The following is a 69,773-nucleotide window of genomic DNA, read 5'->3' as shown; positions in this document are numbered from 1 at the left end:
AGGTTCTTTAGAAAGGCCTCCCTGTAGAGGATCATGGTTCGAGGACAGCCTCAGCTGCTTAGTGAGGCCTTTTGCAACTCAGTGAGACCTTGTTTCAAAATAAACAAAACAACAAAAAAAATTAGGGCTGTGGGTGTAGCTCAGAGGTAGAATGGCCCTGTGTTCCATCCCCAGTACCTTAAAAAAGAAAGAAAGAAAGAAAGGCCTCACTGTAGGAAGAGAGGGGGATCGAAGGTTCCAGGCCAGCCTCAGCATCTTAGCAAGAACTTGTTTGAAAAAAAAAAACGGGGGTGGCTGGGGGTAGTTGGGTTTGGTGGCACACACCTATAAGTCCAGTACTTTGGGAGGCAGAGACAGGAGGATCACAGGTTTGGAGACTGCCTCAGCAACCCAGTGAGACTCTGTTTCAAAACAAAATAAAATAAGAAAGGCTGGGGGTATAATGCAGAAGGAAAATGCTCCTGGGTACTAGGAGAAAGAAAGGCCTCCCTGTGACAGGCCTCAGGTCCCGCGATCTGCCCTGCAAAGCTCAGCCCTCTTCCTTCCTGCCAGAAGGACCATCTGACCCCTACTCTGGAAAGCAGTGAAATGGCCAGCAATATTTTTGTGTGTGTGGCACTGGGGGTGGAACCCAGGGGCTTTCTACCTCCAGGCTATATATACTCCCAGACCCGTTTTATAATTTATTTGGAAACAGGTTCTCACTAAGTAGCTGAGGCTGGCTTCAAACCTGTGCGATCCTCCTGTCAGCCTCCCAAGTGCTGGGATTACAAGGGTGCGCCACCTCGCCCGGCTTGCCCAGCATATTTTTGAGTATTTACATCTACATGTCACTTGTGCACATCCCCATCCAGTCTCCGCAGCAGTGTGATGAGAGCTCGCTGAGGGGTAGGAAGCGGGGCCTCGCTCCACGGGGCCCGGGTCTGCCGGGTGCCGGTCACCCTGACGCCTTAAGCCGGGTGCTCTGCCAGGGTTTCCTCCTCTCCTGGTTTATGTTGCGTCTGGGGCTCGTGCCTGGCCCTGCCTGGGACCACAGCCAACATGACTGACCCCTCCTGCTGCCCTATGCCAAGTTGCTGAGCCCAGACAGCTTCACCTACCCCTCCCAACCCCCTTTGTCTCTCAGACATACAGAGGAGGCTGTGGGGTCCTCACTGGGTTAAGCTTGCTGCCAAAATAGGCTGCTTAGATGAGGGCCATGAAAGCCGGCGGGGTATACATCAAATATACAACTCCAGCTCAGCTGGGCGTGGTGGTGCCCGCTTGTAATCCCAGCATTTGGGAGGCTGAGACTGGAGGATTGTGGTTGTAGGGGCTTCAACTACTTAGTGAGGCCCTCTGCAACTCAGTGAGACCCTGTTTCCAAATAAACAATAAAAAAAAAATAGGGCTGGAAGTGTAGCTTGGAGGTAGAATGCCTCTGGGTTCCGTCCCCAGTAATGAAAAAAAAAAAAAAATGAGGGCCATGAGCCAGGTGTGGTGGCTCACGTCTGTAATCCCTGTACTTGGGAGGCTGAGACCGGAGGATCGTAGGTTCAAGGACAGCCTCAGCCACTTAGTGACACTCTCAGCAACCTAGTGAGACCGTGTTTCCAAATAAGAAATAAAAAGGGCTGTGGGCATAGCTCAGAGGTAGAATGCTCCTGGGTTCAACTCCCATTGCCAATAAACAAACAAACAAACTAGGCATGGTGGCGCACACTTGTAATCCCAACATTTGGGAGACAGACAGGAGGATCACGGTTTGCCGCCAGCCTCAGCTACTTAGTGAGGCCCTTTGCAACTCAGTGAGACCCTGCTTCAAAATAAAGAATAAGTCGGGCGTGGTGGCGCACGCTTGTAATCCCAGTACTTGGGAGGCTGAGACCGGAGGATCACACGGGTTCAAAGCCAGCCTCAGCTACTTAGTGAGGCTCTCGGCAACTTAGTGAGACTCTGTTTCCAAATAAATTATAAAATAGGGCTGGGGGTATAGCTCAGAGGTGGAAAGCCCCAGGGTTCCAGCCCCAGTTCCACAAAATAAAGAATAAAAAATAGGGCTGGGGGTGTAGCTTGGAGGTAGAATGCTACTGGGTTCCATCCCCAGTACTACAAAAAAATTAAATTAAAAATGGCTGGGGTGTAGCTCTAGCTCAGGGGGTAGAATGGTGCTCAGTTCATTCCTTAGTCACACACACACACACACACACACACATACACACACAAACATACACACACACATATACACACACATACACATACACACACACAAACATACACACACACATATGCACACACAAACATATACACACACATACGCACACACAAACATACACACACACACACACACACACGAGCGCCATGTGCATAGTAGGTGCAGCAGCAGGCCCATAGTAGGTGCTCCCTAAGTCCCTCCCCTTGCCTTGGTGCTACTGTGGTGCCGCCTTCAAATCCAGAGCACTGATCTGAAGGTGGGGGAGAGGCCGTGTCCTGGCTCAGTTGATTGGGAACACAGCGCATGACCGGACACCCAGCGTCTCCTGGCCTCTCTCCCCGCACAGTGGCACCACCGACGGGCACCACTGTGGTACGAGCACGCTCCTGCTCGCCCACCGTACCTTCCTCTCTCCTCGGGCACAGGGAGGCATGCCTCCTTCACGGACGGTGCGCTTCCGTGTGCTCTGCCACGCGTGTGCCTCGGAGGGACAGGAGCCAGCTGCCACGCTCCCCATTTCCTGACGAGGCAGCTGAGGCTCAGAGGCCACACATGCAGACACTGTGAGAAAGGAGATGGCAGCCCCATCCCAAAGCCCGTGCCCTCGCCGCCACACTGGGAAGCCCCTGAGCCCGGCGGGCGGGAAGCCCCGCGCTGGCGTTTCCAGAGGCTTTTCTCATTTGGCCCTCTGCCACCAGGCATGCTGGGGAGGGCGTGGCACCGCATCCCAGGGCACTAGGGTGCTGCAGGGTGGCCCACGGGGGGGGGGGTGAGAGAGACTCACCTGAGGCTCGGGGTGGGGGCCCAGGGTGGTGACTTGGGCTGGGGGAAGCACCTGGTACTGAAGGCGTTCCATGGAAAGCCGAGGTCCTGCTGGAGATCCGGCTGCCCCTCTGGATGTAAATCCTTGGCATCACAAACATTTATGTGGCATTTACATTGTATTGAGTCTTATAAATAATCGAGAGATGATTTAAAGTATGGAGGAGAGCCGGGCGTGGTGGCACACGCTTGTAATTCCAGCATTTGGGAGGCTGAGACAGGAGGATGGCAGTTCAAGGCCAGCCTCAGCTACTACTTAGTGGGGCCCTTTGCAACTCAGTGAGACCCTGTTTCAAAATAAATTTTAAAAATGGGACTGAGGGTGTAGCTCAGAGGTAGAAAGCCCCTGGATTCTATTCTCAGTACGAAAGAAAGAAAGAAAGAAAGAAAGAGAAAGAAAGAGGAAGGAAGGAAGGAAAAGAAGAAAGAATAAGAAATAGGGCTGGGGTATAGCTTGGAGGTAGAATGCCCTGGGTTCCATCCCCAGTACTGAAGAAAAAAAAAAAAAAAGATAGATGAGTGACCAGCGTTGGCTGTGTGGGTGGGGTCAGTGGATGGATAAATGGCTGCTGTTTAGCGTATGGCGGTGAATGGCTCGTTGCATGGATGGATGTTGGGCAGGATGGATGGATGGGTGTGGCGTGGATAACTGAGCTGGATGCTGGATGGTACATGAATGTCTGAAGGATGGGGAGCTGGATGTTAACGGATGTTGGAGAGGTGGTGGGTGGGTAGTTGATGGGTGAGCAGGGGATGGCTATGAATGTCTGCCGAGTGGATGGGACGGTGGGTACCGCAGCCTGGGTGTCGGATGGACACGTGGATCTCTTTTGCCAATGTGAGATGGATGCTGGGTGGATGGTGATGATTGGACAGATGGACGGACCCTGGGGAGTAACCGGTTAAGCTGTGTTCTTTCTTATCTCCAGTTCCAACCAGAGGAGCATGAGGAGTCAGAACCACGCAGAGGCCAAGATTCACTGGCTGAGCAGGAGCAGGCGGACTCGGTAGTTGGGCCGTGGGCGTGGGCGCGGGGCGGGAAGGGCAGGGGCCAGGCCGGGCGCGGGCTGCATTCCTTGGGCGGGCTGTGGGGTGGACCAAGGCTGGCTCTGCCAGGGGGTCGTCTGCTCATGGCGGGACCTCAAGAGGGTGAGCTTTGGAGGAGTGCAGAGCAGGGCCCTCTAGTTGGGACCTAGGTGGGTAGACAATCCTGGGGTCGGAAGCCCAGGACTCTGCTTCTGACTTGCCCTGAAAAGTCCACGGCCTCTCCCCAGGCAAATAGAGTTTTGGCCCTTGTGGTCTCTGAGGGCAAGGTCCTTCCGGCTCTGGAGCGCTGGGCCCTTGAGAGGAAGGGTGGGGCTTCCAGAAGTCAGAGACATTTTGAGAGGTGAGGAGATGTTCATGGTCCACTGGACCTGGAGGGTCTCCAGAGATGCGTGAGGGGGAGGGGCAGAGAGGTGGCTCTGAGGCCTGGCTGCAGCTGGCTGCACAGCTCCGCCCCGAGCCGCCTCCCTGTGACCTGCCAAACAGATGCTTCTCCTCACTCTAGCCTCAAGAGGGGTGAGGTCAGAGCGGAGGGGCGGCAGGGAGAGCAAGGCAGACCTCTCCAGCTGTGTTTTCCTTCTCCTGGGTTTCCCTGTGCTGCCTCCTGGAGAGCCAGGTGACAAGAGCATCTTTGTGGCAGTCTGAGTCTGGCCCTGCCACTAGGCAGACTTGGGGGGGTCTCTGTCCAACCCCTCCCTGAGGCAAGGGCGCACCCCGCTCCCAGAGCCCTGGGTGGCTGGACTCGACTGGAGCCCAGAGTTCGGCCTCCTGCCCAGCGCTCCCTCCGCCCTCCCTGCTTCCCGGCTCCTCCCTGGCCTGCTTGGTGGCCAGCCTTCACATCTGTGACATGGACAGGGCGCGGGGGACTCTGACCACCCATGGGGGTGCTGACACCCTTGCTCTTCCTCTTTGGGGTTATGTCTTCACACTTCCTGGACCCAGGGCTTTGTAAACAAAGAGGAAATAGCAAAATGGGGGGCCTGTCTAGTCTGCCAGCCACAGGAAAACCTCTCGGCCAGCCCCTGGGCAGCCTTGACTGGACAGAAGCTCTTAGCAAGCACCTGCTGGGTGCTGGGGCGCGTCAGAGGCGAGCTGGACAGGTGCCGCGGTACCAGCTCAGAGCTCAGCTTCAGGGGCCATTCCATGCTGGTGGTCAGGGCTGTGATGGGCGTGCAGAGTGGGGGCATTCTTTTCCCCAAAGCCCTGAGGACTTGTGTTCTGAGGCTTCAAACTCTTCCTTTAGAGAATCTGTGGATTCCTCCAGGGCGTGGTGGGACACACCTGCGATATTCCTAGCCACTCTGGAGACTGAGGCAGGAGGATGGCAAGTTTGAGACCAGCCTGGGCGACTTAGGGGGACCCTGTCTCAAAATTAAAAGGGCTGAGGTATAGGGCGGTGGTCTGCACTTGCCTGGCACCCGAGAAGCCCTTGGGTAGATCTCTAGCACCACAAACATGCACAAAAAACAAAACAGAGAATTTGGATTTCATAGAGGGGCAGCTGGGCTCTGCCCAACCCCTACCCAGAACCCTTCCATGTGACTTCGGCTAGTCCCTCTGCTTCTCTGGGGCCTCAGTTGCCCCAACAGGAATGACTTCAAAGTGGGGGCACTTGAGGGTCTGCCGTGGGTGTCTGCAAGAATTTGTGACTCATCCCTTCCATGGAAACTGGGTCACAAACCTGACCATGAGCCAGAGTCCCTCATCTTTAGATATTTAGATATTTCTTTCTTTTCTTGTTTTTTTTCCTTTTTTTTTTTTTTTTTTTTTTTTTTTTTTGCGGTACTGGGGATGGATCCCAGGGGGGTTCTACCTCTGTGCTACACCTCCTGGCCTATTTTTTACTCTTTATTTTGAAACAGGGTTTCACTGAGTTGCAAAGGATTTTACTAAGTAGTAGCTGAGGCTGTCTGCGAACCATGATCCTTCTGTCTCAGCCTCCCAAATGCTGGGATTACAAGTGTACACCACCACACCCGGCTATCTTTAGATATTTCGAGAGAAATTGAAAATAAATGTATATACACACACACTATGTGCGTGCGTGCATGTGTGTGTACACGTGAAGGTACTAGGGATGGAACCCAGGGGCGTTCTACCTCCAAGCCACACCCCCAGCCCTATTTTTTTTTTGTGTGTGTGTGTGTGTGGGGGTCTAGGGATGGAACCCAGGGCCATTCAACCACCAAGCTATACCCCCTGCCCTATTTTTTCATTCTTTATTTTATTTTATTTTATTTTTTGGTGGTACTGGGGTTAGAACCCAGAGGCTTTCTACCTCTGGGCTATACTCCCAGACCTATTTTATATTTTATTTAGAAACAGGGTCTCACTAAGTAGCTGAGAGCCTCACTAGTAGCTGAGGCTGGCTTTGAACCTGTGCGATCCTCCTGTCTCAGCCTCCCAAGTGCGGGGATTACAAGCGTGCGCCACCACGCCCGGCTTATTCTTTATTTTGAAACAGGGCCTCACTAAGTTGCAGAGGGCCTCACTAAGTAGCTGAGGCTGTCCGCGAACCGCGATCTTCCAGTCTCAGCCTCCTGAATGCTGGGATTACAAGCGTGTGGCACCACGCCCAGCTCCTTTTTTTTTTTTTTTTTTGGTACTGAGGATTGAACCCATAGGCATTCTACCTACAAGCTACAAGTTTATTTCTTATTTGGAGACAGGGTTTCATTAGGTTGCCGAGAGCCTTGCTAAATTGACAAGGCTGGCTTTGAACCTGTGATCCTCCTGCCTCTGTCTCCCAAGTACTGGGATTATAAGCATACATCACCATGCCCAGCTTCCTATTTTTTATTCTTTATTTTGAAACAGGATCTCACTAATTGCAGAGGGCCTCACTAAGTAGCTGAGGCTGTCTGCGAACCTGTGATCCTCCTTTCTCAGCCTCCCAAATGCTGGGATTACAATCCTGCTTCACCATGCCTGGCTGAAATAATACTTTAATAATCTGGATTATTTAACTTTAGAATTTAATGCAAAATAATCTGCAAACAGCACAAGGCCTGAACATACATCTGTGATGCGTATTTACCTCCACTTCACAATCTGGGGTTTGACCTCAGGGCGTGGGGCGCACATCCCTGAGCCTGCTGAGGCCTGGGGCCCTGTCAGTCAAACACAGTGTAGTGTGAACCCGTTAGCAAGCTTTTTTCTGGGCAGTGCGTGGAGGGGAGAATACAGGACAGGAAGCCTGGGCCTCTGAGGTGGCAGGGCGGCAGGGGAGGCTGCGGCCGGGATGCCCGCATCCCGCTGCAGGGCCCTGCGGCCAACACTGGACCCTGTTTGACAGGCAGACAAGAGACCAGCAGAGGGCAAGGCGGGGAGCCCGCTCAAGGGCCGACTGGTGACCTCATGGCGGATGCCCGGGGACCGGCCCACGCTGTTCAATCCGTACCTGCTGTCTTTGGGGGTCCTCAGGTGGCAAAGGGTAGGCTGCTTCCAGCGGGGCTGGAGAGGGAGGGGAGGGAGGAGCTGGTGTTAGTCCCAGAAGTGAGCCGGGGCTGAGAAGGAGGGACTGGGAGCCAAGCAAGAGCCCCTGCACCCTAAGGGTCTCTGCAAGGTGGGTTTCCCACCTCTGGGGCACGGCTGGGGGGATCTTTCTGGCTTTCCGGATGGGGAATGATTGGCTAGTCTACAGGGCTAAAAGCTCCAGTCAGCAACATCTCACCAGCCCTGGGCCGGGGAGCTGGGGGTGGGGGGGAGGCGGGGAGGGCCTGCAAGGGGCTCTGGGATCACAAAGTGTGTCCTGACCTGAGTCTGAGCCAGTTTCACAAACATCTGGCATTACGTAACCCCATCCCCTGCCCAGAGAGGCCTGGAACGCTCGGGCCTCTGGTCGGGGCTTCCTCAAGGGCAGGGCAGGAGGAAGGCAGCTGCGGCTTGAACCTCCTGCCCCCTTCCTGGAGGAGACAAATGGCCTGGCATCTCCAGGGCTGTGGGTTGGCTCCGGGGTCTCCTCTGTTATGGCAGGCTGGCTCTTGTACTCAGCACCAGGCTGGACATCTTAGAGACAGTGCACTCATTTTGTAGATGAAGGGACAGAGGCTCGGGAAGGTGAGCTGTCTAGGAGCTGATTTTCCTAATTTCCAGAGGGGGTGCAGCCCTGGAGATCCCCTGATCCCCAGGGGAGGCAGAGGAGAGGGAGAGTGGTCTAAATGCTAACCTTCCTGCGGTCTCCATGACTTCCTCTCTGCTGTTTTTTGAGGGTTAGGCACCCAGGTGGTCAGGCAAACATGGTTATCTGGGTAGGGTGGTACCGTCAAGCCATGGCAGGAATTACCTTATCAGACTCATTAAAAGTTACCAGTGAGTAGCAGGTGTGGCAGGAGGAGGTAGCTAAGTCCTTGGTAGAGAGAGGTGGGGAAGCTGGGCATGATGGTGCATACCTGTAATCCTGGTATTTGGGAGGCTGAGACAGGGGGATGACGGGTTTGAAGCCAGCTTCAGTAACTTTGTGAGACCCTGTTTCCAAATGAAAAGTAAAATAGGGCTGGGGTTGTAGCTCAGAAATAGAATGCCTCTGGGTTTAACCCCCAGTACCCAGAGAGAGAGGAGAAGAGAAAAGAAGAGAGGAAAGATGAGGCCGGGCGTGGTGGCGCACCTTTGTAATCCCAGCGCTTGGGAGACTGAGACAGGAGGATCCCACAGGTTCGAAGCCAGTCTCAGCCACTGAGTGAGAAGAGAGAGATAGAGAGATAGAGATAGAGATAGAGATAGAGAGAGAGAGAGAGAGAGAGAGAGAGAGGAGAGAGGAGAGAAAGATATGTGGGGGAAGCAGAGAGAGAGAGAGAGAGAGAGAAGAGAGAGAGGAGAGAGATAATGTGGAGGAAGCAGAGAGAGAGAGAGATGGATGGATGGATGGATGGATGTGGGGGACGCACTCTGGGATAAAAATGGTGAGGGTAACTAGCAATTATTGTGCACCTCCCATATGCCCAGCTCCCTGCTCGGTACGTAGTGTGCCTGACTACATCACCCTCGCCCCGGCCACAGTTAGACTTTTGTTGTCCATTTTCCAGATGAAGAGCCAGAGCCAGAGCCAGAGGGAGAGTCACTTGTTCCGGGTCACAGGGGGATGAGGGGCTGAGCTGGGGTGCAGATGGCTGATCTCAGAGCTCAGTGTTTGCGGACCTCCCGGTCCCCCGAGAGTCCCTGCCGTTCTCCCTTAGACACACGTGGCACAGAGGCTTGGCGAGTTGGCTGCAGCTCTTTCCCACCCGAGGAAGAGGACACTCGGGCGCTAGGGATGCCGGGGCGTCCTGATGGTGACAGAAGCCTCAGCATCTCCCGCTGAACAAGCCCGGTCCAGGAGCAGAGCCGGCCGAGTCCTGTCCCACCCTTGCTGCTGCGTGCTCCGGGCCGTGGCCCGCCTTCCCCGAGCCTTAATGTAGACTCCTCGGTGGAGAAACGCCAGGAGGCTGTGCAGCACAGGAGCTCGTGGTTCTGGTCTGTGCTTAATCACGCATTCCTGGGCCCTGCAGCTGGCAGCTCTGGCTGCCCGGGTGAGCCGTGGTTCCTTCATCTCTGCCCTCATTTGACCAACCAAGGATGTCCCCTGGGCTGGCCCCTAAGATGCAGATGAGTGTCCTCCATCCCTGTCCACAAGGAGCAGTGAGGTGAGGACCCTGGCAAGAAACTGCTTAGAACACTATGTGATCATAACTTTAGTGGAGGAATGTGCAGGTGCTGGGAGCACTGGGCAAGGAGTCAGATACAGGGAGCATTGGGGGAGGAGTCAGATGCAGGGAGCACTGGGCAAGGAGCCAGATGCTGGGAACACCAGGCAAGGAGTCAGATGCAGGGAGCACTGGACAAGGAGTCAGATGCAAGGACTGGACAAGGGGTCAGATGCAAGGACTGGACAAGGAGTCAGATGCAAGGACTGGACAAGGGGTCAGATGCAAGGACTGGACAAGGAGTCAGATGCAAGGACTGGACAAGGGGTCAGATGCAAGGACTGGACAAGGAGTCAGATGCAAGGACTGGACAAGGGGTCAGATGCAAGGACTGGACAAGGAGTCAGATGCAAGGACTGGACAAGGGGTCAGATGCAAGGACTAGACAAGGGGTCAGATGCAAGGACTGGACAAGGGGTCAGATGCAAGGACTGGACAAGGGGTCAGATGCAGGGAGCACTGGGCGAGGAGTCAGATACAGGGAGCATTGGGCGAGGAGTCAGATGCTGGGGGCAGTGGGCTCAGGAGAGCATGGCAAGGCGTTTCTAAGCCTGGCTAGAACACTTTGACTCCTTTGGACTGAGACTTGAAGGAGGAAGAAGAATCTTTCAGACACATGTTTGAGGACAGGGCTGTGAGCGGAGAGAAAATGAACGTGTGTGTGTGCGTGCGTTGTTTGCATGCACACGCGTGCGCATGTTAGGGTGCAGAAGACAGGAAGGGAAGTGTTTCAGACATGGCAGTCTGAGGTGCAGCGGCCTGGCTTATCCTGGGAATTCCCTGTTGCCTGGCGCAGCGGGCACCTCAGTGTGACTGTGTACGGGTGGGTGGCAGGCCAGGCCCGGTGGCCATGGGTGCTCGCTGTCAGCACCTGTGAAGCTCGGGGGAACGCATTCTACCTGTGAGCTACATCCCCAGCCCTATTTTTTATCCTTTATTTTGAAACAGGGTCTAAGTTGCGGAGAGCCTCACTAAGTAGCTGAGGCTGGCCATGAACCTGTGATCCACCTGTCTCAGCCTCCCAAGTACTGGGATTACAAGCATGCGCCACCATGCCTGGATCAGGTCAATAATTTTTGAACCCCAAATCAAGATGTCAGAATTAACTAAAATATCAAATAATCAGCCAGTAACAGTGGTACGTGTCTGTAATCCCAGTACTTGGGAGACTGAGACAGGAGGATCACAGGTTCAAGGCCAGCCTCAGCAAATTTGCAAAACCCTCAGCAACTTATTGAGAATCAGTTTCAAAGTAAAAAAATAAATGAAAAGGGCCGAGGGTATAGCTCAGAGGTAGAAAGCCCCTGGGTTCAATCCCCCGTACTCCCCCCCCAAAAAAGGCAAGTAATCCAGGCTCTCCTGTTTCTCTTTGGATAGCTAACTAGGGACAAAAAGATTGTTTTACTTGCTTTGCATGGATCAAAGCTTAATCCTTATTGAAACCAGATAATGTAAGAGCATTAGCCCCTTTCATCGAGGGTGAAACAGAGTACAGAGAAAGTACTTAAGCAAGTACCTTGCTTAAGGTAACACAGTTTGGAGAGTTTGGATGGGTAAGCTAATGAAACATTTAGCAACCAGTTCCCCTAAGGTCCTCTCTCATCTGCAGAACTCAGATGAGCTCCTACAGACAAAAAGCCTTTAATGACCTGCCAGATGCTCTGGGAACAGGAATGACAGGTGTACGCCCACACCCCAGAGCCCCAAACAAAGTTCTCTTCAGTTAGAAGAGACCTGCCTGTGCGGCGGGAGCACGGGGAAGGCTTTCGCCATCCCACAGCCCACTCTGTACGCAACTTATTTGCATCGTCTCTTATCTGTGACCTGGGCCAAGTGGACCCACTTCTCTGAGCCTCCGCTTTCGTTAGTAAAATGGGGCGGAGCCCTCCCTTTCGGGTCAGGAGGTAGCGGCGGCCCCGCTGAGTCGTTCGAGCGATGCTCGGCCCCGTCCCGGTCCAACCCAGGCTGGGAGCCCGGACCCAGCGCCGGCCGTGGCGGGGGCGACCAGGGCGGTCGCCGGACGGGGCCACCTGCACGCCGGCCCTTCCTTCCGCCCCGCGCGCCGCCGCCGCCCCGCCCCGCCCGCGCGAGGCCCCGCCCCCTCCAGGCCCGCGCGCCCATTGGTCCGCACGCGCCCCCGCCGCTGTTTGTCCCGCGTCCCCGCCGCCCATTGGCCCGCCCGGGTCCTCCCAGGAAGTTTGAAAAAAAAAAAAAAAAAAGTTTTATGGGCGGATGGAAGGGGCCGGGGCAGCGCCCGGGAAGGGCAGGGCTGGAGCTGCGGCGGCCGGCGGCCGAGAGGGGCGGCGGCGGTGGGGTCCCCGCGCCGCGGAGCCGGGCCCGAGCGCCCCTTCCTCCTTCCTGCCCGCTGCTCCCGCCGCCCCCGGGCGCCGCCATGACGGTGAGTGCCGCGCCGGCCGGGACCCCCGCCGCTCCCCGCAGCCCCCTCCTCACCCCGGGCGGCGGCGGCCCGAGGGCGGGCGGCCCGAGGCAGAGCCGCCTCCCCGCCGCACCCCTGCAGCCTAGGCGACCCCGAGGACGTGGGGCGCCGGTCCCCGCCGGCGCGCCTTCCCCACCTCCTCTCCAGCCCCCGGGGTGAAGGCCCGATCCCCGGGCCCGGACGGGTCGCGCCGACCCCGCCGGGAAGGCTGGCCGCGAGTGTGGGCGCTCCCGAGGCTGGTGGGGGGCAGCGGGCGCCGGCCGCCCACCCCACGGGCCCAGAGCCTTCCCGGGGCGTCGGAAGCTGCGGCCCCCGCCTTCTCCCCAGCCCGGGCGCGGGCGCCTTGGGTGGGGCGAGCCTGCGCGTGGGGGTCGGGGCTCCACGGTGGGGGCTACTCAAGCGGTGTGCCGTGATGATCCTATGTCACTGTCTCCCCATTTCACAGCCAGGCAAGCCGAGTCTTGGGAGGGGCGTTGGGGAGCTGCCCGAGGGTCACTCCGAGTGTAAAGAAAGAAGTAGCCTCTTTCCAGGCCACTTCTGGCCACCTGAACACGTTGTTCTGGAAGGCAGGGGTGGGGCTGCTTCCACTTTTGGCTAGAGCGCTGGGGAGGCTCCAGAGAGCTTGGTGGCCCTCCTGGCCGGAGGACGGCTGACGGCTGCGCTGGGTGTGTGTGTGTTTGTGTTAGTGTGCACAGGCGCGAGTGCGCCTTCTAGTGAGGGGAAGCCCGGTGAGGAGTGGGCTGGGCTCCTGGGGGCGTGGCCCGCGTGGGGCCGCTTCTGAGCGTGTGATGATGACCTGGCTGCTTTCTGGACTTCCTCAGCCTCCGCACATCCTGCCACCTCCCTGCTGGCCCTTCCTGTCGTCAGCTGCCTCCCCTCCCCCGGCAGAGGGCAGAGGGGTTCGTGGGGGGAGGAGCCCTGGGCCCGGGAAGGCCTGCCAGCCCGAGCTGGGTGCTTTGACCATACCATATTGATCCTGTGAGGTTGCTGGTACCCTCCCCATCAAACAGCTGAGGAAGCAGGTGTAGAGAGGTGGAGGAATGGCCGGGGCATGGTGATGCACTTGGTCCCTGGCTGGGCCAGAATTGGTATGCAGGTCTGTCCCAGTTTTCTTTCTAGGGAGAGATAAGAAATATATGCTGAGCCCGAGTTGGTCGAGGAAGGGTGAGGCTGCTGGGCGGTGTGTCTCCGAGTGGGTGGAGGAGGGACAGCACCCCCCTGCTGGCGGGAGCAGGGTTTCCTGAGGGAGATGGCCTGTGATTCTAGAACTTTGCTAGATGCAGCTGGACTGTAGAGCAGAGCCTTCAGAGGAGGGAGCGTGCTGGGTGAAGGCTGGTGGCGGGGATACCAGTAACAGAGAAGGGAAGGAGGGGGCCTCCAGATTGAGAAAAGCAATCTGAGCCAGGCTTGGCGCACGCTTATCATGGCAGTACTTGGGAGGCTGAGACAAGAGGGTTGCAGGTCTGAGGCCAGCCTAGGAGCATAGCTTGGAGGTAGAATGCCTCAGGGTTCAGGCTCCTGTACCAAAAAAAAAAAAAAAAAAAAAAAAAGGAGGCTTGGTCAGGGCAGTGTGGAGCCATGAAAGGCTTGGAGCAGAGGGAGGCCACAGTCATGTCAGCAGTTCTCGCTGGTTCATCCTGTCTGCCATTCAGAGCTGAGCGCTGGAGCTCCTCCTGTGCCTTCCTCACCCCCTCTTTCTCTGTCCCCACCCCTGGATTAGGACTCTGTACAGAGCAAGTGGTACAAGCGTGGGGGTGGAAACTAGTTGCTTAGAGGCTTCAGACAGCTGATCCTTTGGGGCTGGGCCTGAGTCGGGATCTTGCCTGAGCCCCCAGAAGCTTTGCCGAGGAGCCTCGTTCCCCATATGATGCCATCACTGGGCATCAAATTATCTATTTGTCCTCTTGTTCACTGTCTTTTTTTTTTTTTTTTTTTTTTTTGCGGTACTAGGGATGGGACTCAGGGGTGTTCTACCTCCAGCCCTATTTTTTTATTCTTTATTTTGAAACCGGGTCTCACTGAGTTGCATCGGGCCTCATAAGTAGCTGAGGCTGCCTGTGAACCAGAATCCTTCTGTCTCAGCCTCCCAAATGCTGGGATGACAAGCGTGCGCCACCACGCCTGGCTCACCATCTTTTCTAAGACCTACCAGGGCAGGGGCTAAAGCTCTTATTCACAGCTTATTTTCTGTCCTAGAACAGTGCCTGGTGCTTTAAAAAGGACTCCCGAGCCCTGCCCTGTACTGGGTTCCAGGGGGTGAGCAGCCCCCAGCAGGGTAAAGTGAGATGGCCGTGTAGCCAGGTGTTGAGGCATGAGGAGGGGACTTGCTTGGCCAGCAGAGGAAGAAGCCTGGTGTCCCCGCCGCGGCCACGGGCAGGTGTGGAGGGCTTGGGGTCCTGGCAGGCTGGGGCTGCGGGGTGATGTAAACTGTATAAGTAGACTGGCAGGCGGGGGGGGGGGCGGGCTGGAGGGGGAGTCGAGGTGTGTGTTCACCCAAGGCAGCTCTGCTTTGTGTGGGAGACTTCCCTGTGGGTTTTAAGTGGCACTGGGCCCCAGGGTGAATGCCCTGGCAGAGAGTGGCATGGTCCAGGGGGCAGGCGGGAGGAGGGCAGCCAGAGCCCGTGGCTGTTCCGGGAGGAAATCAGGAGCGTCCCGCGGGTGGGGAAGAGGTGGCCGGGCATCTCAGGAGAAGGGGGTTCTCAGGCCCTGGCTCCACTTTGGTGACCGCGGCCTAAGGTCACTGTGCTGGGTGCTGACGCAGCACGCCGTGCGTCTGTCCTGGCTCAGTCTGCGGCATGTTCAGTCTTCCTAGGAAGTTGGCGGGCGTGGAGGGCAAGACCCCTGATCATTTGCCACCTCGGGCAGCCAGGACTCTTCTTCCCAGGTGGCCCTCCGGGTCTGCCTGTCATTGAGCTGCGGATCCCCGGCTCGGCTTCCTGGAGCCTTAGGCTGACCTCCCAGCCTGACTGGCCATGTCACCTGCCTCAGCCCACCCAGGGCCAGCTCTCACGCCAGCCCCCTGAGCCCATCCCCTGAAGCTTGGCTCCTCAGGGCCCACTTGGGGTGGGGGACCCGCCCCCCAAACACTGCAGTTAGACAGGCGAGTGGGAGAGGTTCCCTGGGCAGTTTTTCCTGAGGCCCACCGTGACTGAGTCCCGTGCGGGGGACACGAGTCTGAGGGGAAGGAGCCAGGTGGTCACAGGCCTTCAGTCTTGGCTTGGGACCACACTGGGCAGCCTCGTCACAGGCGGGTGACCGGGCAGGCAGCAGAGAGAGCAGAGAGAACGAAAACAGCCTCAGGGGCTCGGAGGTTGGAGCGGAGCCTGTCTCCTCCTCCAGCAAGTATGAAAGGTGAGGTTCCCCGACTGCGGCCACAGCCTGCTCTGAGGTCCAGGCCGCTGGCCCAGCCCTCTTTCTGAGGATGAGCTCTCTGAGGACGGGCTGGAAGAGATAGCCAGGCTAGGTGGCTCTGGTTTCCAGCTGTCGCCGCCCACCCCTGCCACCAGACACCTTGGCCTGGTAAGGCTGTGATGTAGGTGCTGATAGGTGGGCTCAGAGCCATGGCAACAGGTGGCCGCCTCCCCCTGCCTGCCCTGCGAGCCTCCCTGCCAGAGGGGCCAAGGCCTAGACGAGAGGGCCCGGTCGGCAGAGAGGGTCTTGTGCCCTCCAGATGGGCATGCTTGGGAAAAGGCCAGGATGAGCAGTGCCTTCATGCAGGGTCTGGCGGAGGTCTCTACCCTGCAGCCCCGCTTGGAACATGCTGCAGCTGGGAGCCCCGAGGCCCCGGCTCCGTGCCCCCCAGGGCAGCACCTGGCAGGTAGGGCTCACCAGGCTGAGGTGCTGTGGACTTAGCAAGAGACCTAGGGGACCTGAGGGTTTCCCACTTGGGGTTGGCTCCACCCGGCAGGGTCTCTGGGAGACAAGGAGAGGGCAGGGCGAGCATGGGAGATGAGGTGCGGGTGAACCTGGGCCTTGGCAGAGAGGAACCAACGGCTCTCCCAGCCGGCTGCCCTGCGCTGTTCTCTGAGCTCACCAGAGGTCATGTTATGGGCAAAGTCCCCTCTGGGGTGAGGAAGGCTGACAGGAGAGACCTGAACATCTGTGGAAAATGTGTCAGCCACCGGCCCACTCCCTGGCCCTCAGGGATGCCGGGTGTTGGGAAAGCCTGCTTGGATCTGGAGGTGGGGGTGCCCAGATCCCAAGGCCTCTCTGCTGGCTTCCCAGGGCCCAGCCTTGCAGGAGCTGGGGCAGGAGGGCTGCAGCACCTTGCACCCCCCAGCCCTGGGTGGGGTTCCTGCCAGGCCTGACCCGTTCCCTCCTCACCTCCCACAGCCCGATCTGCTCAACTTCAAGAAAGGATGGATGTCGATCTTGGACGAGCCTGGAGAGGTAGGCTGAAGCAGTGGGAAGAGGCTTGCTCCGGAGCGTCCCTGGCTCGTCCAGCCCCCTAGAGACCCTGGGGGTCAGAGGGAAAACCCTGTCCAGTGGAAAAGAGGGCCTGGGCCATGGGGATAGGAGGGACCAAGGCCACTAGTCATCTGCCTCCCAAGCGTCTACAGTGTGTGAGTCTCTGGGTGGAGCCTGCTGGCCCCTTCCACCCCGCACCCCACCCCTGCTGTCAACCTGAGGGCCTGTGGTGGGCTTCAGGAGATCATCTGGCCCGATGCATGTAGATTCCCGGAGCCTCGGCTATGAGCCTCAGAGGTCTCACCAACCAGGGCCCTCGCAGCCATGTGTTTGATGTGAGCACCATGGGTCATGAGCAGAGGATCAAGTCACAGAGATCAGACATGTAAAGGGCCCCCTGCAGCCCCTGGTACCTGCTAGGGGTTCAGCTACCGCCAGCTCTCTTCTCTGCTTGCAGCCAGAGGGGACAGTGGCCGTTTCCCCAGCTCTGCCCTGCCTCCGCTGGCTGGGGCCTGAGAGCTGGAACTGGCTCGCTGCCCACCCGGCCTGGGAGGGGACGGCTCCCACCCCTGGCCTGCATGCGCTTGTGGCTCGGGTCTGCATGCAGTCCGCACGCCGGGCAGGGCCAGGAGCCAAAGGGAATCTCATTGTGTTTCCTGCCCACAGCCTTCCGTCCCCACTGCCTGCCCGCCGTCCCCTGGTGGCTGCTGTCCAGACTCACACAAGGCCTGGCGCCCTGCCAGTGACCCCTTCCTGGCTTCCCCACCCAGGGTCCCCGAGGGCAGAGGGATTATGGGCTCCACCCAGAACTGGCTGTTACTCATCCTCTTTCACAGGGTTTTGGAATGTCCGCGCTGGAAGGGCCCTGGGACTGGAGCCAGCCCAGCCCCTCAATGCACAGACAGGAGACAGGCCCCCGAGGGTGCCAAGCCCTTCCAGGCCTGGCAGCGCCTTTGGCAGCCCAGGCCTAGAACTCAGGCGCCTGAGGTCCACGGGGCTCCATCCAGCTCTTGTCTCAGACATAGAGCAGGCCTGGAAGGGCCAAGGAGGCCATTTGCCAGAGAACCTGCCTCATTTTATTCTTAATTTTGAGACATAATCTCACTAAGATGCAGAGAGCCTCACTAATTAGCTGAGGCTGGCTGGGAACCTCTGATCCTCCTGTCTCAGCCTTCCAAGTACTGGGATTATTAGCGTGCGCCACCACGCCCAGCTAAACCTGCCTCGTTTTGCAGAGAGGAGGTCGAGGTTCTGAGTAATAACTCCGTCCACTCAGGGAGGGCAGGATGGTTCTGAGCAGCTGGCCTCTTGGAACCATCCCAACAACCTGGTGTCTGTCCCTGTGCCCAAGGCCGGGAGACACCTAAGGGGACTGCTCACCTCACTGGAAAGCTCAGAGCAGTGAGACAGTTACATCAAGGCACACAGCTGGCACCCACATGGTCACACCCCAGGCCCTTGGATACTAAAACCCTGTTTCTCAGGGAGGGAGGCAGCAAGTGGGGAAAGAAGTAGGAAGCACCATCCGTGCTTCAAAACGTACTGTGTCCCCGAGGAAAGGAGACGCCTTGAAACAGCAAACAAACAGGGCCTGGTGAGGCGGGCGCCTGGGGGGGCCAGGATTGGGTAACACACACTGGCTGCGGGAGCAGGCAGACCTCGCCTGGCGTTCCAGCAGAGTGACCAGCCCCGAGCTGTCAGTGTCCTGCCCCCTTTTCTGCGTGTCTTGCCAACCTAACTTCAGTTAGATCAGAGAAGCGCTAAGGAAGATGCCCAAATCATAAATACACAGGCGAGTGTGTTCTCACGTGCTAAGTGTGGGGTAACCAGGGCACGGGGCAAGAAACAGACCAAGCCCAGTGCTGTCGCCTGCCTGGACCTCCTTCCAGTTCTCTCTGGGGCATCCTTGCCCTGGACCACTGTCATGTAAGCCAGGGAGGGTATATGGGAGAAGTCTTGCAAAGTTTAGGCCCCACTCACGCCCTGACTTGCCAGGCAAGTGACCTTACACGGGTCAAGCCCCTCCCTGATCTGCACTGGGAGGAGGTGCTTCTGGAGCCCTGGAGATCTTCAGGAGGGTTCTGGGAGCACGAGCCAATCAGAGGAAGGCTCCAGGAAGGCCAGGGAGGAGTGGGGACGGAGGAGAAGCAGACCCACCTCACAGGTGCCACCCCTGAGGCCCCGGAGGACATGGAGAGCCCGGCTTCTGATCTGGCTTTTTGACCAGCTGCTTCTCTAGCCCAGCAGGGCAGAAGAGCTGGCTGACCGTCAGCAGAGTCGTGCTCGCGGGCCCCTTCATCCCACCTCCCCCTCACTCACCACCACCTCCCTTCACAGTGGAAGAAGCATTGGTTTGTGCTGACAGATTCCAGCCTCAAATACTACAGAGACTCCACCGCCGAGGAGGTGAGGCAGCGGGTGGACCCTTGGAGGGGCTGGGTCGTCAGCGGGGTGCCAGGGCCCACGTGAACCATGGTGGGCCCTCTGCTGCAGGCAGATGAGCTGGACGGCGAGATCGACCTGCACTCCTGCACGGACGTCACGGAATACGCGGTGCAGCGCAACTATGGCTTCCAGATCCACGTGAGGCTGCAGCGGCTGGGGCGTGGCAGAGGGGCTGGGCCCCGAGGATGTGTTGGCGGGGAATGTGGCTCGTCTTTTGCCCAGAGACCCTGTCCTCGGGCTCTGGTGCCCCGTGACCTATCTGGGGGAACTTGGAGCCAGGTAGTGAGGAGGTGGTTTGTGCCCTCCGTCAGCTCTGCGCTTAAGGTGTTAAGACACCTTCCTGGGGTCCACAGTGAGGAGGGAGCATGGGGCTGGCCACATGGCAACCTACTGTGGTGTGGACTTGCAGACCAAGGACGCTGTATATACCTTGTCGGCCATGACCTCGGGCATCCGGCGGAACTGGATCGAGGCTCTGAGGAAGACTGTGCGCCCAACTTCAGCCCCAGATGTCACCAAGTATGTTCTGGGCTGGGTGGATGCTTATCCCCAAGTGGGGTTCTGGGCGCTCACCTGACAGCTCTGAGCTATACCATCCAGGCCTCGGTTTCCCTAGCAATAAAATGGGGAGAGGGCAGTGAGCATTGTCGGCATTTAGCCAGAATTATCCTGGGGATTTGAGGCTGACCTGCTGTCCCTTCATGTCCCCCCACATCCTGAAAGACTAGGAGGGGACCTTGGCTCCTTGGAGAAGATTCCTGTGCATCAAAGGCCCCTGTGAGGTGGCCTTTGTGTCTCTGAGCTGTGGGGGCCATGCATAAGCCTGTGTTGGAGACAGTTTGGATGTTTGGCTTCTGTGCAGAAGCCAGACCACCAGGGGAGAAGTCGAAGCCCTCTGGGGGGCTGGGGCTTGTGGCTGCAGGAACAGAGCATGGTTCTGAGGGGGCTGACCGGGATCCCCAGGCCCGGTCACTGGCTGAGGGGGCTGACCGGCATCCCCGGGCCTGGTCACTGGCTGACTGCTCACTCTCCAGCGGGGAGCGTCTGAGTCACAGTTCCCTCGTCTGCCACATTGAATATGGGATATGGTGTCTGCATATGTGGGCGGTGTGCCCAGAGCCCTTCACACACCGAATACTGTGTAGTTGGGCTTTTGTTTAACGAATAGGCTCATCTGCTTTAACAAAGGAATCCCAGACACAGTGGCTTAAGTGAGGTAGATGTTTATTTCCTAAATCAACCCAAAGGTGTGGAGTCAGGCAGCTCTGGTGGCAGCTCTGCAGCCTCAGTGCGTGGCTTGGCCGCCGGATCAGAAGCAGCACTGAGCTCTCGTGGATTCTGGTGCCAGGCGAGGATCACTAGCCATGTGCTGTGTGTGTGTGTGTTGGGATTGAACCCAGAGGCATTCTACCTCCAAGCTACAGCCCAATTTTTTTATTTCTTTGGAAACGGTCTCACTAAGTTGCCACGCGTCTCACATGGCCACACGTCACTGCAGAGAGGCTGAGAAGTGTAGGCTTCCAGCTGGGTGATCGCAGACCCAACTCTGCTGTGGAATAGAACGGCCAGTTACTCAGTCTCAGTAACTTGTGCTCTGGGCACCCAGCTGTCCCTGCCCCCACTCCTTCAGCAGTGGCTGCAGACACCCCATTCCACTGTGATCCTCCCGAGCCCTGGCCTTGTCTGATATATTTTTATTATACGTTTGGTGACGGCCTGCTCAGCACTCTCCCAGGATTCCTGGTCGCTCCAGGCACATCCACTCACAAGCCCTTATGTCGTGCTGTCCCCGAGTCAGATGAGGTCCCTGAGCCTCCTGTGGCCAGTGGTGGGACTGGGATGTCCCCAGGGTCTTTTAAAGTTGAAGCTTGAGCGCTGGTCGCTGGGCTGGGCTGCTGGCTTCCCTGGGGCTGCATCCAGCCCCGGCGTAGGGCCTGGCACGCGGGTGGCCCTGCGAGGTGCTCCCGCGGACTGAGTGGGCGAGGCCCCCCTGACGTGGCTCTGCCGGTGCCCTAGGCTCTCGGACTGCAACAAGGAGAACACGCTGCACGGTTACGGCCCCCCGAAGGGCTCCCTGAAGCCTGTGGAGCAGCGGGCGGGCTCCGAGGTCATCGGCCGGGGCGGCCCTCGGAAGGCGGACGGGCCTCGGCAGTCCCTGGACTATGTGGAGCTGTCCCCGCTCACTCAGGGCTCCCCGCAGCGGGCCCGCGCCCCTGACCGCCCCGCCAAGCAGGAGGAGCTGGAGCGGGACCTGGCCCAGCGCTCCGAGGAGCGGCGCAAGTGGTTTGAGGCCACGGACAGCAGGGCCCCCGAATCGCCCGCTGGCGAGGGCCCGCGCCGGGGCCTGGGCGCTCCCCTGACCGAGGACCAGCAGAGCCGGCTCAGCGAGGAGATCGAGAAGAAGTGGCAGGAGCTGGAGAAGCTTCCCCTGCGGGAGAACAAGCGGGTGCCACTCACCGCCCTGCTCAACCGAAGCCATGGCGAGCGCCGGGGACCCTCGAGTGAGAGCCACGAGGCCCTGGAGAAGGAGGTGGGCCCCCCAGCACCAGCCTCTGGCGTTTGTCTTGCATACTTAAAGTGATGGGGAGCTCACCCTGATAGGATTCACTGTCTGGTATCTCAGGCTCCTTGGGAAGGGAAACTTTCTTCCCTGGACCGTGGTGTTTATTTTGTTTTGTTTCTTCCTTCTTCTGCCCTTGATAACCACAGAGAGGGGCAGAGAAGTAAAGGCCGTATGCTAGGCTTGTCAGGCCTGCGTGCCTTCACTGACTCACCCAGCGCCCGGCACTCCCATGATCCCATAGGGTAGGCCTCGTCACACTGCTAACGGTGGGGAAACCGAGGCTCGAAGATGTTTCCCTTCCCTCCTCCACACTGCTGACCATCTGTGTTGCGCGTGCTGCCCAAACCCTGTCCAGGCTTCTCTGGGCCGACACTCTCCCCCGGTGTTGACCTGGCCAAGCAGGAAACAGCCAGAGTGTCCCCCTTGCCCACTCCTCCCTGCCCCCACCCCTCCCAGCTCCTGGGCCCCACTGACCTGGTCTCCTCCCCTCAGGTCCAGTCTCTCCGAGCCCAGCTGGAGGCGTGGCGTCTCCGAGGGGAGGCCCCTCAGAATGCACCCCGATCCCAGGAGGACGGCCACATTCCCCCAGGCTACATCTCCCAGGTATGGCTGCGAGCTGTTTTGTGGGGTTGGGGCAGGTTCCCGCTTGCTGTGTTATCAGAGAACAGGTAATGTTGTGGGAGCCCCCGCCCGTGTGCTGGGGCCCGTGTGCTGGGGCCCGTGTGCTGGGGCCCGTGCGCGGCGCGTGACGTGCTTCACCTCGCTCAATCTCCCCCACAGCTGGTGGGCGTGGTCACCGTGCCCATTTTACAGACAAGGCCACTGAGCTCTGAGAGGTTAGCTGACTTGCCCGCCGAGGCCGCCCGGCCTGCAGGTGTCAGAGGTGGGATTTGAGCCTGGGTCCGGCTGACGGCAGAGCCTGTGTGTGAGTCCCCGTGTGACACTCTAGACTTGGACCTCTTCCCCTGTGTCCCCTGGGGACGTGGGGAGCTGGTGGCCCTGGGAGTCACTCCCTAAACACAGGGAAAGCCTGCCCATGCCTGCCAAGGAGGACGAGCTAGCCTTCAGGCCTCTGGGAGCTGCCATCTGCCTAGGACAGCGGTTCTCAACTGGGGTGATTGTGACCCCGGGAACAGTTGGTTATGTCTGGAAACACTTTTTGTTGTCACAGCTGGGCACCTAGCTCTCCAGAAAAATCGTGTGTGTATGTGTGTGTATACACATTCATTATAAATTTTGTCAATATAAAGGATGTTTAGTATACAATTTATAAATAAAAAATATGTAATGCTTTTTATCATGAATTCCATATACCAAATGGATTTTTCTCAGGGTATTCTTGGTGACTCTTTCATGCTCTTGTCTCCATAGCTAATTAACAAATACATGTAGTTCCGATGTATGGATTGGTTGACACTTTTGTTTATGCTAATGAATAAGTTGAGAAGACGTATAATGAAATTTGGTCAATGTTGTGAGTAACTTCTTTCCTTAATGGTTTTTTCTATTAAGAATACTTGAGAATATTCTATTCAGAATATTTTTGCTTTTTTCTTTTTGGTTGTGTGCAGTGTTTGATTCTAGATATGATACGCTTTGACGTTTAATCTACAGTCTTAGCATTTTCTCATCTCTTGCTTAGGTCTAGACAATCCATAAGGCAGTAATGAAGCCCTGATTCATAGCATTTACCAATTTCCATGGTGTGAACACTCCCACCACAGCTGATGTCAGGCCCCCAGGCCGGTCCCCCGAGGGAGGGGTTGGGAAGAGAACGCACCTGTTAGAACACAGGCGGGAAGAACCTCAGGAGAACGCATGTAATAATAAAATGCAGGGAAGGAATTAGGGAGGGGTGCCTTTTTAGTAGCTATTACCTTTGCCTTTATTGTAATTAATTGTCAAGTATATAACTTTTATTTTATTTTATTTTATTTATTTATTTATTTTTTGGTGGTACTGGGGTTCCTGGAAACCCTTCAACCCCCAGGCCACACTCCCAGACCTATTTTATATTTTTATTTGGAAACAGGGTCTCCTAAGCCGGCGCACGCGGCTGGCTTCACACCTGCGCGATCCTGTCTCCGCCTCTCAAGCACGGGAATGACAAGCGTGCCCACCACGCCCGGCTATAAGTTTTATTTTTGAAAATGGCCTTGCTTAGCTTCCTCGTCAGAATTCCTAAAAAACATGAGTCAGCTGTCTGCAGTTAGGACACCACTGTCTCAAGGAGAGAGAAAGCTGGGGTCCCAGGCCCTGGGAGTGGGCCGCTCTAGAAGTCTCCAGGGGCAGGGGAGGTCACATGAGGGGCTTTGGGAGGCCGCCTGGGGCAGTGCTGAGGGCGGCCGGGGCGGAGGCCATGGGTGCCTGGTGTGTGGCCTCGGAGGACAGCATCTGCAGTGGCACAGGCATGTGGGGAAGGTGATCCAGGAGCGCAGGGGCTCGGGATCCGTGGGGCGGGCAGGGGAGTGGGTGGCAGGGTGCCTGGGGGCGGGGCATCTGGCACTTGGTGGCTGGGTCCTGGCAGGGTGGAGGGGAGCCTGCTAGGCTGAGTGGAGGAGGAGGGAGAGCTGGGGCTTGGGGGAAGGCCTGGGCTTAGGGAGGGGAAGAGGGGGGCCGTGTCGTCAGAGCCCGCCATGGCCCGGCCCTCTCCAGGCAGACTGGGCCACACCACAGCCTGGCCGCCTGGGAGCCTCAGAGGCCCTGCCCAGCACTTCAGCTCCTCACGAGCCTGGGAAGGCCGGGGCGGACCCTCTCTGGGTGGGTCCTTCCACCTGGAAGCCCAGCAGCTCTGTTCGTTTTGCTATTAGAACCTGCTTTAGATTCCATTTGGAAGAACTGGGTGTGGGGATGCGTGTTTGTAATCCCAGTACTGGAGGCTGAGACAGGAAGATCGCAGGTTCTCAGCCAGCCTCAGTAAGTTAGTGAGGCCCTTGGCAACTTAGTGAGACCCTGTTTCAAAATAAAAGAATAAAACTGGACCGGGGGTGTAGCTCAGAGATAGAATGTCCCTGGGTTCCATCCCCAGTACCACACACACACAGATTCCATTTGGAAGAGGTTTCTGCTGCTAAAATGAAGTTTGAAAGAGCACTGCTCACTTTACAGGTAGGGAAACTGAGACCCAGAGAAGCGTGTGACCTGTGAGCTGTAGGCAGCTGTGGAATTCAGGCTTCCTGCTCCCCAGGTGCCCAATGGGGCTCCAGAGGCTGTCAGCTCTTCATCCTGCGAGGCCGAGATGGGCAAGGGGCGCAGGTGTAGGTGGGGGGTGGGAGGTGGAGTCAGGCGGTAGCTAGCCCAAGACTGGGGCAGAGGGCATCAGAGAAAGGGAGCCAATGTGTGTCCCCCTGAGGCACAGGAGAGGTGACGGCAAGGGTGGGTTCCCCAGCCCGGTGCCGCAGGCTGGGTGGGAGCCCCTCCTGTGGGTGGGCTTCCGGGCCTAAGGTAGTGGGGACACTGGCATTCCTCCATCCACCTGGCTGCCCTCAGGTACAGCCAGTATCAGGACCCCGCAGGCCACTCGGGAAGGTAGGTGGAGGCAGCACTGGGCCTTCTTGAAGCCCTCCTCGTGGGCTGGTTCGCACCCCGCCTTCACCTCGGCTCCCTATCACCTGCTGCACTGCCTGTCTGCTCTGGCCCTTTAAGAGCGCAGGCCTCACCACCCTGTTGCTGGGCTCATCATGGGCGCTGGCTGACCTGGCACTGCTGCACTGTGGCTGTTCTGCCCAGGGGGCCTCGGAGTTGGTCTGATGGCGCCTGTGTGGCTGAGGCTGAAGCTCAGAGAGGGCGAGGCTTGTTCAAATTCGCTCCACAAAGCTGGGCGTGGCGGCCCATGCTTGTAATCCCAGCATAACGGAGGCTGAGATAGGAGGATAGAGGCCCTCTGCAACTCAGTGAGACCCTGTTTTAAAATAGAGTAGAAAATAAGGCCGGGTGTAACTTGGAGGTAGAATGCCCCCCGGGTTCCATCCCCAGTACAGGGGGAACACTCTTTCCGGGCCCAGGCTGTGGGGCTCTAAAGACATCCCCTCTCTCCCACCCAGCACACCGGGACCCAGGAGTCCTTTGCCGCCCAGAAGCCCTGGCGAGGGCCTGGTGTGGCCGCGGGAGAGGGGGAGTGGCGCCCTGTTGGTGGGAGGGTCAATGCCTTTTCTGGTCCTCTGGGCCCCAGTTTCTTCCCTGGCTCTTCCCCTTCCCTCTCTAATGACCTTAAGCTTATTATTATTATTTGTACTGGGAATTGGACCCAGGGTATTCTTTTTTTTTTTTTTTTTTTTTTTGGTGGTACTGGGGTTCCTGGAAGCCCTTCTACCTCCGGGCTACACTCCCAGACCTGTTTTTACATTTTTATTTGGAAACAGGGTCTCCTAAGCCAGCGCACGCGGCTGGCTTCGAACCTGCGCGATCCTCCTGTCTCAGCCTCCCAAGCGTGGGGATTACAAGCGTGCGCCACCACGCCCGGCTGACCCAGGGTATTCTACCTCCAAGCCATCCCCAGCCCCTTTTATTTTTATTTTACTGAAGGGCCTCACTAAGTTGCCGAAGGCCTTGCTGAGTGGCTGTAGCTGGCCTGGAACCTGCACTTCTCCTGTTTCTGCCCCCAAATATTGGGGTTATAGGCATGTGCTACTGCGGCCAGCATTTTTTATTATTGTCATAATTATATATGAAATACATTTCATAGTACTTAGGAGTTTATTTTTTTGTTTGTTTTTTTGGTGGTACTGGGGTTTCTGGAAGCCCTTCTACCTCCGGGCTACACTCCCAGACCCATTTTTACATTTTTATTTGGAAACAGGGTCTCCTAAACCAGCGCACGTGGCTGGCTTCAAACCTGCACGATCCTCCTGTCTCTGCCTCCCAGGCCCGGGGATCACAAGCCTGCGCCACCACGCCCGGCTTACTTGGGAGGTTGAGACAGGATCAGAAGTTCAAGGCCAGCCTTCTAGGCTTTCAGCAACCTAGTGAGACCTTGTTTCCGAGTAAGAAATAAAATTTGTCCAGGGATGTAGCTTGGACGTAGAATGCCTCTACGTCCTCTGATTTAATTCCCAGTACAAAAAAAATAATACATATATATAATTTCAGCCAGGAATAGTAGTGCACACCTGTAAATCCCAGTATTTGCGAGGCTGAGAAAAGGCTGGTGGTATAGCTCAGTGGTAAAATCCCCTGGGTTTAATCCCCAGTACCACACACACGCACACACACGCACGCACACACGCACACACACACACACGCGCGCGCGCATTCCTTGGGAGGTGGAAACAGGAAGGTTGCAGATGTGAGGACAGTCTCAGCAACAGCAATACTCTCAGCAACTTAACAAGACCCTGTTTCAAAACAAAACCCCTACAAGGGCTGAGGTGTCGCCTGTAGGTGGATTCAGCCTCAGTACCACACACACCAAGACAGAAACACATACACATTTCCAAAAATAATCAGGCAACGTTCTGGGGATGTGCCTCTGTGGTGGTAGGGCACTTGCCAGTATGGGTGAGGCCCTGCGTTTGATCCCCAGCACCACAAAAATAATAGTAGTAATTCAGACAAATCAAAAGGTTAGAAATAAGCTGCGCACCACGGCACACGCCTGTGATCCCAGCCTGGGAGGCTGAAGCAGGAAGATTGCAAGTTTGAGGCCAGTAACTTAGCAAGACCCTGCCTCAAAATAAAGAGGGCTGAGGGTGTAGTTCAGTGGTCAAGCGGCCTTGGGTTCGATGCCTAGGAACTGCAAATATCCAAGGTTGGAAACGAACACGTGCCTGCTCCCGGCCCCACGCACCTCAGGGACCACGCTGCACGGCTGCTTTGCCTCTTGTGGCCGCGATAACGCGTACTGCAAACAGCTGCCAAGTCACACAGGTGGGCGGCTGGGCCGAGTCAGCTAAGGCGGAGGTGTCGGGCTGCACTCCCTCTGCAGGCCCTGGGAAGGATCCGATTCCCTGCCTTCTCAGCCTCTGGTGGCTGCCCTAGCTCACCGCCCCTCCCTGCCCCTCCCTGCATCTTCAGAGTGCAGAGGGGAGTCAGTCCTAGTAATTCCTGTCGCCCGCTACCCTTTCCTGCCCACACCTCTGGAGAGAGAGAGAGAGAGAGAGAGAGAGAGAGAGAGAGAGAGAGAGAGAGAGAGTGTGTGTGTGTGTGTGTGTGTGTGTGTGAATGGAACCCAGGGGCATTCTACCTCCAAGCTACAATCCCAGCTCTATTTTTTATTCTTTATTTGGAAACGGTCTCACTAAGTTGCAGAGGGCCTCACTAAGTAGCTGAGGCTGGCCGTGAACCACGATCCTCCGGTCTCAGCCTCCCTAGTGCTGGATCACAAGTGTGCGCCACCATGCCTGGCTCACCTCTTTGTTTTTTGTTTGTTTGTTTGTTTGTTTTGTTTTGTTTTTTGGTGGTACTGGGGGTGGAACCCAGGGGCTTTCCACCTCTGGGCTATACTCCCAGCCCTTTTTTAATATTTTATTTGGAAACAGGGTCTCACTAAGTTGCTGAGAGCCTCACTAAATAGCTGAGGCCATTTGACCCAGCAGATAGTCTAATCTCCCTTAAGGTCAGCTGACTAACACCCTTAGTAACCTCCTCAGCCTTAATTCCTGTGCGACTTGGCATAGTCGTGGGTCCCAGGGAGCAGGACATGGACACCTCGGGGGGCTGTTTTTTGCCCCCACAATTCCTCCCATGCCCTTTTCTGTTTGTGCATGCACACGCTTGGATATAGTGCTCCCTGTTTTGCACGCATTAGTGGGAGCGCACTGTGCGCATCGTCAGAGCCGGCTGTCACCAGCCTCCGTGACGCTTCCCACAGCAGCCACGTGGGCATCTCTGCCTTGTTTTGTGTTGTTTTGTGATAATGGGGACTGAACCTGGAGGCATTCTACCTCCAAGCTACAACCCCAGACTGGTTTTATTTCTTATTTAGAAATGGTCTCGCCGGGCATGGTGGCGCACGCTTGTAATCCCCGCGCTTGGGAGGCAGAGACAGGAGGATCGCGCAGGTTCGAAGCCAGCCTCGCGCGTTGGCTTAGGAGACCCTGTTTCCAAATAAAAATGTAAAAAAAAAATAGGTCTGGGAGTGTAGCCCGGAGATAGAAGGGCTTCCAGGAACCCCAGTACCACCAAAAAAAAAAAAGAAATGGTCTCACTAAGTTGTAGAGGGCCTCACTAAAGAGCTGGGGCTGGCTTTGAACCCACGATCTTCCTGTCTCAGCCTCCTGTATCCTGGGATTACAGGACTGCCCACCACACCCTGCTCATCTCTGGTTTTTGTTGTTGGTGGTGTTGGTGATTTTTTTTGGTGGTACTGGGGGTGGATCCCAGAGGCTTTCCTTCTCCGGGCTATACTCCCAGCCCTATTTTATATTTTATTTGGAAACAGAGTCTCACTAAGTTGCTGGGAGCCTCACTAAGTAGCTGAGGCTGGCTTCGAACCTGTGCGATCCTCCTGTCTCAGCCTCCCAAGCGCGGGGATCACAAGCGTGCGCCACCACGCCCAGCTCAGCCTCTTTTTTTTAACAGCTGCCTGGGGTCTTCTGTACGGCTCCATCTCATCACTTATTTAAGAGTTCCCCTGTTGGGCATTTGTTTCCAGGTCCCACCTGTCACCAGCCTTGTGGGGAGTGCCCTCAGCCCTGAGTCTTTGCACACGTGACTTCCTGTGGGCTCATCCCTGGGTGTGACAGCTGGGCCAAGGGCTAGTGCTGAGCTACTCCATGCCTCCTGACTGCGCTGCCAGCAGCCTTAGCAGTCAATTAAACACCTTCCCACTGTGTCTACGAAGCCCTGGTTTTGTAGTTACTCATTTGAGTGCGTTTTCTAAGAACCTACCTTGTGTCATGTCCCAGCCCAGACCCCAGGACTCAGCTGGGTCAGATGGTTCCTGTCTTCAGGGTGTTATGGTCCGGCAGAAGCAGAACCTCTGGGGAAGGGGGAGGGAGATGGAGGGAGGGAGGCAGGGCCGCCTGGGGACGAGTTAGGAGAGACTTTTAACTGGGTTGCAGCAAAGTGAATTACACAGAGTGGACTGGGCATTTCAGGCGGTGGGAATACATGAACTAGAGCCCAGAGGTGTGGACATCTCAGAACTCTGAGGATGCCTGGCAGGGAGGGGGCCACAGGGCCAGCTGTGGGCGCAGGCACTTGGCCCTGCAGGGTGGGGAGCCCTGGAGGCTTTGAAGCAGGCGGGCGGTGGGTGAGGAGGTGCTGGGGCCCAGCAGGCCCGCCCCTGAGGCTGCTGCCCTGGAGGGCCAGCCTGTGACCGCAGGCTTCTGGCCCGCAGGAGGCTTGTGAGCGCAGCCTGGCAGAGATGGAGTCTTCGCACCAGCAGGTAATGGAGCAGCTGCAGCGGCACCATGAGCGGGAGCTGCAGCGTCTGCAGCAGGAGAAGGAGTGGCTGCTGGCCGAGGAGACGGCGGCCACCGCGGCAGGTAGGAGCAGGCGGGCACGTGGGGGACCCCGGCCGCCCCAGCCTCACACTGAGGCTCCTGACTGGACTGGGGAGGCCTTTATCAGAGGTAGGGAGCAGGGCATGGTAATGCACACTTGTAATCCAGTCCTTTGGAGGCTGAGACTAGAGGACTGAGGTTTAAGGCCAGCCTTAGCAACTTAGTGAGATTCTGTTTCAGAATAAAAAGGGTTGGGGATGTAGCTGGGAGGTGGAACACCCCTGAGTTCAGTCCCTAGACCCCATCAAAAAAAAGATAAGAAAGCCGGGCGTGGTGGTGCACCCTCGTAATCCCTACACTTGGGAGGTGGAGACAGGAGGATCGCACAGGTTCGAAGCTAGCTGCGCTGGCTTAAGAGACCCTGTTTCCAAAATAAAAAGTATAAAATAGGTCTGGGAGTGTAGCCCGGAGGTAGAAGGGTTTCCAGGAACCCCAGTACCACCACACACACAAAAAAAGGATAAGAGGTCAGGCCTGGTGCATGGTACCAGCAGGGATGCTGCTTCAAAAGGGGAAATCAAGTCAATGATTCACACACACACACACACACACACACACACACACACACACCATGGGTTTTAAGTCCTCTCCCATAGAGGACAGCACTCCTCTCTCTTAGAGGTCTGTAGCTCTTGGGGTATCCACCTCAAGCCCCACTTTGCCCTCCTGCTGGGAGACCAGCCACAAGCTCTATAGGGTACCATCTCCCGGGCACCGGGGCCTGGCCTGGAGAGCCCGTGAGAAGGTGTGTACACTGACAAAGCTGGCTGCGTCCTGCTTCGAGCCCTGCGCATTCTGTAGGAGTGCCCCCCCGTCACAGCACATCCCAGGCACCCCTGAGGCTCTACAGAATAAGTCACACGAGCCGACTTGGGACCTGCGGGTGCTGGGCAGGTGCTTGGGGTCCCTCATGCCCGTCGTAGGCCAGTGTGCTTGCATTTCAGGGAGACCACCCTGTGCAGCAGCACCACATGTTAGTATCCCCAGGCCCAGCAGGGTCCAGACATCACCATGCCTCCCAGCACTACGTTTTATTTGTTTGTTTTGTGGGTTGGGAACCCAGGGGCATTCGACCTCTGAGCTGCCCATTTTTTATTCTTTTTTATTCTTTTTTTTTTTTTTTTTGATGGTACTGGGGTTCCTGGAAGCCCTTCTACCTCCGGGCTACACTCCCAGACCTATTTTTACATTTTTATTTGGAAACAGGGTCTCCTAAGCCAGCATGCGCGGCTGGCTTCGAACCTGCACAATCCTCCTGTCTCTGCCTCCCAAGCACGGGGATTACAAGCGTGCACCACCACGCCCGGAGTAATTTTTTATTCTTTATTTTGAGACAGGGTCTCACTGAATTGTGAAGGGCCTCACTAAGTAGCTGAGGCTGTCTGTGAACCGCGATCCTCCCGGTCTCAGCCTCCCGAATGCTGGGATTACAAGCATGCGCCACCGCGCCCGGCTCAGCACTACGGTTTGTGCAGTGTGTACTAACAAAGACATAAATAGCCTCATGTCCTTCATGACGGGGATCGCCACCAAAAGATTGATGAGAAACTTTCGGTGTTCAGAGATTTTGGATGTTGGAATTGGGGATAGCAGCACAGGTGAGGACATGTGTAATCCACCCAGCACTCCTGTATGCTGTGAAAAACCACTTGGTCCTTGTGAGCTCAGGTCTGGGAAATAGAGCCGGTGGGAGCTGGTGTTGGGGCATTTGCCCCATGCCAGGCTTTGTTCTAAGCGTTCTGCACACATCTAGTAACCCCAGGAGGGCTGTTGCTATTATTGCCCCATCTACCAGGTGATGGTCTCAGGACCCAGGAGTTAAGTCACCTGCACAAAGCCCCATAGGTTTGTGCTGACTGCCAAGCCCAAGCTGTGGACCGCTCAGCTGGGCAAGGCAGATGGGCCTGTCCGTCAGCCCTACAGGGATGGTGCGCTGTGTGGGGTCTGACCCAGAAGTCACTAACAACAGGAGGTACGGGTGCTTAGACATGGATGGATCTCTCCAGGAGGTCCAGCAGACAGGATTATCTATCCTCCCATGACAGGCTCAGAAAGGTTGTCACTCAGGCCTGGCGTGGTGGTGCACGCTTGTAATCTCAGCACTTAGGAGGCTGAGACAGGAGGAGCGCAGTTTGTGGACAGCCCTCAGTTACTTAGGCCCTTCGCAACTCAGTGAGGCCCTGTTTAAAAATAAAGAATAAAAAATGGGACTGGGGGTGCAGCTCAGAGGTAGAATGCCCCTGGGCTCCATCCCCACTACCACGAAAAGAAAAAGGTGGTCACTCGGTTCAGGACAGCCTGGACTCTGCACACGGCTCCCTTGTCCTGTCCCGACAGGACAGGTGGAGGATCAGCGGAGCTAGAAGTCGGTGAAGCCAACCTTTCTTCACCATCTCCTCTGCCTCTCTGCCTTGCTTCTAGCCATTGAAGCCATGAAGAAGGCCTACCAGGAAGAGCTGAGCCGGGAGCTGAGCAAAACACGGAGCCTCCAGCAGGGCCCGGATGGCCTCCGGAAGCAACACCAGTACGATGACAACTGGGCCCTGGGGTCTGTGGGCTGCATCTGCCTCTGAGCCCAGGCCCGGCTGCCCACCTGGTGGTCATGAGCTGGGACGCGCAGGCCTCGTGGCTGAGGACACAGCAGGTTGCCCCTAGCTGAGATTCCCACCCCAGGCCAGTGCTTGATAGACAGTGCTTCAGGCACCTGTTCTCAGGGGCCTCCACCCCCCACTTCCTTAGTGTCCTCTAGAGCTAGAGTGCAGTGCCGCTCTTGACCGGTAGGTGTCTCTCCCTGCCGCGGAGCACAGTTCTGGAATGTTGGGGGCTTTTAGAGAGGGCCCCCACCCCACCATCTCTGCAGCCCAGAGAGGCCGGCGCCGAGGGCTGACGCACCACTAGGGAGGGGGCCCAGGAGTCCTGGCAACGGCAGGGGGCCCATGTGCGTCCCTCTGGGCAGGCTGGACGTGGAGGCGCTGAAGCGGGAGCTGCAGGTGCTGTCGGAGCAGTACTCGCAGAAGTGCCTGGAGATCGGGACGCTGACGCGGCAGGCCGAGGAGCGGGAGCACACGCTGCGGCGCTGCCAGCAAGAGGGCCAGGAGCTGCTGCGCCACAACCAGGTGGGCCTGGCCCGGGCGGGTGGGCAGGCGGCAGGGGGCGGGCCGGCACCCTTGCCCTGACCAGCCCGCCCTCGCAGGAGCTGCATTCCCGCCTGTCCGAGGAGATTGACCGGCTGCGCAGCTTCATCGCCTCGCAGGGCACGGGCAACGGCTGCGGGCGCGGCAGCAAGCGGAGCACCTGCGAGCTGGAGGTGGGCGTCCTCCCCGGGACACCCCGTCTCCAGGGGCCCCAACCAGGAGAGGCCCGCGCGGCTGGGCCAGAACCCCGCCAGGCATCCGGTGGCTAGAGTGGGCTCTGCGGATGCTGTCACCCGCTGGGCACGTCGGTACTGGTCACTCCAGCTCTGGGAGCCCCAGTGGCTCATCTGTAAAATGGGCTCGCACCTCCCTTATGGGAGGAGCTGGAGTGAGGCCGTGTGTGTTTGAGTCCAGAACCACCCTAGTATTTTATTTATTATTTATAGGTTCCCCTCTGTGCATAGAACTTCTGTAAAACCTTCTTCTCCCTTATCTAATCTTGCCACCGTCCCCTGAGTTAAAATCTGTGACTGTTCCTGATGGACAGACGAGGAACAGATGCAGGGAGGCCAGGTACCTTCCCGAAGGGCGGCGGCTCGGCGGTGCTGGCTTTAAACCAGGGCTCCGGCCCTCGAGCCTCCCGGTCCTGCCTCAGCCTGTGTCCCCCTCGGTGAGGAGGGCTAGCGGATAGCCTGCCTGGGTTGCATGGCTCTGGCTGACAGTAGGGCCACCAGGGCTTCCTCTGTGCCTCCTCGTCCCCAGTAAAGGGTCCACTGCTGTGTTGTGCTGCAGCAGAGTCACCGAAAACCCTACGCAGAGGTGCAGAGGGAGTGTGAGGTAGGGGGCGGACACGAGTCACTCAGGCTGCGTTCAGGGGCCGAGGCGGGAGCCCTGGGCTCTGGCCCTGGGTCATCCTGGCCTCCGTCCCCAGGTGCTGCTGAGGGTGAAGGAGAATGAGCTTCAGTACCTGAAGAAGGAGGTTCAATGTCTCCGCGACGAGCTCCAGACAATGCAAAAGGTAGGTGTGGGTGGGGCCGGGCCAGGCGGCAGGCCTGGCTCTGGAGCCCCCACCCCCAGCCGGGAGCTCGGCGCCGTGCCAGGCCGCCTCTTGTCCTTCCTTCCTGGCTGTCCTGGTGCCTTGTGGAGGTGTCATTATCACCACTTACAGATAGACAGGGAAACCGAGGCTAAGAAAGGGGACAAAACTTGCCCAAACCTATGCTTGCCTTATTATCAGCATTTTATTTACATACTATCGTTGAGCCCCTACTATGTGCCAGGTCCTGCCATGCTGGGTGGGTGCTCTGGATACAGCTGGAAACAGAACAGACCAAAATGCCTGCCGGGAGGGAGCGTGCATTCAGTGAGGAACAGGTGCCTTGTAGGGGCTGGGGCTGGTTAGGGCTGGGTCTGAGGCGTGGCCTGCCTGCCCCTGGGGACGGGCAGGCATGTCCGGGTTCTGTGTTGTGAGCAGCTCTGTGCTCACTGCACCTGCGGAGCCGGCCCAGGCGGTGCAGTGGTGCACGCCTGTGTTCCTAGGACTTGGGAACTAGAAAGGAGGTCACAGGCTGTGGCCAGCCTGCAACACTTGGCAAGACCCTGTTTCAAAATTTTAAATGAGCCAGGCGTGGTGGCGCACGCTGGTAATCCCAGCATTCCGGAGGCTGAGACCGGAGGATCGCGGTTCGCGGACAGCCTCAGCTACTTAGTGAGGCCCTCTGCAACTCAGTGAGACCCTGTTTCAAAATAAAGAATAAAAAATAGGGTAGGGGGTGTAGCTTGGAGGTCAAATGCCTCTGGGTTTCATCCCCAGACCCGCAAAAACAAAGAAAAAAAGAACTGGCAGTACAGCTCAGAGGTAGAGTGTTTCTGGGCTCAATACCTAGCACCGAGAAAAAGGAAGAAGAGCAGGCCCAGCGCCAGGCAGGCCAGCCGCTTCCCCTGCCGCACGCCCGCGGGCCCGAAGCTTCGCCTCCCGCAGCCGCAGCCTCGGCACTCATGGGCACTCACGGGCGGGGGCCGCAGAGCCTGGCACATAGGGAGCCCAGGGCCTCAGGCCCTCACAGCCCCTCGCTGCCCCCCAGGACAAGCGCTTCACTTCGGGGAAGTACCAGGACGTGTACGTGGAGCTGAACCACATCAAGACGCGGTCGGAGCGGGAGATCGAGCAGCTGAAGGAACACCTGCGCCTCGCCATGGCCGCCCTGCAGGAGAAGGAGGCCGTGAGCAACAGCCTGGCTGAGTAGAGGTGGGCACCGCGGCCTCCTCTCCTGGCCTCCACTTCCAGCCGTGTGGGGTTGCTGGGGATCGTGACGCACAGGCCACAGGTGCCCTGTCAACACTAGAGAGCGTTTCTGCAGTGCCGCGCGCACTGCCCGACTGTCCACCCCTCGGGCTGGCGGTGACCGGCGTGGCGTCCACCTCTAGACCGTGCACCCCTCCCGGCGAGCGTCAGTGATCAGACCACACCCGTCCGGCTTATCCTTTCCCAGCACCATGTCGGCCTGGAACGTCCTCTATCTAATAAGTCCTTGTGATTTCCTGAGGCCACCTGTGGGGCCGGGCCATTTGCAGAGGCCTGGAGTTGCAGCCCTGTTGGCCCCAGGCCAAGACTCCCCCTCAGCGCCCACTTGTCTTCCAGGTCCACGTGGCCCAGCGCAGCCCAAGGGACCAGCTGCCCGCCTTCCCTGATGGACAGAAGTCAGAAGCCAAGCTTTCTTCCACCCTCTGTGGGCCGCACGTGCACTCACACCTACCACACACACATACACACACACACACACACACACACACACACTGCATATCTGAGCGTGCCCCTCGCACTGGGTCTTACCTTGCACCTTCTTCAGGATTTTATATGTGAAGAGATTTTTATATAGAATTATTTTCCCCCAAAACACTTTATACTTTTTAAAAGCAATTTCTGGTGGTGTGTGCCTCCAGGACTGGCCCCTGCCTCCCTGGCCCCTGCTGGGCTTCCCGGGCCCGGCCCTGCCCCAGCGTCTCCACGGAGGCCCTGGCGGTGGCCGAGGCAATCTGGCTGCAGGGACAGGCAGGGGCCAGGCCCTCGCTCCCGCCCTACCTCCCACTAACTGCTTCCTGCCCCGGGGTGGCCCACACGCCGGGACTCTGGACAGAGGACAGATGGACAGAGGGCGCCAGCAGCCATCCTCAGCCTTACTCCTCCTGCACAGGGTGCCAGGCTCGGAACTGCTGGCGCCACCATGAAGGCGCTTCTGTCCTGCTCCGTGAGCCTTCCTAACTTAATAAAACATTCCAGCAACTCTGGTGTCCTCCTAGATGGCTGGGCGGGGTAGGAAATAGAGATTAGAGTTTCTTTTCCTTTTTATTGGTGCATTATAATTATACGTAATGGGGGCACGCGTTGCTACATATTTGTACACACACATAATGAGAATGGGGTTTCTTCAAGTGGCTTCCCCACCTACACCCCAGCACCCCAGCTTCCTGAGCATGTGGACTCGGCAGTCAGAGTTGAGAATCCAGTTTCTCCACAAAGTAAGGACTGATGTTCCGAACTGCTGGCCAGCAGCGGCGGCAAAGCTGGGGTTGTGTCAGACTACAGAGTGCAGGGCCCGCCCTGACCTGCACAATCCGTCTGCGCCGGGACCGCCGCCAGCAGATCACAGAAGCCCCGGGGTTGGCCATCGCACTGCAGCTCGGCCCCTCGCCAGCCTCAGCTGGCTTCTCCATCAAGTGGCTGCGTTTCTTCCAGCCCCAGCCCTAGATTAAAGCTACGCCTACAGGTCACGGCCAGCCCTGGGCAAGACTAGACACCGTGTTGGCTGCGCCAGTCAGTGTCACGTGGGGGGCTGGGAAGAGGCCCCGCTCTGAGCCACAGAAACGCCACGCTGGTTCAGTCCTAGAAGGCCATAGGGACCCAGAGGAGAGCCCTGCCCAGCTGTGCCTGCTTATTTGTGGTACTGGGGACTGATTGCACCAGTGTCATTGACAGAGGGGTGCTCTACCACTGAGCGACATCCCAACACCTGTTTTGAGAGAGGGTCTTAAACTTGCCATCTTCCCGCCTCAGCCTCCCAAACCCAGCTTCTTCACCTGCTTTTCAGAGCTTCCTCCTGTCTCAGCCTCCCAAATGCTGGGATTACAAGCATGTGCCACCATACTCAGCTAGCTTTTATTTATTTATTTATTTTTCAGTACCGGGAATTGAACCCAAGGGCATTTTACCTCCAAGCTATACCCCTAGTCCTATCTTTTATTCTTTATTTTGAAACAAGGTGTCACTGAGTTGCAGAGTACCTCAGTAAGTAGCTGAGGCTGGCCGCAAACCAGTGATCCTCCTGTTTCAGCCTCCCAAGTACTGGGGTTACAAGCGCGCACCACCACGCCTGGCAAGCCTGGTACTTGGGAGGCTGAGACAGGAGTATTGCAGGTTCACAGCCAACTTAGGCCCTCTGCAACTTATTAAGACTCTGTTTCAAAATAACAACCACAACAACAAAAAAAAATAGGGCTGGGGGTGTAGCTTGGAGGAAGAATGCCCCTGGGTTCCATCCCTAGTATTACCAAAAAAAACAAAAAAGTATAAATCTTCCAGGCATAATGTCAAGCAAGAGAAGCCACAGAAGAACGTATGCTGTAGGATTCCATTTACCTGACAGGAACAGGCGGCACGAAGCCAGGAGCGCAACTGCAACCCCAGCGACTCAGGAGGCCGGGGCAGGGGATCCTAAGTGCAAAGCCCACCTGGGCAAATCGTGAGACCTTGATTTCACCCCCCAAAAAAGAAAGGGCCAGGTGTGGTGGTGCACGCCTGTAATTCCACAGGAGGATCACAGGTGGAGGCCAGCCTCAGCAATTTAGAAAGACCCTCAACAACTTAGACCCTGTTTCAAAATAAAAAATATGAAGGACCAAGGGTGGGGCTCAGTGGTAGAATGCCCCTGGGTTCAATCCCCAGTACCAAGGAAGGAAAGAAAAGACAAAAAGGTCTGTCTCTCTCTCTCTCTCTCTCTCTTTTTTTTTTTCCTTCAGTACAGGGGATGGAACGCAGGGGCATTCTACCTCTGAACTCCACCCCCAGCCCTATTTTTTATTCTTTATTTTGAAACAGGGTCTCACTGAGTTGCGAAGGAGCTCACTAGGTACTTGAGGTTGTCCATGAGCCGTGATCCTCCGGTCTCAGCCTCCCAAAAGCTGGGATTACAGGCGTGGCCACCGTGCCTGGCTAGGGCTGTCTCTTGATCTGAATGGTGATTCCAGGGTATGTACACATTGTGTAAAGAGTAATGTCATGTTGTGTATATGTTAATTATTTATTTATTTTTGTGGGTCTGAGGATGGAACCCAGGGGCATTCGACCTCCAAGCTATACCCCCTGCCCTATTTTTTATTCTTTAAAAAAATTTTTTTACATTTATTTTTTGGTGGTACTGGGGTTCCCGGAAGCCCTTCTACCTCCGGGCTACACTCCCAGACCTATTTTATATTTTTATTTGGAAACAGGGTCTCTTAAGCCAGCGCGGCTGGCTTCAAACCTGTGCCAACCTCCTGTCCCCGCCCCCCAAGCGCGGGAATGACAAGCGTGCCCACCACGCCCGGCCTGCTTTATTATTTTGAAACAGGGGCTCACCGAGTCGCTGAGGTTGGTCTCAAGGTCTCTCAGCCTTCCAGGCCCTGGGATTAGAGGCGTATGCCGCCACACCTGGCTCTATCTCCTTGAAGGTGTGCTGGTTCTGTGACTTTTTTTTTTTTAACATGGTAAAGTGATGCTGCAACATTTCCAAGCCTGATTTACAAAAAGTGGATGGATTGTGCCTGGGCCTTTTGAAACTCCCGAAGGGAAGTTAGTATCATGCAGGAAGTCTGACTGGGGGCTCTTGAGCCTGCCGTGTTGTGAGGAGGCCCCAGCGGAGTCTGACCGACATGAAGGAGCCACCTGGCCGCAGCCCAGAGGGACTTCAGATGACGCCAGCCCAGCCGCCCTCTGTCGGCCACACAGCAAGGACACCAGGAGGCCTGCCCAGGTGAGTCGGGTCGGACCATAGGTCTGCGAACGAGAACAAGAAATATTCTGAGCCACGAAATTTGTGGGAGCTGGCCACTTGGCAGTAGATTCTTGGAGCAGTCGATAGTTTAATACCCACACAGCCCCCTGGGGGAGACGGTATCGCCCCCACTTACCAGCTGGAGAAACACAGTCCAGAGCGGGCAGTGGCTGAGCTGAGCCAGGCGGTGGTGGCCAGAGGTGCAGGTGGGCCTGCTCGGGGCAGGTCTGTCTCGCTCTCTCCACAGCACGCGCCTGGCTGCCTGGGCGGCGGTCCAGACCTGGCAGCCACACCGTGTGATGTTGGCCAAGTTCCCAGTGTGACGGAGGTGACGGGGGCATCCCACAGGTGGCTCCCTGGCACCTGCTGGAACCCAGGTTTTTCATTTTCTTCTATTGAGACATTTGTATACATTAAATATACAACTCCAGCTCAGCCAGGTATGGGGACGCATGCCTGTAATCCCAGTACTTGTGATGGCTGAGACAGGAGGATCACAGGTTCAAAGCCAGCCTCAGCAACTTCGCCTCTCAGCAACTTAGCAAGACCCTGTTTCCAAATAGGCTGGGCGTGGTGGTGCATGTTTGTAATCCCAGCATTCGGGAGGCTGAGACTGGAGGATCACGGTTCTCAGCCAGCCTCAACTATTTACTGAGGCCCTCTGCAACTTAATGAGACCCTGTTTCAAAATAAAGAATTAAGCCGGGTGTGGTGGTGCATGCTTGTAATCCCTGCGCTTGGGAGGCGGAGACAGGAGGATTGCATAGGTTCCAAGCCAGCCACGCTGGTTTAAGAGACTGTTTCCAAATAAAAAAGTATAAAATAGGTCTGGGATAGTCCAGAGGTAGAAGGTTTTCCAGGAACCCCAGTACCACACACACACAGAAAAAATAATAATAATAAAGTAAGCTGGGCGTGGTGGTGCCACTTGTAATCCAGCATTTGGGAGGCTGAGACCTGAGGATCGCGGTTTGAGGACAGCCTCAGCTACTTAGTGAGGCCCCTCGCAACTCAGTGAGACCTTGTTTCAAAATAAAAGAATAGCCCGGAGGTAGAAGAGTTTCCAGGAACCCCAGTACCACCCAAAAAATAAAAAAATAAAAGAATAAAACTGTTGAGATCAGCGCCCCGCACGACAACCAAGGAGGACCCCAAGCCACTCTCTTCATGCAAAAGCAAAGGTTTAATTCTTCCAGCATGCTGGGGCTCAAAGCATGATCAGCAAAGCTGAACAGAGGCTGAGAGCCCGAGCTTTGGGCGCAGGGGTTTTTATAGGTCTTACAAACAAAGGAATAAAGGTTTGGCAAACATCAGCAACCTTGTGGTCATTCCAAGAATACAGTGATCCTTACACTGGATCCAGCTTCAAGCACGTCTGCATCCCTAGTTGAGTCTCAAGGCTATCTCCAGGTTGTAACTGTCGAGGTCAGCCGGCTATGCAGCTGGAGCACAGTTCTCCCTTTGTTAACCACAAGTGTGGTGTCAGCACAAGCAGGATAAGGGGAGAGAAGTGGGGGAGAAACGGGAAAGATCCTGCCTTGCTGTCTTAGTTTGATCTCCCCTATTTCTTAGTCTGATTTCCCTTTCAAAACAATCGGGCAAGGGTGTAGTTTGGAGGTCAAATGCCTCTGGGTTCCAGCCCCAGACCCACAAAAAATAATAATGATAATAATAATAATTAATAATAATAATAAAGTAGGAGCCGGGCATGGTGACACACACTTGTAATCCCAGCTTTCGGGAGGCTGAGACCAGAGGATCGCGGTTCACAGACAGCCTCAGCTACTGCCTAGTGAGGCTCTTCGCAACTCAGTGAGACCCTGTTTCAGAATAAAGAAAAGAAAAAATAGGGCAGGAAGTGTAGCTTGGAGGTAGAACGCCCCTGGGTTCCATCCCCAGACATGCAAAATAAATAAATAAATAAATAAATAAATAAATAAATAAATAAATAAAGTAGGGCTGAGGGCGTAAGTTGAAAGTAGACTGCCCCTGGGTTCCATCCCCAGGACCCCCCAAAAAGTGGATATAGTAGTAGCTGCTTTGCTACGTGCTGTGAAGACGACTGAGCTAATAATTCATGAAAACATGGAGAAGAGTGTCTGGGGCCTAGTTCATAGACATTAATTTTATTTATTATTATTATTATTATTATTATTATTATGTGGGAGTTGTTAGAGGCTATTGTGAGAATTAAATGAAATGCTCGGCACAAGTCACATCTCCAGCGTCTCAGTAAGCAGGAGCTGCTATTTCAGCACCATTAGTCAGAAATCAGCTGATGTCCCTCCCCCAGGAGATGATAGTCACCCCAGCTCCACCCTCTGAGGACAGACCTTTCCATTCTTTTTCTTCCTTTCTTTCCTTCTTTCTCTCTTTCTTTCTTTCTTTCTTTTTTTTTTTTTTTTCAGTACTGGAGATGGAACCCAGGGGCATTGTACCTCCTAGCTATACCCCCAGCCCTATTTTTTTTTTAATTCTCTTTTTGAAACAGGGTCTCACTGAGTTGCAGAGGGCCTCACTAAGTAGCTGAGGCTGTCCACGAACCTCCATCCTCCAGTCTCAACCTCCCAAATGCTGGGATTATAAGTGAGTGTGTGCCACCACGCCCGGCTCATCTTTTTTTTTTTTTTTTTTTTGGTATGGGAGGTTGAATGCAGAGGCCTTCTACCTCTGAGCTATGTGCCCCCAGCCCTATTTAATTCTTTTTTACATTTTGAAACAGGTTCTTGCTAAGATGCTGAGGCTGGCCTTGAACCTGCAATCCTCCTGTCTCAGCCTCCCAATTACTGGGTCACAGGCCTGCATCATGTCACTGTACCAGGTCCATTCCTTCCCTTCAGGCAGGTTCCCTCATGCCACTTCTCAGGGCTCCCTGGGACTTTCTTTCTCTTGGGCTTAAACTGTTACTGGCCATAAAGCCCATAGTCCCTGACTTTATAAATTTTATTTATTTATTTATTTATTTATTTATTTATTTATTTATTTGTTCATTTATTTATTTGTGGGTCTGGGGATGAAACCCAGGGGCATTCGACCTCAGAGCTACACTCCCTGTCCTATTTTTTATTTATTTTGAAACAGGGTCTTACTAAGTTGCAGAGGGCCTCTCTAAGTAGCTGAGGCTGTCCGCGAGCCCAGATCCTCCCGTTTCAGCCTCCCGAATGCTGGGATTACAAGTGTGCCCACCACGCCCGGCAGTCGTCCCTGACTTATTATTACTTGACTTGACAGTGAGACACATTCAGTAGAAACCATTCTTCATAGCAGGGCCTGGTGGCACATGCCTGAAATCCCAGGAGGGATTACAGGAGGATCTTGCTGAGACAGGAGGATCCCAGGTTCGAGGACAGCCTCGGCAAGCAGTGAGCCTCTCGTCAACCTAGTGAGATCCTGTTTCAAAATAAAAAGAAAAACAGGGCTGGGGGTGTAACTTGAAGGTAGAATGCTTCTGGGTTCAGTTCCCAGAACCACAAGAAAAAAAAGAAAGAAAAAGAAGAAGGAAGAAATGAATGGAGGAAAAGAAATAAAGAAAGCATTCTTCTGAGGTGGGAGGCTCGCACATGTGGCCCAGGCTGATCTCAAGCTCATGGGCTCCAGGGATCCTCCTGCCTCAAGCTCCTGAGTAGTCAGCATTAGAGGTGTGGGCCCCATACCTGGCCATTCTTCAAACTTTGAACTCAGGTCTTTTCCCAGGTTAGCCCTAGTAGGCCCCATCCTCTCTGGACAGTGACCACAGCCCCTGGTCAGCCACTAGACCACAAGAGGAAACACTGCCTCCAGCGCGCCTCCCTTGGCTGCAGCGGATTCAGTGCACGCTCGAACCAGCCTGGCGAAGAGCGTCCCTAAGCGCTCTGAGCGCTCCTGCATCTTTTTTTTTTTTTTTTTTTTGGTGGTGCTGGGGTTCCTGGAAGCCCTTCTACCTCCGGGCTACACTCCCAGACCTATTTTTACATTTTTATTTGGAAACAGGGTCTCCTAAGCCAGCGCGCGCGGCTGGCTTCGAACCTGCACGATCCTGTCTCCGCCTCCCAAGCGAGGAGCAAAGAGGTGGGGGTCTCCCCATAAACCCACTGTGAAGCCCTGCAGCCAACCTGAGGGGCCGGAGGCTAATGCAAGTATCCGTGCAGGAGAGGCTGGGTGGTAACTGAGTCATCCTGCGTCCCCTCCGGACTTTACGAGGGCCTGCGGCTCCGGCTCCAAGGCCCGGGGAGGGAGGCATTCCCTTTGATGGCGTGTCCACCTCGCGCCCACTTTGATCCCTCTTAGCGCTCACAGCCCTTTGAAGTGCCTGCGGCGCTCCCCACTTTACAGAGCAGGAAATGAAGGCTCGGAAATGAAGCAGGAAATGAAGGGCCGAGACTCCCCGCAGTCAGCGATCACCTCCCTGCATCTCTGGCCCCAGAGCCCACTGGTCACTCGTTCAGGCCTCCGATGACAGTCGTAACAGTAACCTGTTGTTGGCCACAGGCGGGGCTAACCCTCTGCTAACTTTCACACTCGTGGCCTCTGGTGACCCCCAGAACGGCCTGTGGGGGAGGCAGCTCAGTGACCTCCTCTGTAGGAGGGAGGCTGAGTCTCAGCCGTGCCTGAATCACCTGGTCGCAGAGCTGAGGTCCAGGTCTGTGGCTCTCACAGCCCCGAAGGCTCTGGAGCTGAGCAGTCTTCCTGCTGGAGACCAGGGACCTCGGGCCCCCCACTCAAGGATGAGTATGGGGGAGGTGTGTGGCCACCGCCGTGGGGCCCACCTCATAGCGGACGAGCCGCTGCCTCACTCCTGCCTCCATTTCCCTAAAGAAGCAGAGTAAGAGAGGCCTTTAGAAAGGGCAGGATGTTTTGGGGTACCCACATTGTTGACTGGCCCTCACCCTGTCCTGATCCTGCAGCTCTGGCCCCACCTCACCAGCAATAATGGGGACGCAGATTCGGTTTTGAGCTACACCTCCAGTTTCATTTTATTTCTTATATGGAAACAGGGCCTCGCTCGGTTGGTGATAGTCTCCTGTCTCAGGCTCCCAAGTATTGGCACTGCAGGCGTGCGCCTGGCTCACCAGCCACGCTTGCTCGCTTGCTTTTTTTTTTTTTTTTGTACTGGGGATGGAACCCAGGGGCATTCTACCCCCAAGTTACACCCCCAGCCCTATTTTTTTATTCTTTATTTTGAAACAGGGTCTCACTGAGTTACAGAGGGCCTCGCTAAGTAGCTGAGGTGGCCGCGAACCTCGATCCTCCTGTCTCAGCCTCCCGAATGCTGCGATTACAAGTGTGCACCACCACGCCCGGCTCCCACACTCTTCCTTAAGCTGCTGAGTGCTCATTGTGGAGTTCCCAGGCAGAACTCCACACCACCCTCTGACATCCGGGCTCCCCAGCACCAGCCATTTGGGCACAGGGGGCCTTGCCCTGAAGGTGCCCCATGGTGGGCTGGCCCCGGCAGCCAGGGATGTGGCTGTGTGCAGGAGGAGTTGTCTTGGGGTGCTTCCAGGGCACCCTCAGGACCCCAGCAGGTTCTCATTTCCCCTTAGGAAGGTAGGGTGCCCCACCACAGCCAGGCCCACCCTCAGGTTCCAGCTCCCCACCTCTGGCCACTCACTGGTCCACCCAAGCAGCAGGTCCTTGGTGCCAGGCTCTCCACGTGCTGAGGCAGAGAGACCTTCAAGAAGTGCTGAGCGCTAAACAAAGCAGGTGCCAAGCCGGGTGTGCAAGCCACTGTTTGTGTAAAAGAAGGAAAATACATGTAGGGTAGAGGTTCTCATATGAGTGTGGATATTCTTCAGACTTATAGGAGGGGTTCACACACACGTGCCCGCGCAGGCGCACCACACACCCCAGGAGCACAAACCCAGTGTGAAGGGGCCCTCCGCGGAGACCTGGGAGCTGTGGCCTCATCTTGGGGAGGGGCACGAGGAACAGGGACAGGGGCCGGGAGGTGCTGATGTCAGTGTTAGATACTTTTAGACATTCTAAGTTATTTCACTACAAATTCCAGGACCAATAAATGCTCAAAACAGTAATAAAATAATTGTGACAGGGGCATGGTATGGGCGGCAGGGCCGGAGCCACGCCAGGTTCACAGTCTGGCTTCAGTCAGTCACCTCCCCAGAGCTGACGTCCTACCTGAGACGAGATTAATAATGGATTAAGTCAGGCGTGTGACCACGCCCGCGCAGGGACAGCTGCGATCCTGTTGATGTCCCGGCCAAGCCTGTTCCAGGCGCCAGGGTGACACAGATGTGAAGGACACGCCCTGCCCTCAGCAGACAAGAGCAAAGAGAGGGACCAGGAAGATAACTGCGCCCCAGATGACCATCAAAAGCTGCGTCTTCAGAGATTAGCCCCAGGTGGGAGGGAAGTGCTGCAGGCCAGTGGCTCGGAGCAAACCGACGCCAGTAAAAAACTCCCCGGCCTGTCCATACCTGCCCACACGGCCAGCCTGGGCACATGGCCATGGATGTGCCTCTGGGTGCGTGCAGGCAACCGGCTGACCACTGCGTGAGCCCAGGGAAGTCACTCGGCACCTCTGGGCCTCTGTCCCCACCTCCTGCACGGCAACAGCAGAAGCCACCGCATGGGGATGTGGTGAGGAGCACCTTTGTAGTTTGGTGAGCGATATTTAATAAAGGTGCACCATTATGATTTCTTCTGTGTGTGTGTGTGTGTGTGTGTGCGGGTCTGAGGATGGAACCCAGGGGCATTCGACCTCCGAGCTACACCCCTGCCTTATTATTATTATTATTATTATTATTATTATTATTATTTTGGTGGTACTAGGGGTGGAACCCAGGGGCTTTTCTATCTCTGGGCTATACTTCCAGACCTATTTTATTTATTTATTTATTTTTGTGTGTGTGTGTGGTACTGGGGTTCCTGGAAGCCCTTCTACCTCCGGGCTACACTCCCAGACCTATTTTATATTTTTGAAACAGGGTCTCTTACGCCAGCGCGGCTGGCTTCGAACCTGCGCGATCCTCCTGTCTCCGCCTCCCAAGCGTGAGGATTACAAGTGTGCGCCACCACGCCCGGCAAAGTTGGAATCTATAGATGTATTTTCTTTTTTTTTTTTTTTTTTGGTAGTACTGGGGTTCCTGGAAGCCCTTCTACATCCGGGCTACACTCCCAGACCTATTTTATATATTTTTTTTATTTGGAAACAGGGTCTCTTAAACCAGCGCGGCTGGCTTCGAACCTGCGCGATCCTCCTGTCTCCCAAGCGCGGGGATTACAAGCGTGCGCCACCACGCCCAGCTTATTCTTTTTTTTTTTTTTTTGGTGGTACTGGGGTTCCTGGTAGCCCTTCTACCTCCGGGCTACACTCCCAGACCTATTTTTACATTTTTATTTGGAAACAGGGTCTCCTAAGCCAGCGCAGGGCTGGCTTTGAACCTGTGCGATCCTCCTGTCTCCGCCTCCCAAGCGCGGGGATTACAAGCGTGCGCCACCACGCCTGGCTGCGTTATTCTTTATTTTTGAAACAAGGTCTCACTAAGTTTCAGAGGGCCTCACTAAGTAGCTGAGGCTGTCCGTGAACCACAGTCCTTCAGTCTCAGCCTCCCAAATGCTGGGATTACAAGTGTGCGCCACCACGCCTGGCTCCCGTTATGATTTCTAATGTGTATATTAATATGCATAATCATAGCTGGGTGCAATGGTGCATGCCTGTGATCCCAGCACTTGGTGAAACGGGGGTTTCTTGAGAGAAAACCCGGCGAGTTCTTGTCTACGGTGAGCGAAGAATGACACCCACAGACCTCAGGAAGGGGAGTAAAAGGTTTATTGGAAGCAGCAGGGAAGGGGGCAAGGGTGGCTGAACACCCCCAAAGGGGCTGGAACTCTGGGTCCAGCAGCTGCCTTCAGGACAATACTTGAGAGTAGCCCAAGCCGAATTGCCTTCAGGTGCAGGCTGCTTTCTTCCGGAGTCCACGCGATCTGCCAGAAGGGAATAGAGAAAAGTGGCCGAACACCCCATAGGGGGGGTCGGAACTCCGGGGTCCAGTAGCTGCTTTCAGGGTCACTACCCGAGTGTCACTTGGCCCGAGCCAAGTGCCCATCAGTTGCAAACTACTTTCTCCCAGAGTCCACGCGATCTGCCAGAAAAGAGGTACAGGTCACCCCTAGGGGCCTGGCCAGCCATGATGTCCAGCAGAGGCCTTCAGGTCACTACTCGAGAGTCGCCCGAGCCACGTGCCCTCAGATGCACTCTGCCTTCTCTCAGGGCCAACACGACCTGCGAGAGAGAGAACAGCTCCCCAAAAGGGGAGGGGGTCCCAAGCAGGAAAGTCCCCCTTTTGCTATCTGACTGGCCGATGCCTGAGCGCTTGCAAGTCCGTTTGTGGTTGTGGTGACTTTGGGATTCCAAGGATAATTTGCATAGGGCATTTGCAAGTCCTTTGAAGGGTCTCCTTTCAGGAATGCCAGACTTGCTCTGGTGGGTTTGTTGATTAGGAAACTCAGGATGGCTTTGTGAAGTTCTGGCCTTCTTATCTCCTGAGCCTTTGGAGTTTCAGGCATTTGTCGCCCCTCAGGAAACTCAGGAAATTAGCTTTTTTTCTACCAAGGCCTTTTCCCTATCTGCCTATTTCCTTTCTACCTCCTCATTGGGAGGCTGAGAGGGGAGGATTCCAGGTTCAAGGCCAGCCTCAGTAACAGTGAGGCTCTCAGCAGCTTAGTAAGACTCTGTTTCAAACAAAAAATAAAATAAGGTTGGGGCTGTAACTAGGACGTAGAATATTCCTGGGTTCAATCCCCAGTACCACAAAAAATGCATAATAATACATCGAATGATATAGTTATTTGACATTATGTGTTTATATTTTATAGACTATGTTAATGTCTTATTAAAAGCAGGCTTAATGTGAGTATATATACACACATAAATATATATTTTGTTTTGTTTTGTATTTTGTGGTACTAGGGTTTGCACCCAGGGGCATTCTACCTCTGAGTTATATACCTCTAGCTCTTTTTATTTTTTTATTTGAAACTAATTTGTTGAGGCTGGCTCAGACCTGCGATCCTCCTGGCCCAACCTCCCAAGTACTGGGATTACAGAAATGCACCAGCCATCCCAGTTTGTACATATTTTACTTTTTAAAATTAAAAAAAAAAAATTTTTTTCCGGTACTAGGGATGGAACTCAGGGACATTCTACCTCCAAGTGACACCTCCAGCCCTATTTTTTATTTTTTATTTTTGAACAGGGTCTCACTGAGTTGCAAAGGGCCTCACTAAGTAGCTGAGGCTGTCCACGATCCCAGATCCTCCTATCTCAGCCTCCCAAATGCTGGGATTACAAGCGTGTGCCACTACACCCGGCTTATTCTTTATTTTAAAACAGGGTCTCACTGACTTGCAAAGATCCTCACTAAGTAGTAGCTGAGGCTATTCTCGAACCATGATCCTCCTGTCTCTGCCTTCCAAATGCTGGAATTACAAGCGTGTGCCACCACACCTGGCTTTTCCAGCTTGTATATATTTTATACACAAAAAAAGCCTGTATGCGTCTACACACATCGCTCATCCACACTTGTGTGTGTGTGTGTACAAATACACACTCACCCCAATACACATAGGCTTATATGCGAAGGTACTGAGCACACGTAAGCGCAGACATGCCAACATGTGCGCCCCGCTCCATGCCCTCTCGGTCCTCTGCTCCCAAGTTAAATGAGCACACAGGGCCGGGAGGCTGGGAGTCTGAAACATCACCCTGGAGCCAGTCAGGCTAGCCGCCAGGCCCCAGGCTGCCTTTCCCAGTGGAGCCAGACCCTGAAGGCTGGCTACTCTGGACAGCGCTGGCTCCAGGGTGACAGCTATGCATTCTTAGCCTGGGGCTCCTGGAGGCCAGTCACATACTTGTCCCTGTACCCAACCCAGTGGCTAGGGCTGAGCAGGAGACCCAGCTCCCAGAGAGAAGGCCAACTAAGTGTGTGTGTGTGTGTGTGTGTGTGTGTGTGTGTGTGTGTGTGTGTGCGCAAACGGATGCCTAGTGTAAGAAACTGGAGATAGCCAGGCATGATGGCGCACACTTGTAATCCCAGTACTTGGGAGGCTGAGGCAGGAGGATCGCGCAGGTTTGCGGCCAGCCTCAGCTACCTAGCGAGGTCCCGCTACTTAGTGAGACCCTGTTTCCAAATAAAGAATAAAATAGGGCTTGCAAGTGTAGCTTAGAGGTAGAATGCCCCTGTGTTCCATCCGCAGGCCAAAAAAAAAAAAAAAAAAAACCTGGAAATAGGCTTGTCCCAGGAGTATCTGTCTCCTGAAGATAAGACTTGTGTCTGCGTTGATCTCAGCGCCCAGCCAGGTCCTGACAAAAAGTAGCCATCACTATGTAAACAGAACAGTGTTTAGCTGTGAGTCACAATAACAGTAGTCAAACAAGAGAGATGTTTATTTATTTTACCCAGAAAAGTCTGAAGGGAAAGACCGAAGGCTGAGCCTTAGCGAGGAGGATCCAGACCCTGTATACTCTCCCGTCTAGGGCCCAGATTCCATCCTGCACCCCTCCGTTCCCAAATGCACTCAGTCCAAAATGATAGCTTGAGCCGGGCGTGGCGGCGCACGCTTGTCATCCCCGCATTCGGGAGGCTGAGAGTGGAGGACTGTGGTTCGCCAACAGCCTCAGCTACTTAGTGAGGCCCTCTGCAGCTCAGTGAGACCCTGTTTCAATATAAAGAATAAAAAATAGGGCAGGGGGTGTAGCTCGGAGGTCAAATGCCCCTGGGTTCCATCCTCTGTACTGCCAAAAAGAGAGAGAAGAGAGAGAGAGAGAGAGAGAGAGAGAGAGAGAGAGAGAGAGAGAGAGAGAGAGCGCTCCAGTTATCACATCTGCATTGCAGACAGCAGGAAGGAGAAGCAGAATAAAAAAAGAAGAGACGAAAGGCCCAAGGCTCTTCCTGGCCTGTGCCAGGCGGCTCTAGCACACTGATGTCCTTTTGGGCAGAGCGTGGTCACATGGCCACTCCAAGTTGCAAAAGAGGCTGGGCAAGGCAGTCTCCACTCTGGGTGGATATGCGCCCCAGCCAAACACCAGGAGGATCTCAGGTTTGAGAATAGCTTCAGCAACTCAGCGAGATCCTGTTTCAAAATAGAGAAATAAAGCCAGGCACGGTGGCGCACGCTTGTAATCCCAGCACTTGGGAGGCTGAGACAGGAGGATCGCACAGGTTCGAAGCCAGCCTCAGCTACTTAGTGAGGCTCTCAGTAACTTAGTGAATTATAATAAAATATAAAAATATATATTTGTATATATTTATAAAATAAAATATAAAAATAGGTCTGGGAAGCCGGGTGTGGTGGGCACGCTTGTAATCCCAGCATTCGGGAGGCTGAGACTGGAGGATCACAGTTCACAGGCAGCCTCAGCTACTCAGTGAGCCCCTCTGCAAGTCAGTGAGACCCTGTTTCAAAATAAAGAATAAAAAATAGGGCAAGGTGTGTAGCTCGGAGGTCAAATGCCTCTGGGTTCCATTCCCAGACCCACAAAAAATAAATAAATAAATACATACATACATACATGCATACATAAATACATAAATAAAAATAGGTCTGGGAGTGTAGCCCAGAGGTAGAAAGCCCCCGGGTTCCATCCCCAGTACCACAAAAAAAAAAAAAGAAAGAAAGAAAAGAAAAGAAATAGCTGGGCGTGGTGGCGCACGCTTGTGGTGGCGCACGCTTGTAATCTCAGCATTTGGGAGGCTGAGACAGGAGGGTCACAGTTTGCAGCCAGCCTCAGCTACTACTTAGTGAGGTCCTTTGCAACTCAGTGAGACTCTGTTTCAAGAAAATAAAAAAAGAAAAAATAGGGCTGGGGGTATCTCAAAGGTAGAATGCCCCTGGGTTCCATGCCCAGTACGCAAAAAAAAAAAAAAAAAAAAAAAAGAAAGAAAAGAAAATAGGGTGTGGGGGGTATAGCTCAGAGGTAGAAGGCCCCTGGATACAATCCCCAGTTCTACCAAGAGAGAGAGAGAGAGAGAGAGAGAGAGAGAGAGAGAGAGAGAGAGAGACAGTGTCAGGCAGGCTTCCTGGAGGTGACGCACTGGAGCAGCTGGAGGGGTCTCAGGGAAGAGTCACCCTGCGTGTTTGCCACCTTCTCTGGAGCCTCTGCTTCTCTGTTTGTTGCTCTTAGGAGGCCCGACCCCTGCCCCGGAGCCCTCCTCATCTCCTCCAGGCGGGCTCTTGCTCCCTGAGGGACCCAGGCCCAGCTCACTGACCCTTGCTACGATCTCAGGGCACCTGGGCAAGGTCAGAAAAACAGTGCTGACGATGACGGGTACGGCTTTTGGAAAAAACAAAAAAACCAACACCACCCTCCCTGCCCCTCCACATGCCCGGATGCCAACAGGAAGGCCTGACCCGGAGCCGATCCGGGGGCCTCCTGGGGCTTCCACGAGTCCTGCCGAGGTTGCCTGTCCATACACACACTTTGCCGGGGCTGCATAAGGCAGAAGGTCACCCTAAATACTAGTCTTAGACATCACGAGAACCCTGTCTCTATCTCAACCTTACACCGACGGCTAACTCTAACCCTCCTCCTGGCCCTGACTTTAACTCCTAGCGATAAACCGAGGCCTGGCCCCGGCCCCAGCACTCACCCTAACCCACACTGACTTCACCACAGGCCCTCAACCCTCCGGGGCCATGGACAAACAAAACGCCCAGAGCGGGGTAGGGGAGCCGCAGGTAAGTCCAGAGACAGGGCCAGGACGGGGCCCAGTCTCCAATCACAACCCAGGTTCTGGGACCAGTCTCTGGTGGCCCTCCCCTTGAAACTGATGTAGGATTAGGGGTGAGAGGAAGGGTCTGGCTGCAGGATCTGCGGGAGCCCCCTGTGGAAAGCCTGCAAGGCCCTCAGCCTGGAGGTGCTTGGGTGGGGCCCCAGGGTGGGGAGCGCAGGACCCGCGTGGGCGGCATTCCGGACCGAGCCAGGGCAGCCTCAGGAGCTGGGACCCTGCCTCGCCTGCTCTGGGGCGTGCCTGAGGTTCCCCGACACTCCTTGGACAATTTTTCTCCAACTGCATCTGAAAACTTTTTTTTTTTTCTGGTGGTACTGGGGTTCCTGGAAGCCCTTCTACCTCCGGGCTACACTCCCAGACCTATTTTATATATTTTTTTTAATGTGGAAACAGGGTCTCTTAAGCCAGCGAGGCTGTCTCCGAACCAGCACGATCCTCCAGTCTCCGCCTCCCAAGCGCGGGGATGACAAGCGTGCGCCACCACACCCAGCCATCTGAAAACTTTTAAACCCACTAATGAGTTTGCACAAAGGGTGTGCTAAATGGTTGTGCACCTTTGTCCAGGTGCACTGACGTGTGTGTGTGTGTGTGTGTGGTGTTGGTAATTAAACCCAAGGCGTTCTACCTCTGATCTACACCCCCTATTTTGTTTTTTATTTGAAAATGGTCTCTCTAAGCCGATGTGAGCCTCACTGAGTCGCTAAGGCTGGCTTTGAACCTGTGATCTTCCCGTCTCAGCCTCCCAAGCATTGGGATTACATCTGTGCAGCACCGACTCGACATTTACACCTTGGCTTGCTCTCTCCTGCTCTCTGGTGATGGGCAGCTTTGCCGGGTACCACCGTCCCTAGGTATGCACAAGGTCTGGTTCTAGGACTTCCCTGGGTGCGCATGTCCCTTCCACCAAATGGCAGCATTTACCTAGAACCTACACACATCCTGCCGTTCAGGTTAAGTCACCTTTACAGTGAATCCAGAGCAGACAGTTGTTATAACTGGGTTGTTCAGGGAATCATGATAAGTGGGGAGTCTGGAGATGTTCAGCACAGAGACAGTTTTTATCCTCATTTTTTTTTTAAGTGCTGGGATGGAGCCCAAGGCCTCACACACACTAGGCAAGCGCTCTACCATCAAGCTACTTCCCCAGCCCTTTTTCTAAATATGTGTGACCCGGGATTGGTAGAATCGATGGGTACCGAGGGCTGACTGCATGCAGCCGTATCTGCGCCCGAATCCGGGCATTTTGCTGACCGATCTGAGTTGCAGCTGTGTGACACTCCGTCAGTCCTTCAGGCACACCTCCGACTCGAGGGCGCCTGCCGCCCTGGCACACTCAGGAGGCAGAGCGCAGGCGCGATGCAGCTCGTGTTCGAGCATATTCGGATCCCCTGGGCGCTTCCAGGGCGCTTCCGGGGCGCCCTCACGGAGATCATTTCTCTTTTTTTCATATTTTATTTTATTTGTATGTGGAACATATTGAAAATGGTGTACATTTAGGTTGTGCTTGGTGCCCTCCCTGCCCCGTTCCCCTTCCCCCTTCCCAATAGTGTCCAGGTTAGCCATGCTATATTTATACTATTACACGTATTCGTATGTAGCTCCTCCATTGAACAACCTCAGCCTTCTTCCTCTCCCATCCTTCCATTCTAGCTTTGCTGAGGTTTCCCCTCCATCATCTGGAGTCCCTCTGGTATTCCCAATACTCCCTAGCTTGGGCACATTAGAGAAAACATATGTCCCTTCTCTTTCTGTGCTTGGCTGATCTCACTTAACATAATGTTCTCCAGGTCTTTCCATCTTCTTGTGAATGACATGATTTTGTTCTTCTTTATTTCTGAGTAGAATTCCATTGTGTGTATTTCCCATAATTTTGCAATCCATTCATCTGTTGATGGAGACCTAGGTTGGTCCCATATTTTGGCTATTACAAATTGTGCTGCTATGAACATGGGCATGCATATGTTAATGTAGTTCTCTGATATCCAGCCCTTTGGAAAGATACCCAGGAGTGGTATAGCCGGATCATATGGCGGATCCATTTTCTAAGGAATCTCCACACTGATCTCCATAGCAGCTGAACTAGTTTGCACTCCCACCAACAGGGTAAGAAGAGTTCCTCTTTTCCCACATCCTCGCCAGCATTTGTTGTTGTTTGATTTCTTTAAGCTTGCCACTCTGACTGGGGTTAGATGGACTCTCAGAGTAATTTTGATTTGCATCTCCCTGATGGTTAGTGATGTTGAACATCTTTTCATGTATCTATTGGGAAGCTCTTTTCTCTTTTAAGTCCAAGATCCCATGCAGGGCTGGGCGTGGCGGACCTAAGACAGGAGGCTCTCAGGTCTGAGACCAGCCTCAGCAACTTAGGGAGGCCCTATTTCAAAATAAGGAATAGAAAGGGCTGGGGGGGGGGTATAGCTCGGAGGTAGAACGCCCCTGGCTTCATCTTTAGTACCATAGGGAAAAAAAAATGCTATATAACTTTATTCACCTATGAGATCAACTTAGCTACTGGTATTGACTTGTCCATAAATAGTGTTTATTGCCTTTCTCCTATTGGGGTACCATTTTCGTTTAGGGTATGTTATAGACTTTGTGTGTGTGTGTGTGTGTGTGTGTGTGTGTGTGTGTGTGTGTGTGTCTGTTTTGAGCCACCACACCCAGCTGAGGTCTTTCCTAGATTATATTTTGCTTTCTCATCTATGCGTGCTTATGACATTTCTTTTTCTTTCTTTCTTTTTTTTTTTTTTCCTGGTACTGGGGATGGAACCCAGAGGCATTCTACCTCTGGGCTGAGTAGCTGAGGCTGACTTCGAACCTGTGTGATCCTCCTATCTCAGCCTCCAAGCGCTGGGATTACAAATGTGCGCTACCATGCCCGGCTTGCTTCTGACATTTCTAGGACGGTTATCTTTCTGTCTCTCACCCTATTTTTCTTTCCTTTTTTTCCCTTTTTTCCCCTCCTTTTTGCAGTGTTGTGGATTGAACCCCGGGATCTATGCACATCAGGCAAGCATTCTATTACTTAGCTACAACCCCAGTCCTCTTTATTTTTTATAAAAGTAACACATGCTGATTGTTAACAAAATTAAAACCAATGTAGAAGTCCTTGTGATGTGCACATCAGTAATCCCATTACTTGGGAGGCTGAGACAGGAAGATAGAAGGTTTGAGACCAGCCTCAGGATTTTGGCCAGACCCTCACAGAAATTTATCTAGACCCTATTTCAAAATTAAAAAAACTAAGCCAGAGCTGGGTGTTGTGGTGCACGCTTGTAATTTGGGAGCCTGAGACAGGAGGATCGAGGTTCATGGACAGCCTCAGGTACCTAATGAGGTCCTTTGCAACTCAGTGAGACCCTGTTTAAAATAAAGAATAAAAAGCTGGACGTGGTGATGCAGGCTTGTAATCCCAGCATTCCGGAGGCTGAGACAGGAGGATCACAGTTTGTAGACAGCCTCAGCTACTTAATGAGGCCCTTTGCAACTCAGTGAGACTCTGTTTCAAAATAAAGACTAAAAAATAGTGCTGGGGGTGTGGCTTGGAGGTAGAATGCCCCTGGAGTCCATCTCTGGTACTGCAAAAAAAAATTAAAAATTAAAAATAAAGAATAAAAATAGGGCTGGGTGTAGCTCAGTGGTAGAATGCCCTTGGGTTCCATTCCCAGTACAACACACACACAAAAACAAGAAAAGAAAAGAAAAGAAAATATAAAGAAAAAGAAAGAAAGAAAGAAAAGAAGAAAAAAGAAAAAGCAGGCATGTGGCTCAGTTCCATAATCCCAGTACTTGAGATGCTGAGACAGGAGGATCACAGGTTTACAGTCAGCCTCAGCAACTTAGCAGTGCCCTCCACAATTCAGTGAGATACTGTTTCAAAATAAAACATAAAATAAAATCAAATAGGGCTGCCAGGCACAGTGGCACATGCTCATAATCCCAGTACTTGGGAGGCTGAAACAGGAGGATCTCAGGTTCCTAGCCAGCCTCAGCTACTTAGTTGAAGCCCTCTTCAATTTAGTGAGACCCTGTTTCAAAACAAAGAATTAAAAATAGGGCTGCGGGTGTAGCTCGGAGGTAGAATGCCCCTGGGTTCAGTTCCTAGTACAGAGAGAGAGAGAGAGAGAGAGAGAGAGAGAGAGAGAGAGAGAGAGAGAGAGAGAGAGAGAGAGTGTGTGAAGTAAAAAAAAATAAAAGCATCCTGGTTGTTGCACTAACCAAGCTCTCCTGTATCCTCCTTCACTTATTGGTAAGAAGCCCAGCATCTCCCTCTTGAGGTCTTTTCCAGAATTGCCTGAGAGTCCCAGAGGCTTCCCCTGTCCAAAGGCATCCAGTCCTATACCCGGGGCCAGCGAGGCCTCTTGTGGCCCCAGGGCTTCCAGCCTTCCTGCCCCAGCTCAGCCCTGGCTCCCTGAAGTGGGAATGAGGCCAGGGTGGGTGGGTCCGACGGGGCTCCCAGCCAAGCCACCCGAGGCGTCTGTGCCTCACAGCGCAGGCTCTGCTCTGAGCTTGCATCACCTGTCAACACCCCCTCCATGGGCTGAGCTGTCCTCTTGGTCAGCTGACCTTGGACAGGACTATCCTGATGGGTCAGATGGCAGCTAGACCTCTATCCTCACCAGGGAGACACTGGGCCCTGATCTCTTTCCTCCTGGGGCTCCCAGCCATCCACCTCCTCCCCTGGTTCAGGGAGGGGTGATTTTGAGAGTTGCCTAAGCACAAGCGTGGTATTGCTTCAGGTAAACCTCTCCCCCATAGCAAAGGATTGAATGCATCAGTGCCTGTGGATAGCCGCTAGGCACAGTGCTGGCGTACAGTAAGCCTCAGTAGATGTGTGCTATTCGTGTCTGTGTGTAGCGCTCTAATTTCTCTAATTTGTAAAAATGAGCGCATATTTGTCTTAGCCTGTGTTTCTCAGTACTGCACAGACATCCTCCCAGCTGCTTCTCTCCTCTCTCCTTCTGAGCTGGAGCCTGGAGCCTGGAGCCTGGAGCCTTCCAGTGGAGTACCCGAGGAAACGCCCACTCGCTTGCCATGGGTTCCAAACCTCAGTCTTGGTCTGGGGGACGACCCCCATGGCTTGAAAACTTAGGGAACTGGATTGGGTGAGTTCAGTGAGGTCGGTTAATGTGCAACGCTAAGCCTTTCCTGCATTTCCATTGCCTTGTCTGAAGTGTGTTTGTCTTTCTGTTCATTTGACTCTAGTCCACGTGGAGCTGCAATGATTACCTAACGTGGGAGAAGTGGGTGAGAGGTCGGCCTCCACAGGGTGAGGCTGCAGGCACGAGAAGGGGCCAGGAGCAGCTCCCGTAAGGGCATTAGGGAAAGGCCCGCCGAAAAAGAGGGTGCTAGAATGTCCGACTCCACAGCCATCCCATCTCCCACCCACCCATCTTGGCTCCTGCTCTAGAAAACGGAGGGTCTTCTCCACTCCTCCAGTACCCCACAGCCAACCCAAGGTGCACCCAAGTCCGCAGGACTTGTCCCTTCCTCCCACCTCTACTCTGGCCACCGCTGTCCTGAGCTGGGGGCTGGGCCAGCCCCTTGTGGTCTCCCCCTCCCTGGTCCATGGCTGAGCTGCAGCAGCCTCAGAGCAGGAGGCCCCCCTGCCTGGCTGAGCTGCAGCCCTGCGGGCTTCTAGCTTCTTTTTCATCTGCATCAAAATTCTGGCACTGGGAAGGTCGGGGTGCAAGGGGAGAAACTGCAAACCCAAAGTGCCCTCAGCCGGGATGGGAGGACAACAGACCACCCACACTTGGTGTGTTATACTCAAAGTCCAGGACCCCAGGGGGAGAGAGACCACCACACACAATAATGCAAGAAAAACAGAAAGGGGTTTATTGGGGAACTAGCTCAAGCTGGGTCCGAGTCCCTCCAACGCAGTGGAGTCCAAGGCAGTTTTATACATTTCAGTCACTCGGGCTGTGATTTACAAAGGAGTTATCTTTAGACCAAAAGGAATCTTTGCTGCTGTTGTCACAAGCAACGGACAGGATACTTGGTGCCTCCCGTTTGGTTCGTGCCTCCTGGGGGTGGTTGGGAGTTTTTCATCCTGACCCAGGTGCCAAAACTGGCGCTTAACTGTTAAGTTGTATTCCTGGGAAACTGAACCTTAGGCCTAGCGTTTGCTGTATGGATGAAGCCCGTCATGGCCCCACTTCGGTCCTACAGGTAGCTCCACACAACACTAATGTGCCAGCTTGCGGCTGCAGAGCTCAGAAGTCCACAGGGCTCCGATCACCCAGCCAGCGGCGGTGCTCCCGCAGGCCCCCGTGGGGAGCCCGTCCTTGCCTGGCCCAGCTTCCAGAGGCGGCCACATTCCGTGGCTCTGGTCTTCAGATTCTTTCAAGTCAGCAAGACTCGGGCAGGTCTTTCTCAAGCACTATTTCTCCAGTTCTGAAGTCGGGGCCTCCGCCCATCCTGTTTCAGGATCTTGGATTACCTCACACCCACCAGATGATCCAGGATAATCTCCCGTCTCAAGATCAGTGGATTAGCAGGCTTCATTCCATCTGCAAGCGTCATCCCCTGCCTGGAGCCTGGAGCCTGGAGCCTGGAGCCTGGAGCCTGGAGCCTGGAGCCTGGAGCCTGGTCCACAGGTCACTGGATTAGGATAAAAACTCAACAAGGCCATTCTACCAGGAGCAGCATGATGACAAGGGTGGCCTCTTCCTACAGTGGAGACCCACATTCAGGGACAGCTGCTGAGAAGCTGTCCACACTGCATACCGGGTCCCTTGCCAGGGCCTGAGAGGGACCCGAGCATGGGGGCTGGTTAATGAACAGAAACACAGCCATTCTGGAATCTGTGATACTTGTGATCTTTTTCTGCTTTTCTTTCTTTGATTAATTGGTTGATTCATTATGGTACTGGGGATTGAATCCAAGGGCTCTCTACCTCCAAGCTACACCCCCTGCCCTATTTAATTTTATTTAATCTTTAAACTTAATTGTATGGGTTTTGTAAAGTTCTTAATATGACTTTTTGTTTGTTTTGGTTTTTAGTGGTGCCTCTTAATGGGGTAGGTGCAAGATGGATGGCGGAGGCACACATGCCCGCTTTCCACCCCATCCCCTCCCCTTCCTCCTTCCCTTGTTTGGCTTAATGATTGACTTTGACATGTTTGTGAATGTACATCACATACATTTAGGAGTTTCCCTCTTCCCCCACCCATCGCCTTCAGTTAAGTCGCCTTATTTACTCATCTGTGGCTTTTCCTTCTTCATCTAGAGTTCCTCCTATGACCCCTTTTCTCCCTAGCTTCTGTAGGGAGAGCATCGATTTTTTACTCTTTATGACTGACTAATCTCACTTAGCCTAATGTTCCCCAGTTTCATGCATTTCCCTGAAAATGACATAATTTTGTTCTTTTGTGTATGTGTGGTACAGGGAATGGAACCCAGGGGCTTTTCTACCTCTGGGCTATACTCCCAGACCTATTTTATATTTTATTTGGAAACAGAGTCTTACTAAGTAGCTGAGGCTGGCTTTGAACCTGTGCGATCCTCCTGTCTCAGCTTCCCAAATTCGGGGATTACAAGAGTGTGCCACCACACCCGGCATGAGGCTGGCTTTGAACCTGTGCGGTCCTCCTGTCTCAGCCTCTCAACGGCTGGGATTGCAAGCGTGCGCCACCACGCCCTGCTAATTTTGTTCTTTTTAATGTCTGAGTAAATTTCCATTGTGTACATATCCCATAGTTTTGTAATCCATTCATCTGTTGATGGACATGTTGGCTGGTTTAATTTTTTTTTTTTTTTTTTGGTGGTAGTGGGGATAGAACCCAGGAGCCTTCTACCTCTGGGCTACATTCCCGGACCTATTTTATATTTTTTATTTGGAAAAAGGGTCTCTTAAGCCAGCGGAGACAGGCTTTGAACCTGTGCGATCCTCCTGTCTCCGCCTCCCAAATTCGGGGATTACAAGAGTGTGCCACCACGCCCGGCTTATTTTATGTTTTTAAAAAGAGAACCCTTAGCTTGGGGGCGTGGTGGCTCACGCTTGTAATCCCCGCGAGGTAGAAGGGCTTCCAGGAACCCCAGTACCACCCCAGTACTCAATGTACTATTGAGCCACATGCTGTGGTGCACACCTACACCTATAATCCCAGCTACTCAGGAGGCTGAGTCAGAATTCCTGTAAATTAAGCCGGGAGCTTGGGAGGCTGAGACAGGAGGATTGCGCAGGTTCGAAGCCAGCCTCAGCTACTTAGTGAGGTTCTCAGCAACTTAGTGAGACCCTGTTTCCAAATAAAATAGAATATAGGTCTGGGAGTATAGCCCGGAGGTAGAAAGCCTCTGGGTTCCACCCCCAGTGCCACCAAAATAAATAAATAAATAAATAAATAAATAAAAATAAATAAAAAGGGTTGGGATCTAGCTCAATAGTAAAGCACCTCTGGGTTCAATCACTACTGCCGTAAAAAATAAGTTAAAAAGTAAAATAAGAGAATAAAATAAATACAAAAAAATCTCTGTGTGAGCCGGTGTGGTGGCACACGCTTGTAATCCCCGCATTGCGGATCCCAGACTGGAGGATCGCAGTTCACAACAGCCTCAGTTACTTAGCGAGGCCCTTCACAACTCAGTGAGACCCTGTTTCAAAAATAAAAAGAATAAAAAATACAGCTGGGGCTGCAGCTCGGAGATAGAATGCCCCTGGGTTCCATCCCCAGGACTGCAAACAGCAGCAACAACAAGAAAACAACAGAAACTGTGTGCGTGGAACTGGGGAGGAACCCCAAATCATTCTACCTTCAACATATACCCCCCCAGCCATATTTTATATTTTCTTTCAAAACAGGGTCTTGCTAAATCATCCCGGCTGGCCTTGAACCTGTCTTCCTCCTTTCCCTTCCCAGCCTTCCAAGCACAGATGGAGCCACCATGCCCAGCTACCATGCCCAGCCACCATGCTTAAATATAAAATTTACAGTAAAAGCAAGCCACGCCAAAAGCTGACCACAGTTTGATTGCGTTTATATGTAATTTATTTATTTTTTGTGGTTTTGGGGGTGGAACCCAGGCGCTTTCTACCTCCAGGCTATACTCCAAGACCTATTTTATACTTTATTTGGAAACAGGGTCTCACTAAGTTGCTGAGAGCCTCACTAAGTAGCTGAGGCTGGCTCCGAACCTGTGCGATCCTCCTGTCTCAGCCTCCCAAGAGCGGGGATTACAAGCGTGCGCCACCACGCCCGGCTCTGTATGTGATCAAAAACCAGATAAATTTGAGCAATATATTGTATGAGGATAAGTCATGGTAAATGGTTAAACTGTAAAGAAAATCAAAGGCGCTCTTTGCGCCGTTTCAGAAGTGTGGCTGTAGCTGGGTGTGGTGGCGCACACTTGTAACCTCAGCACTTGGGAGGCTGAGACAGGAGGATCGTGATTTGCAGGCAGTCTTAAGTACTTAGTGAGGCCCTCCGCAACTCAAAAGAAAGAATTAAAAATAGGGCTGGGGGTGTCGTTCAGAGGTAGATGCCCCTGGGTTCCATCCCCAGGACCGCAAAGATAAAAAATAAAAAAACAAGCAGCACATAGAATGAGGTTTCCACACCTCCAAGCAATTTAAGGACCTGTGGCTGTAGCAATAGTCTGAAACAGGCTGCATGTTCGACATGGCAAGAGAGAGCTGTGTGTGAGTGCCTGAGCTTACAGGGTGTTTGTTTGTTTGTTTGTTTGTTTGTTTTTGTTTACTGTGTCACTGGGGATTGAGCCCAGGGTCATTCTACCTCTGAGCTACATCCCCAGTCCTAGATTTTTATTCTTTATTTTGAAACAGACTCCCACTAAGTAACAAAGCGCCTGCTTCTCAGCAATTCCACGAACCAAGGATATCAGTACCAGTACTTAGCTGAGGCTGACTTTGAACCTGCGATCCTCCTGTCTCAGCCTCCCAAGTACTGGGATGACAAGCGTGCGTCACCACACCTGGCTGCTTAAAGTTTTAAGATTCAAATTCTTCAGTGGTTTCTCACTGCACTTTTAGAATAAAATCCAACCCCTTCCCCTGTCTTAAAGCCCCAGGTGACCGGGCACGGTGATGCACACCTGTAATCCCAGTGCCTGACAGGCTGAGACAGGGGGGTTTCAAATTTGAGGCCAGCCTCAGCAACTTAGCAAGACCTTGTTGTAACAATAAATAATAAAATAGGTCTGGGAGTGTAGTTCAGAGGTGGAATGCCCCTGGGTTCCATCCCCAGTAAAACAGAGAAAGAGGGAGGAAGGGAAGAGTGAAGGAGGGAGGGAGGGAGAGAAAGAGAAAGAGAGAGACTGAATGAATGAATGAATGAATGAATGAATATGGTACTCAGGAAACACTTGCCCAAGTCTTGCTGAATTTGAAGACAGGAGAGCCCACCAACCAAGGAATTCAGGCAGCCTTCAGAAGCTGGACAGGGCAAAAGACGGCCTCCCCACTAGAGCCTCCAGGAGGAACACATGCCTGCTGTCTCAGTAATTAGTCCTTTGTTTCTTCTGTACTGGGGATTGAATCCAGGGCATTCTTCTTCTGAGCTACACCCCAGAACTATCTTTATTCTTTCTTTTGAAACAAGGTCTCACTAAGTTGCAGAGGGCCTCCTTAAGTAGCCAAGGCTGGCCGTGAACCTGCGATCCTCCTGTCTCAGCCTCCCAAGTCCTGGGATTACAAGAGTGTACCAGCACACACAGCTGGCAGCCTGCTTTGGATTTCTGGCCTCCAGATCTGTAAGATAATACATTTGTGTTGGCTTAAGCCACCAGGTTTGGGGTAGTTTGTTATAGTACCAGCAAAAGACCATCTAGAGGTAACTTATTCTTCTACCGCTCTCTGGGTGGAAGGAAGGGCAAACCTGGGCACTGCAGGGCAAAACTTTCTCTACTCTTTTTTTTCAGTGCTGGGGATGGAACCCAGGGGGCTTCTACCTCAGAGCTATACCCCCAGCCCTATTTTATAATTTATTTGGAAACACTAAGTTGCGGAGAGCCTCACTAAGTGGCTGAGGCTGGTTTAGAATCTGTGCCATCCTCCTGACTCAGCCTCTAAGCACTGGGATTACAAGCGTGTGGCACCACGCCCGGCTAAAACTTTCTGTACTCTTACAGGAAGCTTGCACACGCCAGTGTTCACAGAGCGCTGTTTACCACTGTCAAAGGTGGGAGCAGCCCAAGTCCTCACGGAGGGACAGACGGCCAGCAGGACGCGGTACGTGCATACAATACAGTACTGCTCGATTTTTAAAAAGAAAGAAATTCTGTGCCGGGTGTGGTGGCGCATGTCTGTATTTTTTCATTATTTATTTTGAAGCAGGGTCTCAGTAAGTTCTGGAGCCCCCCTCCCTCCACTGAGTTGCCAGGGCTGGCTGCAAACCTGTGATCCTCCCCTCCCAAGTCCTCAGCAATGGTGACAAATTGATGCCTTGCATGTCCAAGAAAAGGAAGGGTGGCCACAGGGATGCTGGGTCAGGGCCTCTGCTCTGGGCCCCCCCCCCCCGCAGTTCTCTGGGCGAAGAAGCCACAAAGCGGCGGGGCACCTGGGTGCCCAGCATGCCTCGGCTTCAATCCAGCTCTGCGCCTCACAAGCTGTGGACTCTGGCCAAGTTCCTTCACCTCACCTTTCTGCTTCAAGAATTTCCCAATGTCCCTTGGGGCTGCACAGCTGCCCCTGTGGGGGAACCACTGGACTCCACAACAAGGCAGACCCCCACCAAAGCCCTGGAGGGGAGCCGGGAAGCCAGCGGCGCTGCCTGGAGGGGGTCCTGGGCTGGCCAGGACGCAGAGGGCGGTGCGGTGGGGCGCTGCCCTGGCTCTCCTCTGCCTCACCAGTACGGTTTTTGGTAATAATATTTGGTAATAATAAAATGAAATCATATTTCATTTTGACTCCTATTCCTTTCTTTGACCCTGAAATGTAGGGGTCCTGGGAAGTGTGTCCACAGCCCCTTCCCCAACCAGAGCCCACGTCAAGGCAGGCCCTTCCAGGCCTGTCCAGCCCAGACCCTCCCTGGAGCCCCTGCCTCCTTAGCCACGGAATCCCTCTGCCTACAGCAGGTTCTGCAAACCCACTCTGGCCAGAGCCCCTCCTCTCCCCACAGTCCACACCCTGAACCACGCACTACTGCCGCCTCTCCTCCCTCTCCTCAATCTCGTTTTTTTTTTTTTTGTTGTTGTTGTTTTTTTTTTTTTTTTTTTTTTTTTTTTGGTACTGGGGACTAAACACAGGGGCATTTTGTCTCTGGGCTACACCCCCAACCCTTTAAAATTTTTATTTATTTACTGTGTGTGTGTGTGTGTGTGTGTGTGTGTGTGTGTAAGAGAGAGGGGGGGAGAGGGAAAGAGAGAGAGAGAAAGAGGGGGAGAGAGAGAAAGAGAGAGAGGGGGGAGAGAGAGAGGGAGAGAGAGAAAGAGAGGGGGAGAGAGGGGGAGAGAGAGGGGGGAGAGAGGGGGAGAGAGGAAGAGAAAGACGAAGAGGGGGGCACTGGGGATTCAGCCCACACTCTGAGCTCCAACACAGGGAGACCCCATCTCAAAACAAAATAACATGTTGCGGAGGCACTCCTTCCTAACACAAAAGCTCCTTTGCCAGCTCCCTCTCCTCCTGCTGGGCCTCTGCCAGGACTCCTGCTCCAGCCCTCCCTCCTTCCCTCCCGCAGGTCCTCTCACTGCTGCCTGGAAAGTCTCCACACCCCCCACTGCTGGCCCTCCAGGTCCCCGGCAAAGCTCAGCTCCGGGCCCTCAGCCCTCAGCCCTCAGCCCGCCCTTCCTAAGGTTCTTGCTGCCTTCTCTCCCTTTCTTTCTTTTTTATTTTTGTGGCACTGGGGGTGGAACCCAGGGGCTTTTCTACCTCTGGGCTACACTCCCAGACCTATTTTATAGTTTATTTGGAAACAGGGTCTCACTAGGTTGCTGAGAGCCTCACTAAGTAGCTGAGGCTGGCTTTGAACCTGCACAATCCTCCTGTCTCAGCCTCCCAAGGGCTGGGATTACAAGCGTGTCTAGCCCTTCCTTCCTTCCTTTTTTATTTTTAATTTTTTCTGGTACTAGGGATTGAACCCAGGGGCATTCTACCTGTGAGCGACACCCTCAGCCTTTTTATTATATTTTATATTTTTGGTGGTACTGGGTATGGAACCCAGGGGCTTTTCTACCTCCGGGCTATACTGCCAGACCTATTTTATACTATATTTAGAAACAGGGTCTCACTAGGTTGCTGAGAGCCTCACTAAGTAGCTGAGGCTGGCTTCGAACCTGTGCGATCCTCCTGTCTCAGCCTCCCAAGTGCTGGGATTACAAACGTGCACCACCATTCCTGGCAGCCTTTTTATTTATTTATTTTTATTTTATTATTTTATTTATTTATTTATTTATTTATTTATTTATTTATTTTTTTTTTGCGGGTCTGGGGAAGGAACCCAAGGGCATTCGACCTCTGAACTATACCCTCTGTCCTATTTTTTATTCTTAATTTGAAACCGGGTCTCACTAAGCTGCAGAGGGCCTCACTAAGTAGCTGATGAGGCTGTCTGTGAACCGTGATCCATGGCCTCAGCTTCCCACGTGCTGGGATTACAAGTGTGCACCATCACGCCCAGCAGCCCTTTTATTTTGGAACAGGATCTCCCTACTTTGCTGGGGACCTCAGTAAATTTCTGAGGCTGGCAGGGCGTGGTGGTGTATGCTCATAATCTCCGTACTTGGGAGGCTGAGACAGGAAGATCTCAGGTCCAGGGACAGCCTCAGCTACTTAGTGAGACGCTGTTTCAAACTAAAGAAAAAAAAATAGGGCAGGGGGTATAGCTTGGAGGTAGAATGCCCCTGGGTTCAATTCCCAGTACTGCAAAAAAAGAAAAAATATTTCTGAGTCTGGCCTCAAACCTTGGAACCTCCTGTCTCAGCATCCCAATTACTCAGATTACAGGCGTGCATCACCCCAGCTGTAATATTTCAAAGCTGAACCCGTGGTCCCCAAAGCCCTGTTTGTCAGTCCAAGAGGGTTGGAAGGGCTCATGGAAGCCTCCAGTCAAATTCCACTTGCTAAACTGAGCACGGTGGTGCAGGCTTGCTGTGATCTCAGTGCTTGGGAGGCTGAGATGGGAGGATCACAGATTTGATGCCAGCCTCAGCTACTTAGTGAGGACCTCCATAACTTAGTGAGACCCTGTTTCCAAATAAAGAATACAAAACAGGGCTGGGAGTGTAGCTCGGAGGTAGAATGCTCCTGGGTTCCAACCCCAGGACTGCAAAACGAAAAAAACAAAAAAACACCTAATCATCACCATCATCACCATCATCATCCCCTTCGTTAGATGAGGGACCCGCCCTCCATCAGGATTGAGATGCCTGCGGCCCTGTCTCTGCCTGCCCCTCCGTAAGTGCTGGTGCCCCCACTGGAAGAACAGTTAATGCGGTTTAGACTTTCCAGCAGGAATTCATTTCACGTCACCTTCACACTGACCCGAGGCCGCAGAGCCCCTTTTGACAGGTGGGGAAACCGCGGCCGGCGCGGCCGGCTGGAGGAGGTGGGCCCGACCGCGCGGGGCTGGGCTGGGGACTACATTTCCCAGCAGCGGCTTCCCGCAGCGCTGCGACTCCGGAGCTTTAAAGAGTCTCGCGTTAGGGGGGGCCTGGGTACCCCGTGTGTGCCGGCTGGAAAGCACCTCGACTCCAGGGGAGCCCGGAGCCCAGGAGCCCCCAGCCCCGCCAATCTGGAGCAAGCCTTGGCCCCGACACAACCCCTCCCCCGGCGCCCAACTCCCGGGGACCCCTTCCCTTCCCCTCCAGCGCCTCCTCGCGGCCGGGTGGGAGAAGGGACGTCGGCGGCTGAAGTCCCCTCCCCCAAGAAGCCCCTCCCCCAGCCTGGCTTCAGTTTCGGGAGGGAATTTCAGGTCGCTCGCTGTCAGAGATGTGAGAGCTACAAAGTGACATAAAGGTGGGGGTCCCCACCGGGAGCTGAGCCCACCCACAGTGCCCCCATCTCTCCTTTCAAGCTCTTCAGGGAAAATGGGGGTGATGAGGTAGCGATCACATCGGTCCCCCAAAGCGGGGAGGGGGGCCCCTGGATCCAGAAACCGGTGGAGACGCTTCAGCAGTGCTGCGAAGACTATTTTTCAACAAGGAGTCACTGAATTCGGGGGGTGGGGGGCACGACTTGGGAGCGCAGGTGTAAGATCTCTGACACAGCGGTGGCTCTTTGGGTATCTCCTCATCCAGATAGTGGGAACCCGGAGAATTGTCTATGAAAATAACCCAAACAAACCTATCACAATGTCGCGTTTTCAAATCGGGAAACCTCGGGATAATTGACATCACCGAAATAAGAACCTTGACCTTTCGAACTAACCGGGCTCTTCATGACCTCCCTTCCCTTCCTCAGCCACCGAGACTACCCGAGGGAGAAGGGCGGCTGCCATCCGGTTGGGGGCCTCCCCCTCCTACCTCGCTCTCCTCCCCTCCCCCACCATTTGGATTAATCCATCCCATGGAGGTGGGGGGCAATGATTTGCTCTGGCCTCGGAGACTCCGAGGTCCAGTAGAAGCCCTCCTGATAGCCCCCCCCCAACTATGAACCCCCCAATCCACACCTTCCTGCTCCCTCCACCTCCCCTGCAGGGCACAGTGTCTTCAAACAGCTCCCGGGCCTGCGTTCATCATTTTGTCGGGCTACAAACCCCCACTCCCAGGGTATTGTTTAATTAAAGAGTGTCGGGCCTTTTCGCTAAGGGAATAAAAGCAAATTTGCTGAGGGAGGGGCCGGAGGAGCAAGCATCCCAAATCCCAGCCTAGGGGTGCTGCCAGGCTGACCTGGCGGGAGGGGCTAGATCACCCGCAGATACCAGGTCCTGGGGTCTCAGGGGTCCCCTCCGCTGGCCTCTGAGCCCTAACGCCCCTCCGAGCCCCAGGACTCCCTACAGAGCCGGGCGCCCCTGCCCGCTTCGTCTATACCTGCGGAGCAGCCCGGGAATCCATGTACATTTTAACAAAGACATGGCATCTTCCCAGCAAAATGGCGGTGGGCCCGGCCCCAGCTCCCCGAACAGCTGCACACTTCCCGAGGATCAGTCACGACCCGCGGGAGGGACCCCTCCTCCACCAGCCCCCGCAGTCCCTTTCCCAGGTTTCTAAAGGACACCAGGCCTCATCCAGGGGCCCCGGGAGTCTCTGGTTGGAGCCCCCGGGGCAGCTCCCCCACGGTGGGCCGCCCCCCACCGACTCCCGGGAGCCCTGGGAGGGGCTGGACCCCCAGGCTGGGCCGCAGGGGGAGGCGGGCTCTGCCTCCTGCACCCCCAAATTCCTAGGCTGAAGGAGGCCTGTGAATGAGCTCCCAGCTAGACTATGGGTGATGCGGGGGTCTCCTGGAGCTCGGGCCGGCCCGGAGCCCCCTCCCCAGCTCTCGGGGTCCCCAGGCAGCACTGGGGGGTCGGCCTCGGGGGGCCCCACGCCGGGGCCGGGGGGCGCGCTAGCAGAGGACCCAGGGAGGGGGAAGGGACAAAGTTTGAAAGTGCGCCTCCAACTCTTCAGGGAAAGTTTCCTTGGGGGCCCCACGGACAGAGAGGGGGCAGGGGTGGCGGGGGGCCGGTGGCGGGGCGGCCCCCGAGGGGCGGCCGGACCCCGGGGAGCGACCCCTCCCCCCTGTCCCGGCCCGGCCCGGCTGGGAGTCGCCCAGCTTGGGGCCGCGTGTGTTAGTTGGGGCCGCTTTCCAGCCGTCCCGCCAGGCTGGGGGGCCCCGCAGCGGGCCGGGACTGGGGTCCCTGGTAGCCCCAGGGGGGAGCTTTGCTCCGGGGTGTTTCCCGCCGCGGGGCTCCCCCGCCCCGCAGAGCCAGCCCCCCGCAAAGGGGAAATGTGCCGGCGCCCCAGCGGTCCTCGGCGCCGTTTGGGGCGCATGGCGGGCGCGGGGGGCGGCGGCCGGGCCGGCGGGTGACCCGGCAGGGAAGCCCAGGGAGCCGGGCAGCGGCCCCGGGTGGCGGCCAGGGGCGGGGAGGCCTGGGCCGGGGGAAAAGGTCGGATTTGCTCGGCGGAAGAAACACAGATGGCGGCGGCGCGGCGCCATTCCGGGCCGGGAGCAGGCAGCCAGCAGCCCTGTCCTCACCGCGGTCCGCCCGCCGCCGCTAAATACCCGGATGCGCCGCCCGAGCGCCAGACGCGGAGCTGGGAAAAGGGAGGCAGAGGACGCGGAGGCAGAGCCGGAGCCGGAGCCGGAGCCAGGGCCGCAGCCGGAGCCCAGCGCCGAGGCCGAGCGGCGGGGCGGCGGGGCCGGGCCACGCGCAGCCGGCGCGGAGGAGAGCCCTCCCTCCCGCGAGCCGAGCGGCCGGAGAGGCAGCGCCCCGACCGCGCACTCGGACCGGCCTGCTAGGCGGGGGCCCAGCCGGGCTTTGCTCAGCCTCCGACCGGGGCTGGGCCTTTGGAAGGCAGCTTCAACAGCAGGACCGGGCAGGCCACCATGACTGAAAACTCCACGTCCACGCCTGCGGCCAAGCCCAAGCGCGCCAAGGCCTCCAAGAAGTCCACGGACCACCCCAAGTATTCAGACATGATCGTGGCCGCCATCCAGGCGGAGAAGAACCGCGCGGGCTCCTCGCGCCAGTCCATCCAGAAGTATATCAAGAGCCACTACAAGGTGGGTGAGAACGCCGACTCCCAGATCAAGCTGGCCATCAAGCGCCTGGTGACCACCGGTGTCCTCAAGCAAACCAAAGGGGTGGGCGCCTCGGGCTCCTTCCGGCTGGCCAAAGGCGACGAGCCCAAGAGGTCAGTGGCTTTCAAGAAGACCAAGAAGGAAGTCAAGAAGGTGGCCACGCCAAAGAAGGCAGCCAAGCCCAAGAAGGCTGCTTCCAAAGCCCCAAGCAAGAAGCCCAAAGCCACCCCA

General features: G+C 54.9%; 2 protein-coding genes across 2 annotated transcripts in view; both read left to right on the top strand.

The window, feature by feature from the left end:
• Positions 1-11,887: 11,887 nt before the first annotated feature.
• Positions 11,888-35,417, top strand: TRIOBP (TRIO and F-actin binding protein; the record flags this gene model as incomplete). Its single annotated transcript, XM_080706523.1, has 13 exons — positions 11,888-12,139; positions 16,511-16,567; positions 18,923-18,991; positions 19,079-19,168; positions 19,440-19,549; positions 21,047-21,560; positions 22,086-22,196; positions 29,872-30,019; positions 32,459-32,561; positions 32,994-33,153; positions 33,231-33,344; positions 34,103-34,189; positions 35,256-35,417. Exons 1-13 carry the CDS (start codon positions 11,966-11,968, stop codon positions 35,415-35,417), a joined length of 1,899 nt encoding a protein of 632 aa, XP_080562649.1. The 5' UTR covers positions 11,888-11,965.
• A 33,930-nt stretch (positions 35,418-69,347) lies between these two features.
• The window catches only part of H1-0 (H1.0 linker histone), a gene marked incomplete at both ends in the record, with an annotated part of 585 nt that continues 159 nt past the window's right edge, over positions 69,348-69,773 (top strand). The window contains one exon of the mRNA XM_080705899.1: positions 69,348-69,773. This exon is cut by the window's right edge and continues 159 nt beyond it. Coding sequence (XP_080562025.1) covers positions 69,348-69,773 — 426 coding nt within the window.

This window comes from Muscardinus avellanarius (genome assembly GCF_963383645.1).
Source record: "Muscardinus avellanarius genome assembly, chromosome: 11".
Classification (NCBI taxonomy): domain Eukaryota; kingdom Metazoa; phylum Chordata; class Mammalia; order Rodentia; family Gliridae; genus Muscardinus; species Muscardinus avellanarius.
This window is presented reverse-complemented; position numbering and strand designations above follow the sequence as displayed.